Genomic DNA, 72,089 nt, shown 5'->3' on the forward strand with positions numbered 1-72,089 from the left:
CAGTACTTGGTGATAATTATTTTCATCACAAAATCCTTTATCTGATGATTTATGTGCCTGATAAAATATCGAAACCAGGAAAACTAAAGTTAGACCAGGAAAGATGTTTTTCTTGGACCCGTGCAGCCATTTGTGACTGCGTTATCAAGTGCATCATTTGATACAGTGTTGACAAGTGTGGGGTCATTAATAGTCACGTCATTTCAGTGATTGATGGGAACATAGATGATGTTGGCAGAGGGTAAAAGCAGTTAGTTCAGGTTTAGGATGGTTTAGAAAAGGAGAGGAAGCAGTCATTCAGGAAAACAGTTAATCAATTCAGAGTCTTCACAATTATAGTCAGAGGTGTGTGTGCATTTGTGTGCATGTGTGTCAGTAACAGCATTTGTGTACACAAATCTAGTAGTGAGTGATTAAAGACCAAGCTTGCCACAGTCTTTGACTGCTATGGTGATGACGCTGCCGACCACACACTGTGCAGCTGCAGCTGGTTATCAATCAAGCGTTCAGAGTGAGTCTATAGAAAAAGATCCCAATGTAAAATTCTACCATCTAGTTTTTATGTTGAATGCAGGAGGCAGAAACCAGTTTCTTACACAGATGTACTATACATGCATATACTCACACTTTAAGGTTCAAAATGAGGTTCTCTGCGTTAATAAAGCCATCATAATGCAATAGACACTTTTGATGGGAAACCTTAACTTTGTATAGCTGTTCTGTACGCAGTGTCTGCTGACACCCACAGAAAAGAAGTTTCAAGGAAACTATTTTCAGCCATATGAGAATGTCTGAAACACAGATGTAGTGGTTTTACAGGAGAGGTATTGTGCACATTTCCAGGTATATATTTATAATCTGGGGCTCTTCTGGTATATCTTTGCAAGATTTACAGTAAAAAGAAAAATCTTTGTTTATCTTATACAAGCCCTTAATGCAGACCCTCAGTTCATCCTGTTTCTGTAACAGGTCGTTGTAGCTCCTGTCTCTTCCAGGCTCCCATCCCATTGAGCCCACTATGTTCTCATTGGTTAGCTTCCAGAAGATGCCTCTCAGAAAACCTCTGGTGGCTCGGGAGGCTACGTAAACAAACAGTAGTAGAAGGATTTCACTTCTTTTTTATGTTCTTTAGCCAAAACCTACACTTTTCAAATACATTTATACATGTTTGAGACCCAATCTGATCTGAAATTTCAATTGTGCTTGAAATTGTGGTGGCATGCGCAAATAATCTGACGTCAACATGAATAAGTAGGTAACACTGCAAACGAAGCAACAGAGCAGGTTGAAGCCCTAGATTTTGATTTTCATGGTGCATTTTTACTTGAGTTCATCTTAAGTTTTGGACCTTTAACCATAGATATCTGACATCATAACAGTATAAAAATAACAGAAAACCACAAAAAGCTTAATAAAACCTTTAAACATTTTATTGCTACTACTACAACTACTACTACTACAAATTCAAAATACTCTATGAGAATTAAACTTTTACCCAAGAACTGCCTACAAGGCCAAACTCTTTTGATATACAAAGAAAAATAAAGTCAATCATAAATGTATTTATTTTATTGTTTGGCTAACACATGCTGGAAACGGGCACATGTGAATGCCATTCTTGAAATGTGCACAGTAAGCTAAATTGACGGTCTGTTGAGGCTGGGCCTTCAGGAAATTATTCTCTAAAAGCCAAAAACAACAAGCTGCCAGGAATGAGAAGAGTGGGACGTTCTTAGAGCATGGTGAGGAGGCGGGGGGGATGATGGATCCATTTCAATACTCTCCAAAATAGTAGCGAGGATACACACTGGGACCACCATGTGATGCGCTGGTTTTGAAATCCCTGTCATGTGTATTCGGCAATTTCCTCCTTCCAAAGTCCCTGAAGATCACTTTCATAATGAAAGATCAATTATTTGATCCCTGGCATTTACTGTACTCAGAGGATCATATGTCACAGATAATGCCTTGTGGACTTTGGCGAGAACGAGATGCTCCTGCTATAGATTGTATTAATACTACTTAAAGCATTCAAGTAGAGCCCTGGAGGAGTACAGAAGAAAAAACTGCCTTTGAAGTTGGAAGTTTACTGAGGTGTGTGTGCACTGAACAAGTAGTCCATAGTGAGCATCCACAGCAGATCATTAACCGTGAGGAAATGTGATATAGTGAGGTAGCTACAGAAGAAATCAACTGTTTCCCCCTCATCAGTCTAGTGCGGTGAAAGGGAGATTAAGTATTATATATGGACTAGTCATGTGAGGTTACAGTAACCTTTGCTTTTCTAACAATAACATTTAAGCAAACTGACAACTAAATAAAAGAGGTGCTTCAGATGCCAAAGTAGTTCATAGTTCATGTAAAGTAATCATGAGCATACATTTACTGTACAGCAAAGGGTAGATTTTTGTAGATCTAAATTAGACTTAATAATCCTCTGTCAAGAGTCCTCACATAGCTTTATTGGTACATTAAACATAGCAGCACTATGTTTACTAGAGCTGAAACCTGTTGTTCTTGACAGACATACAGCATAATATGGTCTCACACTACTTCCTCAAAATAGTGTGCACAGTGTGCTAAATACTTTAATCCAGATCTGTTGTCATTAACTTAAGTTAAACTAAGTGGAAACACAGAGCAGATGTATTCAAGACGTTAAAAGTGTGAATTAGTAATGAAGTTTCAAAGAAGACTGAATTGTTTCATCATTGGTTGATCCTTCAAGGAATTACAGTGGTTGACACTGACGAATGAGAAAAATAGTACTGAACATCCCGGGTTTTCTTTTTTCTTCTTCTTTCTTTTCTTATACACACACACAGACAGAGACTCAGGCACAAATATTTCTATCATCAGTTTTCATTTATGCTGTAAATCACCATGTGAATGTACAATATATTAAAACAGTATGGCATATCTTACTGATAACTGTATTTTTGTATAAGTATTTTATTGTGGGCTCAATAGTTAAGTAGTCAGATGACTGACATAAGACTGCCCTCTATGCAAATGATCAGTGACTAAATAAAACTGGTTCTGTTTGGATGCCCTACACCACGGCAGATTGCCTTCTTCCTTTTTCACAGCTGTTCAGTTTCCTCACTCTGCTTTTGCGTGAAGATTGTTTTTGAAGTGCACCTCTGATGGCTTATCTCTGTTGGATATTTTGTTTCACGGATTTGGATTTTTGACTCTCAACTCTTCTTAAATTAATTTAACTTCACACGGCCATTGTCGCACCACATGCCAATACTCATTATTTGCTGCCAGTACCTTGAAAAGGTACAAAGCCATTATTGTTTTCTGCACTGTTTGTTTTCTGACATTCTTCAAAATCCTTAACCTGGATGTACAACTCTTTTGTGTGACAGTTTGAGGTGGGCTGTCTGCAGTGATGTCCAGATCCACAAAATCAGCCTCTCGGTCTCGGAGCCGCTCAAGGTCCCGGTCAAGATCCCGGTCCACCTCTCGCTCCAGAAGTCACTCCAGATCCCGATCTAGGAAGCATCGTTACAGGTAGATTTTAATTTTATGAACTACCCTCTTTGACTAATAATAGGCTGTGTTGTGTTTTCATGGTAAAGATCAACTGCATTGTCCTGTATTGGTAAAGACACCCCTATTAATTAAAACACTGTTATCTGTCCTGAGCTTTTGTCTGTAGAAAAATTGTTTGGTAGACAAGAGTTATAAAAACAATGTTTATTAACTGAGTCTTCAAAGGTTTTATACAGTACATATGAACAAAGACTGCATTGACGGCTATTATGCTTACGGTGTGATTTACTGTCATCGTGAAGATTGAGAAATTAGCAACAGGTGCAGTAGTCAAATCACTGTCTCATCACACATAGAGGTCAACTCTGACACATGCCATCTCTTTTGCTATACACCTTTTCCATTCAAATTTTAGTAAATCTATCTCAAAGAATTAACAATGAAATGTGCTGATGTAAAAACTACATATCCAGATAGTTTATTTGTGGAGAAATTGTCAACAAGCAGTTCTGTGTTCTGTTATAATCAGGATTTCCTGTGAGCTGTAGATATGTTGTTACCATCTGTAAAACCTAGTCTTGTCCTGGACTTTATGAGTTTGATTCTCATATGAGCGATCAATGTCGGTGTAGCGCATTAATGGATTTGGGTCTTACCCAAGCTCTGGAGAAGGCTTCTGTGTCCAGAGGAAATTGATGTTTGAGATGTTCTTGAGTTGAGCTGCCGGCTAATGAAGTTACTTAGAGTAAATATTACTGCAGTTTGCATTTCTTGGGAAACATTTACATATTATTTGACCTCAGTCACACATGAAAATATTTTATCAGGCTTATCAAGACAGCATTTGTTATTCATTGCTTTGCTTAAGTAAAAGTGCCTTGACTGTGGGGTTATCTACTGTCTACAATGTGTATTTGGAAGAAAAAAAATGTGGCTTCACTCGGATGCCTCTGCTGCTTTTGGCAGTATGATTGTGGCATAGCAGTAAAATGGCAGGGTAGCTCATTTCCTGGCAGTGTTGCAGCACATTAAAATTAGCATAAAGAAGGGACGTGGAAGGAATCTTTCTGAAGTCACCTCGCACATGTGCAAATAGCTTTGTGGTCTCACTATTACTTTAAGCCTGAATGCACACATTTGCATAAGTTGTACATAAACACCACAAACACCCCAAAAAGCAATACATTTACACTTACACCCAGTAACGACTTTTCATTACATTTCCATCTCTTACTGACACTACGCCTCGCCTTTTTAACACTGTCATCTAACGGGACCCAGACCCAAAATTATCACAACTTATCTCAGTGACTTGTCACTTGAATAGAAAGAGAAGTTATAATGTGTTATTGGCTTTAAATTGAAACATGGTTAAGACGCTCATATCTGCAACAGTTCGGTGCAATGATCCAAACAGCAATCTGTGTCTGATTGATCTTTTAATAAATCCTCTCTGAACTGATTGGCTAGCTCTTGTATCTGGCAAGCATAGAGTCGAAGGATTTGAGTAGGAGTATTTTTTTCCCCCCTCATATGGTCCATGTGACTCCCCACTCCATTAGAGCTGTTCCGAGGAGATGCAGTTTCTGTAGCTCGCACTGTGAGTGTGCAGTGCTGCTTAGTGCTGCTTAGTGCGCTGCCTTCTTTAATCACTCTGTATTCCAATGAAAAAACGCACTAGGTGAGTTCTGTGCTTTTTTAGCTTGTTTTTAGGATTGAAGAATGTGTTTACTTTAAGCTTTGATCCGTATTATATAATTGTATTCTATGTAATATCTCACCAGACGTGTACATTTATATACTGTGCTAAATTTGAGTTGTAGTCTTTATATGCAACACAATTTTAATTGGGAAACTGAATGAGCAGTTTGTTACTTTTTATTTGTTGACTGTTGTAGTGGTTTTAAAAAATACTTGCAGAACTGAACAAGTTTGACGTCTACATCTGACCTGAGACATTCATAATGTTATGAGATACCAGTAGAAAGTTGTGTTGAAATGTGGTCAGGCTTAAAAAGAGCATGTTGGGCTGATTAAATCACTGATTTGAAGAAGTGAACATACAGTATCATAACTCGAAGACGATGTTAAATGTTCAGGCTGGAGTGCTGCAGAAGGTTATATTGCAGAAGAGCAGCAGAGCCACCATGTGGACGAGTCCGACCCTGCAGCCTGGTTCAGCACCACACTGACAAATCTCAGCTTTTCCTCATTTTCTGCTCGTGCATGAAGAAACTCTTCTATATACCAAATATGTTTTACCAATTCCAACTGATGTATGGCTGCCAGTCATTGCTGTGCTGCTTATCAGTGATACAGTTGAAGTATATTGAGCAGGCTGCACAAGATATGTGCCTATAAAATGTATTCAACACTACTGGATGTTTTCATAGTTTACTGAATCAAAGTGGATTCATAAGTGGGGGTTTTTGGACACTGATGAACAGAAAAATACCCTTTAATGTCAAAATGTGTGTGTATACATGCAGCTGCCTATGAAGTGGTACCAGAACTGAAATTGTGTTGCTTTGTTTAGGACCAGAGATCAGAAAAGCTATGTATCTTTGGAACTTTTTGGAAAATAATAATGTGATTTCTGTCTTTTATTCATTTTTTCACAGCTCTAGGTCTCGGTCACGGTCAAGATCTCATTCTCCAGCTCATAACCGGGAGAAGAAATATCCAAGGGGATACCAGAACAATCGGGAGTTCCGGGGCTACCACCGCGGCTTCCGGAGGCCGTACAATTTCAGGGGCCGAGGGCGGGGTTACTTCCCACGTGGACGCTACCAACGTGGTGGTGGGGGCGGTGGCTACAACAACAATAATTTCCGCCCCAACTGGAAGAATTACAAGCAGCATCCTCAAAAACAGTATCAGTACCAGCAACACCAGCAGCAGCAACAGCAGCAGCAAAACCATTCACGAGGACGATCTCACGGCTTCCAGAAACGGTCAGGAAGCCCCCCTCACAGCCAGTCTCGTCAGTCTGACCGATCCTCCTCACCCTTATCCAGACACTCACAGCATTCTTCCTCTTCACACTCACACTCCCCCTCTCCAAAATGCAGGCCAGCCTTGTTGCTTCTGAACCAAAACTCCAAAGAGGATCTCTCAGCCTCCAAGGAAGTCCAAAAGGGAGGAGGGGGAGATGGGGAGCAAGTGGAGCTTGTTGGCGTAATGGCAGGGGATGTCAAGGAAGGTGCAAGCAGTGGTAAAACTGAGGGGAACTGGCAGGGACTGACAGACTGCAACAGCAGTCCTCTGGCAAGCTCTGCTGGTATTGTTGGTCAGAATAGCCATACTACTCAGTCTAGTCCCTCCACAAAAAACATAAATGACATCAGCAATGGAGCCCCCTCCTGTCCGACGGTGCATAATTCATCCTCTACAAAAAAATCCTCACAGGAAGATCTAAATCCAATGCTTTCCAGCTTTGACTTCTTCTCCAGTGAAGAATACCCCGATGGAGATAAAACAGCTATCTCCATTGCCTTCAGAAAGTAAGGCTGATTTTACTCTTCTTTTCTCAGCTATATTATGACATTTTTTTATTAAACTTTGTTGATAACATGTTATGCATCATTGTTTAGTTTTTAGATGGTTTCAAACACACATTTTAGGCCACAAAATGATGTTTTTCTTGGCTTTGGGTAGTCAGTTGTGGGCCTCTTAAAGGACCAGTGTGTAGGATTTAGTGGCATCTAGCAGTGATTGCCACCAATTTAATACCCCTACCCTCACCCTCCCCATCGAAGTGTAGGAGAACCTATGGTAGCCATGAAACTCGGGAAAAATGTGAAAGACCCTCTTTAGAGCCTGTGTTTGATTTGTCAGTTCTGGGCCACAGTAGAAACATGGTGGTGCAACATGGCAGCCTCCATGGAAGGGGGACCTGCTCCCTGTGTAGATATAAAGGGCTCATTCTAAGCTAATGAAAACACGATTCTTATTTTCAGGTGATTATATATTAATTAAGGCACAGTTATGACTATTATATTCCATTTATATACCACTCAATTCTACACACTGCTCCTTTAACAAACTACAGTATGGTTCGGGGATTTAGAGGGAGTCAAATATTTGCCTTGTGCAACATTATTTTTTATTTGAAATTAAAATCATTGTTTTCATAGACTCATCAAACATTCATATGTCACAACTGTTTTAGAAAATCTTGTTTGTAGAGGCTCCAATATGATATATTGTCAGAAAACACCATTAATCCAAGACCTGGAGATAATATAAGCAACTTTAACTATGATAATTTGATATTTAATTCTTTAAATTGTCTCAAGTAGCATGCCCAGTGAGATACAACTCTTTATCTCTTTGTCATTGTTTAGGTTTTTGGAGGAGCAAAATAAAAAAGCTAAATCTTCTTTGGAAAATGGCAAGAATGCAGAAGAAAATGATATGGCTATGGAGCAAGGGAAAATAAACGGCAAAGTATCCGCAGTTCTCTCTGACTCAGTGTCCAGAAAGCACAAAGAGGACACTGATGATGAAGTGTCTCTGAGCAGCTTTTTGAAAGCTTCTCCTTTTCTGTCTGGTGATGCTGAGGAAGAGGAAGAGATGATCATAACGCCCCACTTAAAGTCACTTCAGAAAGACCGGCACAATGGGGATGAGTCCTCTAAGCCAAAGAGCAAAGTCACTAACTCAGCCCGAGAAATGTTCGAGGGGCGCTTAGGCAAATGGCAGAATGTGGCCTATTCACAGGTAGCTAACAGTGACCTGGACGCCACGGCAGAGGAGATGTATCTCAGTCGAAAGCCGGATAAAGCAGCTGCCATTGCTGCTGCATTTGCTAAGAGGGAGATAGCAGGAAATTTTGATGGACTGTCCAGTTGTAAAGCCAGAAATATGGTAAAATCTCCCTCCATCCCATCACCTACACCACCACCAAGGAGGAACTCCGACAGAGAGATGTTTATGATCAGGGTTGAGGACTCACCTCTCATGTCCTCAAGAAAACAGGAAGCAAAATTTAATGTCAGAATGGATATCCTTGGAGATAGCCTTATAAGGTGAGCATCATACTTCTCTCAGCAGTCAAATCTCTACACCCAGCTATAAACGATGCAATATTAACTGCACTTCTGCTTCTTATGTTTGAAGGTTTTTATTTCATTCAAGAGCAACATGAATTCTGTTAATATCTATAGACAAGCAGGGGACTAAATAAAATGCTTGTCCCCATTTTCAGCTCTTCTGATATTTTAGCTGAGGAGCGACAGTTGTCTCAGGATCTTGTGCAGTCCTCAAAAAAGGATCAGGAGTTTCGCTCCATCTTTCAACATGTTCAGGCTGCCCAGTTACAGAGGAGTCCCTCTGAGCTGTTTGCTCAACACATTGTCGCCATCGTTCACCACATTAAAGGTGAGTCCTCTCTTTGTAAGTCTTCACTTATTATTCTCAGTACAGATAAATCTATCTATGAGTAATGAAATAAGCATCCGTTATCTCGAATAACACATTTTTTATTTGCTTTGGCCATTGAAGTAACTCCACATATACATTTCTGATAGCATCACAGTATACTGACATTGTAAATTGTCTGGAAACTAAATTTAAGAAATTGTTTATAGACACAATAACCAAAAATGTCAATAACTATTAATTGATTATCAAAATAGTTGAGTGAGATTCCTTTTCTTCCGATCGACTAATCGATATATTGTTGCAGTTCTAACGCAAAGCTCTGTCATAATAATACTTGTACCCCATGTCTCATGCCTCTATTGGAAAGAAAACTGATAGAGAGAATATTCTATATTTGACAAGTCAATAGATGGACGGAGATGTGACAAAAAGGAAGAGCGCAAATAACTAAATATTCTTTCTCAATACAGCTCAGCATTTTCCATCTTCTGGAATGACTCTAAACGAGAGATTCACCATGTACCAAAGACGAGCTGCAGAGAAGGAAATGATGAAGCAAAGAAAAAGCCCAGAGATACACAGGTAGAGTCGCCTATTGAGTGACCCTCTCACCTTCAGTGTGCTGTGGCTTCACCTCCTCTTTTAACAGCTTTCAGGTATTTCTCTCACCTTTCCTACCTGAAAATCAACAGACTATCTTGGCTTATTTGTTCTCATGCTCTGTGGAGGTCAGTTTTATTTTCACACCAGTTTTTCTTTTATTTTTCTGTTTTTATGTTGCGTTTGTTGTTCAGTGTGTCTCACAGTTTGTTTTCCTATTACACCTGTACAATCTTAATACTGTTTTTTCTTAATTGTGTTCCTTTCTTGCAGGAGAATTGATGTTTCACCAAGTGCTTTTAAGAAACACTCTCAACTTTTTGAGGCGATGAAAAGCTCAGAGGAGGGCACTTACAAGGTGACTGAATATTTTGCAGTATGAAGTATGTTGGAAAAACAAACAACAGCAATCCAGTGAGCAAGCCAGATGCCTTTAGACTGCTTCTCTTAAAGCCTGTGGCTTTCCTTGAAAGGAGATGCTCAAAGTCTAAGAAAATGCAAATGCAAAATATGGCACTTTGACTTTGTTGTTTGTTATATACCACCTCCACAAATGGTGAATTGGTTATACTGTGGGCACAAGCCTGACCAAGGCTAATGAATCAAATAAGGTCAGAAATGGAAGCTGCTGTGCCCAAGCTGTTCAAAGGACTCTAAGAAATTGTCTTCGTAAGTATCCTTTACAAAAACTAGGAACGGAAATAACCAACAGCAAGCAATAAATGCACCTGTGCTTGTATATAATGCTTAACTTTCTGAGTAAACCCTCACTATATTTCTTTATTGATGCGCATGGACACATATGATGACCCATTTGTAAACATGAAGCGCAAAAACTACTAAAAAAAACGTTAAATTGAGTAAACTCAAATTAGCGTGAACAACCGTATTTTCTTGTTCTTCTTAATGCCATAATGGTGGTTTTGCATGTCATAACCAAATACCTATGAAGTGCATATACATTAGTTACTACCAACTATTTCCCCAAAGCATACCTGAAAGTTTTTAGATTGATTTCCCACCTTCCATACAGCTACTGGTTTCAGTTCATATCAGTGTGGTATGATAATCAAATAGCAGTGACTTGAAACTTGTTTAAAAATAGGAGAATCATCACAGTGAGCATTCAGGAACTATTTTTTAAAACACTTGTTTTTAAATTGCCATGAATGCACCTTGTCACTGAGATACCAATATTGAAAATGTGGCTGCTGGAAGTCATTTTACATAAACAAGGCCGGATGGTGATGATGAAATATGTTGTTGCTGTTCATTTTGTGGATTGGATTGCTGGCATTTCCCACAAGCACTTGAACGCACCAGTGAGGAGGTTTGTGACACAAAAAAAGAAAAGACTAAATGCTGATGGATTGCCTCTGTCAGGACAAGTCTTTGCAAGTTGATTATCATACCATATTATGGTAAAATTGCCTTAATAATCTAAAAACATATGCTTTGGGGAAATGGTTGAGATTTTTAGATAATAGGCTGAAAAGAAAAAAATGCAGAACTACTGGTTTGACCCGTAAAGTGCACTGGAAAACTCACTCCAGAATGGCTTGGTTGTATTCATGCCAGCTGGCTGTTACCTAGGTCTTTACCCCTTTTTCCCCATGGACCCTATTATTTAGTGTACAAACCAGCTTGGCTGAGAGCAGACTGATAGCATCTACTTGCTAATCCAAAGTCTGTCCACGGTCTTTGTTCTGTTTTGATTTGCTCAGGACGGCGGGGGAAAAAAGGGCGACCCAATGGACCTTCGTTTGGATATTGAATGGCGTAAAAAATATTCCAGCCATGACAGAGATATTAATCAGAATCGGGGAAGAGATAAGGGAGATTCCCCAGATTCTAGTACAGAGAGATCTGTGGAAAACCTCTCCAAATGCCGCAAGAAATCAAAGTATGTGTGACTGCCCTATGTTTTGTATTTTTGTATTTCTGCAATGACACTTAATAATAACAGCTAAGCAAGTGGAAATTTGCATGTCAAATTTCTCCCTGTAGGAAAAGTAAGAAGAAGCGCTCTCGCTCCAGTTCATCCTCGTCTTCATCATCCTCTAATTCCCAAAAAGTAGAAGACTTGCCCGATGACAAGTCTGATCTTAAAGATGAAAGCTTTAACAGGGCTCGACTGGATCAAAGGGAGTCACCTGGACCTGTTGAAAGAGGAAAGCCACGTGGAGGATTTGTAAGTCAAACTCATGTTGTTTTGAAGAGATTAGAAGAGAGGAGTTTTTGGTTCTTTACAATCTGTTTTTTTTTTTTTTTTCAAATTACAGCAAGTGAGAATTCGTGGAAGGGGCTGGAGAGGGAATTATCAGGGAAACAGTTCACAATGTCACCCTGCAAACATGGCAATGCAACCAAAAAATGAAGAGTGGGACCCAGAATTTACTCCAAAGAGCAGAAAATACTACTTGGTAGGGTAAATCTCTTCCCTCATGAATGTCTCCCATTTCTGATTAAATCACACTCATATATGTTGTACACATATATTTTGTCAAGTCCGCCTTAAACAATTCCTTCATCCTTTTTTTTTCCCTCTTCAGCACGATGACAGAGAGGGCGAGGTAGAGTGCAAGTGGGCAGACAACCGAGGGCGAGGACGGGGGAGCTTGTCGCGTGGAAGGGCGCGATTCATCATACGCAAAGCCACCGCAGGTCCCAACAGCAAATTCTCCATAAGGGCTCATGATAAGTTCAATGGGGAGCAAGGTGACTTGCAGGAAGAGGAGGCAGAACAGGACCATAAAGAGGGAGAAATCAATGGAGAAAATACTTGAGCATCAAAGCAAAGTCATCGAAAGATCTTAAATGTCGTCTGTGTTGTTATGGGATCTGACTCAGTGATTTTATCCACTACAGTGGGTTGAAAAATGCAGATGAAAATGTTTTCAATCTCTGCTATCGTTTCAAAAAATGTATAGGCTTTCATTTCACCCTGGACTGCTCACTTTTACTTTTACTTGACATGGTCATTTCCTCCATCAGGACACAACTTAGGAATAGTAGAAGCACTGTTAAAAGGGTGAATTAATGTTTCTCAGAATCTGGATTTCTTACACTTTTTTTTTTTTTTTTGGCTTTATATGGTAACATTTTCCTGCAGCGTTTTGGTAATATTTACACTTTTCTCAAAAAAAAAAAAAAAAGATCTTGTAGATGCTAGTGCCTTATACTTCTGAAAATGAATACATGTTTTCTGAATAGTTGACCAGATAAATTGTTTTACTGGTAAATGCATTTAAAACTAATTTAATTCCCCCACTGTGAGTTTGAAAAATCTTTTATTTGTTTGAGTAGCTTTGTTGTTTTGAGCTGTGTCGTGCCTGGATTAAAGTAACAGCAATAACTGCACAATAGTTCATGTTGACATAAAAACATCACTGTTTAGCCAGTTCAGTACTCGACAAATGACCCTGATCTGACAACGGGACCAAACTGTAAAGGGTCAAAGGTTACGCTCAGCAGTCTTCATTGTGCAACATCCAACAGATTTACAATATCAGCTGTTGTTTTAATTACATTTAATATGCTGTCAGAGATTTCTTGCTTGATCTTGGATACCACTTATCAATGTATAATATTGATAGTGATTATATGTTTTCCTCCTGAGACATTCATTGTAGTTTTTGTACATGGGAAGGCAGGATTTTGACTTTGTTCGTAAAGAAGAATTTCCTCTTATTGCAACAGATTTTGATGTGATGATGTTAATTTGCTGTTCTTAAACTTTTCTCCAGCCCATTATGTTTAATTAATTATGTACACTGTGTGCAACTGTGTCAACGTTGTGATAGAAGAGACTCAAAATTAGCAGTTTATTCATATTTAGTTTGTAAGAAACAGAAATACAGCACAGTTTATAAGCCAAGGATTAAATCTAGCCCTAGAATAATCGTGTTTTTTCAGTGCATATCTTCTTCAGTCTAGGATCAGGCTCACCACTGTTTGGCAAACTGCCTGTAATATTGAAATACAAACTTTTTTGTGCCTTGCTGTAGGTGCACTTTTCTCATTTTGTACAGTACAGATTGAGATTAACATGTAATTGTTTACCTGCTTAGGGGATATTGCTTTTTTTAATAGGTGTTGTTATTGTTTATTTCTTAGAGATTGTAAATTAAAGATACACTGATTACTTTGATGTTTGAATCAAGTTGTCTTATTCTCATTTCTTTTGGTACAGAGCTTTTCAGGCTCATTATTCTAAAGCAACTTTACTGCCATTGTTGCAGTTTTCTCATATCACGATAAAAGAGAAAACCAAGAGATCATGGTGGAGATGCTCACAGCTAGACCCTGATCATTTAATCAGTGACTAAACATCCTGTTAACAATGAGACCGGTGCCTTACTAATGATAGTAAATACTGATTCACAGTCCCCAGAAAGACTGCGGCATATTGACGTAAACCCATCGACAGGGACAACATCAATCATTTCTGAGTGAAAAGAACCCCGACTGAACTCGCAACCATAAAGGAAGAAACAATTCACTGGTTCTTTCAGAGTAGCAACTCCATAGTTAGGTTTTCTGATGACACTACCACTGTGTGGTTAAAAAGGAAATGAAACATTAGGTTACAGTGCAGTCAGGAGATTTGATTTTCCTCATACTTACAAGACTATCAACAATTACACATATATAAGAACACGTAAGTAACAACAAGAAATACACATTCACATAGTTTCAATGTAGATTTTGGTTAAATAATCATCAGACAGACCCTGATGATCATCCAAGTTGCAGCGTCTGCCCTTTGACCTTTCTGGGTTCCCTACAATAGACATAGGCACATACAGTAGTGGGTTGAGAAAAGGAAATAGAGAGATCTTCAGCTACTAAAATTGCAGCTCATGTACCATTTAAAAGTACATTATTATCCCTCTAAAGTGTGTCTAGTTCCCTTTATTTGCTCTGTTTCTTTTTTTACTTGACACTGAAGAGATTTGTTAAAGTCAGTCAGCACAACCTCAGTTCTGCTTTCTATGAAAAGTCAGCTGCTTTGCCTCAAGGGAGGAACAAAAATAACAATAAACCTTAAAAAGCTCTTCCCAACAGCACAAGATACTGACTTACACTGACTTTGAATTTCTGTAAAGACACTCTGTAGAGATAAATGAAAGAGGGCAACAAACCTGGATTAAAGTCCTTTTTTGATGCTTGTTTATAGAGTTTTATGTTCTAATATTGTTGTTGCTGCTTATAAACAACAGTATATTTACACGGTTCATTTTAAGTCACACGTATTATGAGCTGTGTTCATTCTTCTACTATAAACCTGTCTTACCTGTTTGTCTCTCCCTCTCTCCTCCTTCTCTCTCTCTCTCTCTCTCTTGCTCTCGCTCTCTCTCTCTTTCTATGACCCATCCTACTCCTTGCTGTTGACTTGCCAAGATTAGCCTCAGGAAAAGTTGCTCAATGTTAATGTTTGACAAGTAGGAAGAAGGGCCTTGGCTGCATAGCCGCATGCTTTCGGTTCTCCTGCCTTAAGAGGTTGTTTCCTGCTTTGTGAAGGAATTACATTTAAATATCTGAGGGAGAAAGACGCTACAGACAGATACAATGGGTGAGTCAGCATTATCGCCTTTTCTTGTAGATAGATGTTCTCGATGTTTTTGTCTCTCAGCTGTTTTGTTTGGTGGTAATCGAAGAGTTGGTGGCAAAATCTTGTTGCTTTGTGTCTACACGTACTGCTGTTCAGTTTAATTTCACATGCAAATAAAACTCAAGTGGTGGTAAAGCATATGATAACCATTGCATAACTTTACCTAGACTGAATGTATTCTTTGTATGATAAGAGATACGTTCTGTAAACTCATTTGCATTTTTTCATGTTAGTTGGTTTTTGCTTATTGTTGATTTTAAGGTTTGTTTTTACAAAAACAGAGCTGCTGTACAGTAAACTATGTTTCTGTTCATTGGGATAATAAGTGACCAAAATAACCAAAAAACAATATGATCTATCTGTAATAATTAACATTCACTCATAGCCCATAATCCTTAGCAGGCCTTCACTGTGTTGAGATGTGTCTTGAAATGTCAGGACACATTACATGCGAGACAAGTATGCCAGCCTTTGTGCAAAGGATCTAATTTTTCTGCCCCATTTACGGATGAACTGCAGAGGTGCTGGTGCTGATCGACTTCGAGGGCACCATGGGAGACGAGCTAACAGTGATGATGGGGGATGTGGTTAAAAACGTCACCAAGGCCAGCGAGGAGGGATGGCTGGAGGGGGAGCTGAGAGGAAAGAGAGGCATCTTCCCTGCCAACTTTGTCAAGGTCTATTACTCTAACACTGTCCAGCCAAAAGCAATGTGTGTTTATCTGCTACATGTTCATCCACCTGTCTTATGCCTGGTTCTGGTTTCTCATTACAGGAGGTGCCAGTCTCTTTGATAGGTGACAACATGAGGGAACCACGAAGCATCAGAACAAGTACATGAGGGGTTTCATTTCAAAAACTATATTCATGTCTGGAATAATGTTGCTATGTCAGTTATTTTAGTCAATAATGTGGTAAAAAAAATAGTTTTAAAATCTAGTGCAACATTCCTTTCCAGCACCTGTGCTTTTATATGCCAATACAAGCAGTTACTTCAAATATGCCCACAGTGGAATTAACTTTAATAACATCCTGAGTTTTATTGGGAGATTGTGCCAGTGGTTTTAAATTGTCCATATCTCAATTTGGACCTGTAGGTGTACCAGATGAAATTTTGCTGCATTCCAGCATTTTTGTGTAAAACACAGTCAATTAGAGATTATAAGATTGAATTTACTCTACTAACAATAGATATCCTTTTAAAAAAACTGCAGATATTACACTTTTAAACCCGTAGCTCAGCTGGCACATGAGCAAACCAAATATAAACCCTGAAAATATTTGATATGCTATTCAAAAAAGGTTGATTTCACATTTATGGTTTAAAAGAAAGGGTTTAAAAGTGTGGTCAGCCTGGTGCATGCAGTCAGCAACACTGTGCAGCAGGGGAGCTTACTGTAAATATATGTTTACCACATCCTTACCACATAAAACCCTGATTATAATGTATGCAAATGGTGTAGACAAAACAAATACAGCACCTGTGAAGGATGAGATGAGTTAGAAACATCAATGCGTGCTAAGTGCTTTGCAGTCCAAGCACTCTCCTGTTGAGACTTGACCACGCTGCCTTCTTTTAAATTCAGTTCACCACCGGATTATAAACTTCTGGTGAATCTCTTTCAGCAATGAAGATGAAACAGCCGAGGAAATGTGAGGTAACCTACGCCTACAACGCGCTGAATGAAGATGAGCTGGAGCTGGTTGTTGGGGAGACTATCGAGATCATGAATGAGGTACAGTAGTGTCTCCTCTCCCCTCCCCCCTTATTGCTGCTCAAACACTCACAAGTAATAAACATGCTGCAGTAGACTAATGGTTAGAAAACGTAGCCTTTGGTTTCCTGTGTGAATACCTGCTGGTAAAAATCTGAATATTGGGCTACTGTAGGCTGGTTTTTTCCTTTGCTGCTTGTTGTTAGAGTTGCTCAGTAGCCAAAACCAATGATATAGTATAATATGTAAAGCGTGGCATTGATGAGATGCTTCCTCAGGTAAATAAAAATATTTTCATATGGTATTCATTTATTGTTTGGGTGATTTATATTTGACAGCCAGGCTGACGAAGCGTGTTTCCTGGACAAATTACAGCGTTACGGAAATTCATGTGAACTGATCAGACTGGTTCTGAGAGTTCATGTGGACGTTCATGGAGCCAGAAATCATTGATAGACTGATTGTAATCTCTATAGTGTGTATAATGGATGTTGTACAATGTTTATTTGTCTTTTAAAAAATGTGTTCTGACATATTTGCTTGCTGTACATTGTCTCTGCGACAGATTGAAGATGGATGGTGGATGGGGGTGAGAAATGGCAAAGTGGGGGCATTTCCATCCAATTTTGTCCAAGAAATCTTTGTTTCCCCAAAAGGTGGATGAACCCACACTTCTTGTGTATTTTTTTTTTTTTATTTTTACATAAAATTGAAATCAACACTGAAAAACAACTAATCTAACTATGGGTGATACTCTGTTCACAGACGGTAAACACAACGAGGGCAAGATAAGACCCAAACTCAGAGACGCTGTGTTCAATAAAGGGGTGTGTAACGCAGAAATAACTTTATCTAACTACATGGATTTTTTTCCTTTGACTTCATGTATTTTGTATTTGTCTCTTTTCAGCTGTCTCAAAAAGCAAGTGTTAGGAACAAAGCAAAAAATGGTAAGTGCTTATATTGTTTTCTTAAGTCACATTGTAAGTTGATATAAAACTAGTTCTTAAACTGCATAATCATGAGCAAAACAATAGGGCATATCCACATTCCACATTTTAGACACTCTTTCTATTTTTGAACATCTCAAAAGCAACTAGACAGGTCTATTTATACCCTGACGCCATCAACATGTGACAACGTGTAACTCCTGTACATTTAGCTGAATGGTTTAAGGGTGGGGTAAAAAAAAAAAGTAATAACGTAGAGTTACGTCAGAGTGGAAAATCCTTCAGGGATCAGGGGTTTACAACTTTTATCTCTAGTTCTTACAACCCCTGTCCTGTTATTCTTTGAGTGAGTAATGTGTGATGTTGGATACAACCCTGATAAGAGCAGTCATTATGGCTGATGTGAACCTTCTATTCCCATCACACATAAAGTATATCCCCACGCTTGTATACTGTAAAGCTTGTAACTGTGTTTACTCTTATGTTTCCTCAGTGGTGGAGTGTTGCCAAGTCATGTTTGACTATAAGGCCAAAGCGGAGGATGAGTTGGACATGAAACAAGGAGACATTGTTATGATACTGAGGAAGGTTTGAACACATTTTATTGATATTTCAAGGCAATGTTTCTGACATGCTATCCTGTAAGGTCACGCTTTTGACAGACTCAACAACTCCTGCGGGTGTCATTTCTTTCTTTCCTTTCAAAATAGCCGCAGGTGGATCATATTGTTTCACCAGCCCAACCGGTTGGGTTTCTTTAAAGGAAATCATACCACAGTGCACAAGATGACGCAAATGTTTTAATGACACAAATGAGTAATACCGAAACATACTGTACTGCATCATGGAAGAAAAATACTTTGAAGAGTTTTAAAACATAAATAAATAATAATCCATTGTGGTCTGTTTGGTTTGCTTGACCGTTTGGTAACCTCTTGTGCTGCAATTTCACATCCCAGAGGACTGTGCTGCACGTCTTTGAGGTTATGTGACTCTTTAATCTCCATCTGAAGGAAACAGAAGATGACGGCTGGTGGGTGGGAGAGCTGAATGGACGCTCTGGTTTCTTCCCTGATAACTTTGTGATGTTGATACCACCAATGGACAGTCTGAACGTGAGTGGACCTGACACACTATCTCAATAATATCATTGCTGAACTGGAACGTAACCATTTTCAAGACGGGTTTGACTACTTCACTGTGCTACCATGAAACCATGGACATGCTTTATAGTAATTACTATTAGCTTTATTATTTTTGAAATATCTCTAAAATGCTGGGTACATAATAATGTCTATTTAACTGCCTTGGCAAGTCTACAGTAAATACACAGTGACTCAAGGTTGTCTTTCCTCTGTTTTGGAATTACTCACTGAAAATTCCCTCAGTGGAAAGAGTGTGTAAAGTTGAGGTGTCTTGAATGCACAAGGGGACGTGCTTGCCAACCTGTTGAGTTTTCTGTTTCTCCTCCTCTAGCCTGGGACCACAAGCCAACCGCCTTCACGCAACGCCAACAACAAACTCTCAGGTAAGCGACAGAACAGCATTGATCCAACAGAGCGGCGCAGGGACAAATGCTGTTCGAGACTAGTGTGGGTAGCGAGGCTTCATGTCTTAGAGGTTCTGACTCATGACTTCTGGCTGCAGTGGTGTTTAGCCTGGCGTTGTGTTGACAGTTTGGACTGTTGTTTTAGCAGATGGGGAAATTGGCAGCATTTCTGGTTGGGTGCTTTTCAGCATGAAGTATAAAAACAGACAAAATGGTCCACTGATCATTATTGCAGTGTTCCTAAAGACGACCTTTCAGTTCTATTTCTGCCTTTTATTATATTTGATGCTTAATCTTATCGATGACACAACAGTTAGGGACTTTTCTTTCTTTTCTTTTTTAAGTTGAGTACTACCATCCACCTTATTTATCAAAGAATTATATCAGTGCTCATTTTGATTTATATAATAACATTTTACTGCCGGTTTAATTGGTGTGAGAAAATGTTTTCCCTGACTGCAGATTATCTGGAGTCACAAGAGTTATGTGAACATGTTCCTGACACAATGATCTCGTTCTATTAGATTAAATGTACCCGATATCTGTGACAGTCTGTTCAGATATCATGACTTTAAGATAGTACATTTTTTAAAATTTACTTTAAAGGTACTTAAATGTTAACGTAAGGCTCAATTTTTGTTCCTAAAGTATCTCAAAGTATTGTTCTTAAATAAAATTGTTGCTTCTGATATGAATCAAATGCAAATTAGCATCCTTTGCAGAAAGGAAAGAAAGTTTCAGAGGAGGATGTGGCTTTTAGTTTCAGCTGAGGAGTGATGTCTGCAGTGCAAAGTTGCAGGCTAAAGTTGTTGGCAAACATTTGTACCAACATAACAACCAAAATGTCTTTCCTTTACATCTTTTGACTTCCAAGCCTTTCAAAATGTGTAGCATTAGTGGTTTCGACAGGCAGGTTACACCACTGCCACACAATGAGCTCTGTTATTCAACCATATCACCTGAGGTAACTGAATCTCAGCACAGCCCGACTACATGTTGTATTTCCGCCACATTACAATAATTGCAGCAATTTTTTTTTTCCAAACACTATCACACACAAGAATTTCACAGGAAGTCTCAGGCAATAGTGAGATGGGGGATGGTTAGGGCAGTCATGTGACACAGTTCAGGAGACTTAGAGGAAACAAGGGGGTGGGGGGAGCTGAGGAGAGCTCTGTCACAGAGATTTTCACAACTAGCACGAGAAGCAGCACTGTGGCAACCACTGCTTTGTGGATGGTTGGCTTGAGAGGGAATATTACACAATGCTATGAGCACTCAAGGTAGGCTTCCTGTGTATTCATTCTCATAGACTATTCTAAGTGTCTTTTTCTTGAAGGCTACGCACTACAATATTTGTACTTTTGATATTTGTGGTCATATTTTATATATTAAGATCAAACTCAGGTTTGCAATAAGCACTAGACTTTCATTTGGGATCTCTAACATTACCTTCAGTTCACTGAGGTTTCATAGTTTAAGCATCAATTCTCTCAGGCTTCAATGTTAAGTTCTCTCAGAGGCTGTGTTTCTTCTCTGAGCTGAGCCAGTGACTGTCCCTAAAGAACTTGTTGAGACCCTCGGGAACTGTTACTGCAGCGCTATTGGATACAGCTGTGACCTGAGCTGCTCCTGTATTTTGCAAATCATTGCCTTCCCATGCATCTGCTCTTAAACAAGATTACAGTGTAATTAAAGACTGTTAGCATTTTTTCCTCAACCACATTAAAAAAAAAGAAAGAAGCAAATTCCTCTCAACAACTAATAAAACAAGCTTGTGGCATTTAGCGGGAGTATAGTTTTCCTGAATCATGTCAACAATAGTATATCGTATTGAAATAAGGTTTAATATCACCATAATGGACAGAGTGTATGAGTGCTTTCACTGAAGACAGGGGAAGTCACACCTCCACAGTGTGAAAGGCAGATTTGTTGATCATGCATGACATTTTAGCAACATCAGTGTCAAGTTCTCATTATTACACACAATGACACCGGAGACATGCCCTGCAGAAATGCTCAAGCTTGCACTCTAATGACTCGAAGCAACAACTTAATCTGTAATAACCCTACTGCGGGATGTGTCTGCGTCATTCTGTGCAACCCGTTCTACAACTTGACAACAAGCTTATTAAATGACTGTTGATAATTGTTCATTCACTGCTCCTTTTCAGTAAAGACAGACGCCACAGCAATGGAAAAAGGCGGTCCAACAAAGATGAAAGGTATTAATGGCATTAGCTTTTGTTATAGTTAAAACATTGTTGGGATACGTTCCATCTAAAGAGAAATGATGTTGTGGTGTAATGTGATGAATTTGCTTCACAGATGATAAAACAGAGGTTCAGAAGGACTTCAGAAGCAATCCTCCAACCAAAGTCAAGCTGCCATCCATCAACAAGCCTATGCCGCCTCCCGTCAAAGACAAACCTAGCAAGCTTTTACCCAAGTGAGTGATACCATAGCATCTCTGATATCGTGTCTCATGCACTCCAGACTTACCCGACCACCTCTACTGAAAACTGAATAGTGATTCATTTGCAACCTTTCTGAAGCAGAGGTCCTTTGGGAAATGTCGGGAACACTTTCTCCTCTTTGTCCTGGCACCAGGAGTGGAGCTTTTAGATGTTAAAGGTTTTGGTTGGTGCCACTGGTTGCTATGGTGTCCTTAAAGAAGAATGCCAGGATGCCCAACCTTTAGTAGTTCAGTGGAAACTCTGGGATGAGTCAAATCGGGCCTAAACAGACGAGTGCAGCCCATTTCCTGTTTCCTGAGCAAACACACACACACACACACACACACACACACACACACACACACACACACACACACACACACACACACACACACACACACACACACACACACACACACACACACACACACACACACACACACACACACACACACACACACACGGCTGAGAAAACAAAATTAGCCCTGTCTTAAAGGGGCTGCTAGTAGAGAACAAGCTTTTCTAAAAATTGCTTCCAAACAAATACATTTGGAAGGGATTACTTTCCTGCTTCTTTAAGAATTATTATTAACGTTTACAAAAGTTCAAATCTTCCAGGCTTTTACCTCCAGGCTCGTTATTTAAAAGTTTAACATCAGACAAAACTAGTTTGTAAAGGTTATAGCAGGTGAAACTCTAGAGACCTACCATAACTTCATACCGTATGTGTGCTATGAACGTGAAACACGTGCCATGACAAAATAAGACAGACAGAAAGATTTAAAGATTAAAGACGTCATGCTCTGCACCTGCAACTACCAGAGTTTAGGAAGCCGTCAACCACATTCAAAGTTTCACGACCAGCATGTTCACCAGTTTTCTTTCACTACCAATGTTGGGAGAGAATTTAAGAAATTTAGATTATTTTGCTCATGTTTCCCATTGTTCGTTCACTCACAGTGAATGGTGACATTTGTTACTGAAAAGGACCAGTGTAAGATTTAGTGGCATCTAGTGGAACAGAGTTGAACAGAATATAATATTCATAGGTATGTTTTAATTAGTGTATAATCCCATCAAGATAAGAATCCCTGTGTTTTCATTACCTTAGAATGAGCTCTTTAGGAAGCGGGTCTTCCATGTTACACCACCATGTTTCTATAGTAGCATGGACAAACCAAACACTGGCTCTAAAGAGGGCATTTCATGTTGTTCGTGAGTTTTGCAGCCCCCGTAGGTTCTCCTCCATGCTTGGAAGTGGAAGATGAGAGGAGGTGCATTCATTTGGTTAGAATCTGCAACCTCACTGCTGAATGCCACTAAATATTATACACTTATTGGATTTTTACTTGATTTCTTTCACCAGTAAACTCAATGGTGATGTGGCTGCTGCCTTACCAAAACAAGCAGAGGAGAAAGAGACAGACCAGTTTGACGGAGTGGACGTGCAGAGTGAAAAGCTAAGCCATCCCACAGCAAACAGAGCCAAACCCCCACAGAGGAGACCACCATCGGGCCTGGTCACAGCAGCACAGGTATGACCTCTTTAGTGACAAACTTTTGCCTGAACAGAAAAAAGTAGCCAATTAAAAAAGTCACATAATTATATGAACACTCTACTGTAACCTGAGATTATCACCGCAGCAACGAGGAAACTCCCTTCTTTATCTAGTGCATACTTGTCGGGTGAAAGAACAGAAGCATATGATAAACTTCCCAATAATGGACACAAACACATTTAGTACCTTGTATTTCTATATTTTTAGACCCATTTTGTTGTTTGGTGGTATGTTTTTCTTATTTTTGTACATAAAATATATTTCCAGCATAGCCTTGAGTATAATAATAGATAGTGTTTTACAAAGTATGCCACAAACGGTAACTGTTAGAAGGCTTTTTCTACCAGATATATTAGGTTTCAGGCCATTCCCACTTTGCGCTAAGGTTCAATAGTCACACATGAAGCAATCATTGTGAGAGGAGATCATTTCTGCACTACCAACCTCAACAGATAAGACTGTAATGTGGCAACAAGGCGTGTTTGAGCAAGAGGCGAGCTCAAAGAGATTTCCATGAGTGTCCACTTTTCCCTTACAGCAACAAGATCAGGCTTGATATCAAGGAAACACTGAGTCATTCTGGGAAATGAAGGAATTAATTCATTGAAGTAGAGGTGAATTATGAGGGTGGGATTTTCCTTACTTTTATTGTGTGTTCTTGGCTTCCAGTCAATAAACTGGCATAGTGGAGGTATAAAAGGTATGTTGTGAGGAATGATTCTTGCCATTAAAGTTGTGTGTGATTGTTCTCTGTACACCCAGAGCGCCACCGACCATGCAGAACCAGATGTATCACCAAAAAGGCTTCAGACAGAGAAATTACCTGGCTTGCAAAAGGTTTGTGACACCACACTAGTCCCAGTTTAGCCATGGTTCAGGAACAAACCAATATATGTTACACATTTCATTTGGATGAGTTAATATATTAGCGAAAATTGGTTCTGTGGTCTGTGCAATGTCATGCAAACCTACCTAAATCATTTCAGGGTACAGAAAATCTCATGCCATCGCCTGCAAAGCCTGAACTTCGGCCCAGAACGCCGCCTCCAGTTCGACCAGCACCGCCCAAAGTAGTTGTGGATGGCAAAACTGTGAACAATAAAGAGGAGCCAACTGTAGAGCGCCTGCAGGCTGACATCAAAGAACTGAGGATGGCTCTGGAGCTGCTGCAGACACGACATGAGTGAGTGTTACTCAGCTGATTCAGTTTATCTAGGAGCTGTTAAAGGGGAAATTAAAGCTATGGTATAATCTTAAATATAAACCCAAAACTGACTCCAAATCATAAATGCTCCATCTTCCCTGGCTGAGATGTTGTGGACATTTTATCCACACAGGAAGTGACTAATCAAAACATACGAGAAACATTGAAAACATAAGTGCTCCATCTAGAAAAGAAGTGGGCTGAATGGTGTTAGATCTTTCTCATCTGCTGTGTCTTTAAGTTGCTTTGATATGGGACATCACAGAGGCCTGGCTGGTAAACATGGACGGTGCTGTGAGCAGTTGTAGACACAGGATATCTTAGCAGCTTAACTGAAGCCATTTTCAGCCATTAACATGTGAATTTAATCAGTGTAGCTTTTAAAAGGGTGAATCTACAGGGTCAGGCATTTTTTTAAAAGCATATGTCCATTAGAGCTTCATGCACACTATCTAAAAATATGCAAAGTGTGACTGTAGCTAATGATTTGCTCAAATGAGTGCTCCATAATGATGTCCACTTATGCCTGTCTCCAGATCACATTTTTCAAATAGTCTATTTTGTTATATTGGTTGTAATGGGACAGCTATGCTAGCAGCTCTATGAGGCTGTACTTAGTACTTAATGCTAACGTCAACATGCTAACATAGTCACAGTGACAGTTCTAACATGCTGATGTTTGGCATATAATGTTTATGTTCACTACATTTTCTAATCAGAACTAGACACAATGTACAGCTTATGACTAAAGCTGATGGGAAAGTACATTTTGCAAGCATTGTATTAACATTTTGACCAGATCATAACCATGAAAATTGAGGGGATCACCAAAACTATGAAAATTCATCCTGAGTAGGAAAATGAATGTATGGAACAAATGTCATGACAATCCATACTATAGTTATTTCACTAAAAACCACAAAACTGCCTTTTGTCAAGGGATCAACAAAGTGAGTTGCATTCATTCTCTGAGGATAATGAATGTCTCCACCAAAATGTGTGCCAATGTATCTTGTAGAGCTATTTCACTTAAAAACTTTGACCTGCAGGTGGCGCTACAAGAAAGGTCTGGGATTACCAAAACAATAATAGTCAATCCCCTCGGGACCATAAATATTTGCACTGAATTTCATAGCAGTTTATTCTAGTGTCAATTTAGACATTTCACTAGAAAACAGAAATATCAACGTCATGGTGAAATCCATCCAATATTTATCAAGATATTATTCAGTCTGGGTCAAAGTAATGGACTGACCAACAGACAGAGTGACATTTGGCATCGCCAGAGCGACACTGCTAGCATGGATACAATAATTAGTAAATCAGTGCTTTCATGTGATGAGAGTGTGGCTGTTACTATCACTTAAAAGATAGGTTCACAAGTTTTAACGTGTGTCTTAAAACAATATTTAAGTGCCCGTATGAACATTAAAAAAGGTTTGGCTTGCTGTAATTATCCCTCCTGTTCATTGTGACCATGTAAAGATCCCTTCCTAATCCATTTAATGTGGCTGATGTGAGACTAAATCCACAATCCTTTTGTAAATAAAAGTTTATCTAAAGCTAATACGAGGCGTTAGCAGTCCAAGTTAGTCAAATCAAGTGGATATTTTTAAGGTAGTCTTTTTAGTTCAATATTCCTGCTTTTTATTTCCCTGGACAGTGTTTCTTAGTTGTGCTGCAGTGGAGGGACAGTAGCAAATAGAGGAAGAGTCTGATTTGTCTATTTCAGACTACTGAAACCTCATATCTGCTTCAGATAAACTTGGTAATAAAGAGTAGATTTTCTCCCCCATCTCTTACATTGAAGGGCTTCTTTAAAACAGTCAGTATGAAACGAAAGGAGTGATTACAGAGAGCAAAACCTATGTCAATGATCATATGGGCACCTGACTTTTGTATTAAGACAGACTTTAAATATTGAACCAATCCTTTCAGTTAGAGACTCTTATGAAGATAGAGTAAAGAAGTTTGGTTAAGAGTTAGCTTGCCAGTATTATATAGTGTCAGCGACAGACCCTTAAATGTTGCAAAATGCTATCTGAGATACTCTTTCATTCCTCAGATTTCTACCAGCATGCTTTTTATTTGTTAGCCAACAGTCGCTCTCATGATGACTGCTGAATGTTTTACATTGTGCCACCAAAGACATAAACCTTTATACTAAAAGTCAGAAATGTGACTCTTAGTGCTTTATTAAACGTGGTGCATCAATGTATCATATCGTACATTATTATTATATTGTCTGTTCACTACAGGAGTATGATTAAAGTAAAAAAGAACAAGGCCATGTCTGTTTTGATCTAATTCATGCTGTGAAATGTAACCAAAGTTTAAATATACAGTAAGTTGTTCAAAGTGACTGGCACTGCACATGTTGACCTATTTACACATGCCCATGTCTACAATCACCTTTTTTCATCTCTGTCTCTTCTGATCAGCCGAGACATGCAGGAAGTGAAAAAAGAATTGAGAGAAGAAAGAAACAAGCGACAGGCACTGCAGGTCAGTGAAGCGTTCCTTGAGTTTCACGTGCATCTGTTCTTCTTGCTTACTGCATATTGCCATGTCAAAAAATACAGTAGTTGTGGGATGATTGATGAATTCAAAAATGTCTTTTCCACACAGGAGGCAGTCACCGCTATGACGATGAAACAATAACCCCAAACGCAAATTGTGATTGGACTGTCTGTCTGAAACTGTGCCATGAAGGCCCTTGAGCTGCACATTTTAACAAGATGAACTTTTTTTTTTTGACGTGGAGCCAAAGTGAGGAGGAAGAAAACCAAGGGAGCCCTCCAACTGCAGACATCAAATGAGGACTTCATTAGTCAAAGGATCTAGTGAATACTGGACTAGACCAAGGACACTGGATCCTTAAGAATACTTTTACAAGATGTACTGATAAAGTTTTACATATTCTAATGCTGGAGATCACAGTTATTGATAATAAGAGGAATATCTCGTTTTGCATTGTTCCATTTTCAACTATCACAGTTCCTGTTGCAACTTAGGTTTCACTGAACTTTTGACATTTACAGCATTGATGCCTCAGCTAAATATGTATATGCTGTACATAGGAGAAAATATTGTGATATCTTTTTTCAGAAAACTTTAAGATCATTTGGAATATCCTCCAGAATATTAATATTTGAAAAGCTACTGTCAAAAACTGACAGGTACATTTTTATACCAGAATGTAATAATGCATTGATCCACTGGGGGGCACTGTACATCTAGTATTATAGAGAAGTTCTTACCTTTCCACAGTGCCTGCTGCATTTATGGAAGTGGGCTGGAGCTTGTGACCTCACATACTGATATTATATTGAGAAAAGTAAATGTGTTAAGATGTAAGATTTAAGTGTTAATAAAGAGTGCTTTTATGAGACAGAACCTTACAAAGTGCTTTTAAAATGCCTCAGGAGTAATTCACAGTTTGTGGTCAAGAGCATTTTTACAGTTGTGGAAAAGGCATCCCATGTCACTCAGAGGAAAACCGACTCACTCTCCAAACTCAGAACATAGTGACTCACCACAGTGGACGAAGAAAACGTGGGAAGGGAATTAATGAGAAATTCTTTGCACCCATCAGAGGGAGAGATTTTTAACTTGACCATATTTGGACCACGACCATACCTTCAGAGTATAGATTTGGTTTTGGCTCCAAATGACAGTGGCTGTGATGGTGGTGTGTTTCTGTCTAAACCTACTAGTGTTGCCCACTGCATAGCACATCTGGACAACATCTGGAGCTCATCAGAGACGAGGTGCTTCTGAAACTGCCATGGGAACATACTATTTTTAAAAACGTAGTAAAATAATGGCCATTAAGGGCACATTCCCTCTTGGACAAAGGGTGAAATGAAAGCAAGCAAAGAGTCGGTTGACAATTCGTACATTTCTGAACTTTTGAAAGATATGTAAATGAATACCTTTTTCCCTCCAAGCAAAAGTGAACATTTGACTTTTTCCACTGTGATTCAATAATCTTAGTGATGACAAGTGCTGCTCACACTAAAGGCACTCCTATAAATTATAATGCACAGCTTGTACAGATATTTGACCGCTTGGAAGAAATATAGTACTGTAAGTCTCAGACGAAGACAACACAACGCAGTGCACTGTAACTCTGGGGGAATCTAAGACAAGTGAGATAGGGCTGTTGGGAGTGCAGAGTGTTGAAAACTGAAGCTCAAAGTTCAGATACAAAAAGCACTCTGAGATAAAAAAAAAAATAGAAATAATGAAACGCCGACTGAAGTGACAAAGAATAGTTTGTCTCTGTCAAAAAAAGGGGCTGGACCGATGCATGACCTCATGGGAAATGACAATGAATCCGCCAGTTATTAAAAAATACCAGTTTAATATGAAGAAAATCACTATGAGGAATCACAAGGCAGTCACTTAAAGGCTGTTTTTAACTAAGGAATTATATTGTTTGTGACATTTTAGAATTAAATAAAATGAGATAAATTTAACTATTTACAGCAGTGGTTAAATAGCATGAAGCTATAGATCTAAAGAATAAAAGGGTGTTTTCTGGCATCAGCCAAAGCACCACAAATGATAGTCTTACCCCTGTTGCTATGATCCTCTTTGTGGAGATCATTCCCACGCTGTGTTGTGGTTCAGACTTATGGCTTTCCCAAAGTGGATTTCTGTCATGTTGATGTTCACTTAATTTTATTGATGTATTGTTTCATAGCTGCATAATTACTATAAGGCTTAAAATATGTTGCTTCTAATTATATGTGTGTCTTGACTACATCCTGCAAAATGAAAACGATGCAATTCAAAATAACGAATCGCTGGGGTCTAGTAAAACATATTTTGGATCCTATGAGGTAGACACCATTCAAATTCACGAGGTTTATACAAATATAATTACATCGCTACTTGAAAGAGTCCACCATCAACGCCACTGATTTCTGAAAGCCTTTGACCACATGAGAGGCTTTTCTAAGACCTCAACAGAGACGACTTCAGTGTGGGCTCCATCCGAAAACAGAGCGGGCCCCAAGGCAAACCTGAACCCTGTGTGCTCCTCCAGCACAGTGTGTACTTTGAGGACAACTCAGACATCTTGCGGAAGTTCTTGGCCGGCCTTCCTCTCCAACCAAAACCTTCCTACTTGCAACGCTACACCAGACTCAAAAGCATAAACGTCTAACACTAACATTAACAGCATCCAGGGTGAAAATGGACACATACCATACACTAACAAGCATTTAGTCCAGTTTGCCTTTTGTACATTTTTGCCGACATACCAATAATTCATATATTCATACATTCATGACTTGTAAATGAACCAACCACTGACTTGAGGTAATATCCAGAACAAACTTTTGCCCGTTGTAGGCAATTCATCAATGTCATCTAAGTCTTTATTGGCAGTCAAACAATATTTCAGTCAGCCAACTCACATGAAACGAATTTATTATGTGAAAGATAAACAGTATACAGAGTTCATACTGGCCACCTAAGCTCTGACCATGTCACTCTCCTCGTGCATACAGTAAAGTCAGAACAGCATAGATTTGAGAGTGATGATAATTAACCCCCAAAACCATATGACATACAGGGAGCTTGACACCAGCTATTGTGTGGAATCCTGCAGGACTATGAAAGGAATCTAGTGAGCACCATATTTGTGTGGGCTGAGCACCAGCTGCTGTGTGGCTTTTACTTAGCAGAGCACCTCCAATCAGGAAATAATACAATTTTAATAAACAGAAATGGCTATTATTAAACGTTATGTGGTACCAACATAACCACAGCAGCAGCAACACCAGTGCACATGAAAAACAGTGAAGCAAGCTCTCTTGGCATCAAGTTAAAATACCTCTAACTAACCTGAATATAAAGTGTCTGAAGACTGTCAACGTGGCTACCTACAGTATCTTTTATGAGACAAAAGTCATGCGGATGAACCCAGTATTGGGAAATACTGATGGGAATAGGATGTGTGTGCGAGGACAGGGTTATCTACTGTATATATCTTCCCCCTAGCCCATGTTTCAGTATGACATACATGAATCAAAAGCATTTTGAAAGCAAGCAAACAAGCTCAGCCAATGAAGGAAAGCAGCACCAATGCAAACATGCTATAGTTAAAAGCAGCATAAGAGCATACAGTAGCAAGCATCATATCAACAACATAAGACTAGAAATGAGCGGTCAGCAAATATCAACATCATAAAAGCAGAAATAAGCAGCCAGCAGACAAAAGACATGCCGAGAAGACAGAAGGGTCAACAGCCACACTAACCCAGCTCTAAAGTTTGAACTTGAAGAGGCTAAAAAGTTGAAGGAAAAGTCTGGGGAGATCCAAAGTAATTAGGATTCATCCACTGGAAACCACTAAAGGATCTGCCAATTCTGATGAGATAATTCACCAGGTAATTGAAAACTATGGCCTGTTGGTGGCACTAAATGTAAAAGGGGGTCAACAAAATTATTGTAATTCATTATCTGGGGTACTTCATTAACTGTACTAAATAAAGAAATCTATATTGTCAAAATATTTCACCCAAAACAAAAAATTCAGCCTCATGGTGATGCTAGAGTGGGATCACCAAGTTCATTAAGATTCATCTTTTGGGCATCATGTGTAAGTATAACACTACATGGCAATCCTAGTACTTCAATCTGAAACAAAGTGGTGGACCAACAGACTGACCAGCTGACATTACTGTAAAACCTGGCTACTAGAGTATTGATTTATGATTAGCCTTAAAGCATTACTAAGCTCGCAAACTACTGAGCAGGAAGACATATGCACAAGTAGCACAATTAGCACAAGTAGAGAGACTTAGCTTGGCGAGGAGTCGGCAGTGTAGTCCCATATTGTCAACAGCAGGTGAGGATAAAACTCCGACTGCTGGCTTGACGTGGCAGCTAGTCGGCGGTATAATGGTGAACGACACAAACACTCTTTTTGTTATCCACAAAACTGTCCTGAAGTTATATAATTGGAGTTTTGGCCACAGTTATCTTATAACACAAAGGCAGGAGCAGCGTTGACAGGTTAAAAGTCCCGCCTTTACATTAAGGGTGCGCTTGATTTAAGTTGCAGCCTGTACCGACTGCAACACATCTTCCTGAACCAACTTCACACTTTCCACCATTTTTTTTTTTTTTTTTTTACTTAAAATTATCCATGCATTCTTTTTGTTATCATGGCATCTTTTACAACCCTATAATGTCAGACTCCACCAGAGCCTTATATATTAAAAAAAAAAAACATTTACTGTCACAAGGGGACTGTTTTGGAGTTCCCAGAAATTTTTATTATAAAACTGTATTTATTTAACCTTTTAAGGCACATACGGGAGACACTGAGCAGGAAAAACAACTTACAAAGGCTGACCTTTTCCATTAATCATGCTGGCAAAATTAGGCTTTCTCATTAAAAAAAAACAACCCAAAATCTCTAGATATAAATCCATGGCCCAAAGGTACGGAGAAGAAGAGCTTAGTTGAATATTTGTCTGACATTTGAGCATTACGAAGAGAAACAACAGTGAATTATTCCAGCTTAATACTTTAATTCTGTCATTTCCTTTTGGTGGAATTATCCCTGAAAACACAGACATGGTGTAATATAGCCTACTCATAAATTAAGACTTGATTGTCTTTACACTGTAATCTGACCCTCTAAATTGATTGATATGTTCTTGCTTAAACAATGTAATTTCCTTTTAGAGGTCTCCTGAGGATGTTTTCTTGGAGACATTTCAAGAGTAGTTTTGTATTTTCGTCATTAACTCACCATTCATAAGGAGAAATGTCCTCATTCATACAAATTATCTTCATTGCAACATACAGTACATACATTGTCCTTATTTATACTTTCATTTTTCACTCACTACATACCTTGTGTGCATTTTTGTCATTAAGCGCCATACATTTTAATAGACCAGTTACTTCAAGTGTCCATCAACTCCCACATTCATACTGCATTGTTTTCATATGGATTCATTAGTCTTTAAGACACCTTGTGGATTAATATAATTGCTACATAGGAAGTGCAATATCACATAGTTCAGCTCTGTCAGAACCAAGTATATCAAATGTGGCACATCACTGCCTGTTAAGGTGATGTTGCATTGTCTCTGACACACGCTTTCAAGTCTTAAAGGCTTCAGGGACTCTGGGCCCACCAACAGGTCTCTGATCTCCATCACAGAGCTCCCTTGTCGCCTCATGTATCTTAGTAGTAATGCACTCTTCCAATAGTCCCTGTTCCTGACCCGAGGATATCAGGCTGGCCGTTCCTCCAAATCTCACGTATGATACGTTCCCTCTCCTCCAGTCGCTGTGCTCGCTCCAGCTCTTCAGCGGATGTAAATACGTTCACGCTCAGTGTCCCATCTGCTAGGCTTGTATGGTTACCAACAGGGATTTCTGTGCTGGGCAAAGGGATAGGTGCTTCTACATCCTCCCCTTCATCATCTTCTTCATCCTCACTCTCCTCGTCCTCCTCACTGATGTCTTTTAACTGTTTTTTCTCAGGCGTGGAGGGGGCGATGTTGGTCCGTGGCTTGCAGGAGATGCGGATGACCAGGAGGCAGAGCGTCAGCACCAGGCCGAAACACACTCCAAGCACAAAATAAAGACCAAAGCTCTCCGGGTTTGCTAAAGACAGGATGCAAATAAACATGAGATACAATTAAATGTCTTTTCTTTTTTTTCACAACAACGAAATTCTCATGATGAACACAGGTTGATGTAGGTATTGTGTTGGGCTTCAGAAAGTGATTTACCTTTGATATGTGCATATGCAGCTATGCTGTTGCTAAGGAGGTCCATTTCTTTTTTCTTGACATCCATGGTGATATTGACTTTTCTTTCTTCACACCTGAAAAACAAGAAATCACACGGAATACTATATTAAATCTGACCTCGGCATATATTGCAACACAGGGCTAGACACCCAATCATTGCTCTTTCAGGTGCTAAACATCTTTCTCAAACACTCTTCCACCAGTGTAACATTCTGTGCAGCACATTGATGTCAAACCCACCGACCACAGCACTTCTTCATATGCCTACGGGTGGGTGTGATGAGGCCGCCAAGTGTCAAACAAAAGCTCCTCTGTGTCCTCTTTAAGTACTGGCTTCATCTGGGATCATCATAATGCATTTGGCACATGGCACTCTGCCACTGACTTTCTTTCTGAACCATGACAGCCCTATGTAAAAGAGGTCAAGAGTCCATTTTCCAAGTAGTCACAATGGACTCCTTCCTATCTGATGGGAATCCCAGACCAATTTGTGAGGAGGAGAAGGCGACTGTGCTGTTGACTTATTTGTATTGTTTAGACATTGTGTCCTTGACATTTAAGCTATCCTTCTGGCATCCTGCCAGTCTGAGGGACTCTATTGTTCCCATGGAAGTCTTTCTTAAAGTAATACATTTTGGAGCCTTGTGCCAGATGAGATACAGTTTATGTTCATAACATTTTGCAGCCTGTTTTTTTGATTCCAACTATTATCTGTATCCATTCCTCTTAATGCTACCTCCTCACTCAGTAGCTTTTGTCCTCAAGAGAGACAAGCTGTTTAACATCTGAGAGAAAACATGTATTGGATCTGCTTGCACTGAACACCACACAAAGGTCATGTTGTTTTTTTCTTTCTGTATTTTCTACCTTAACCTTCCCCAGCTCCCCTTCTCTTCAACCCTGCAGCCGTTTCCGGCTGACTCTGGCTTTTCTCCTCTGCTTTGCCATTTTGTCATCAATTCCCACCTCCCTGGCTTGATGACATCATGGTGTTGCACCATTAGACATATAACAGTGTTGATGAAAACATAAAATGAACCAGTTAAAAATAACTGCAAGTGTCTTTAATCCTTCCAGATAATATTAGCACCATTCCCCTAAAACATGTGCTTTGTGTTGTGGCCGGCTGTGGAAAAAAAAACACCCAGTGTTCTTGAGAAATGATGACGAACTCTGAAGCCGTACCCCTCTAACCTGTGTGCTCTGCTCTCTAAGTTGAACCATATGTCACTGCGCCTACACATGGATCATATGGATGTCCTCAAATAGTACAAACCACATGTTTATGTTTGCATTTACCTCCATATTGCGCCCACTTATGACCTCAGTGCCTGAGCTCTATCATGATGTGAATACCTCAGTGATTTATGCAGCATTTGTGTTTATTTGTTGATGCAGCTTTTTGTAAAATTCAAGCATAAACCACACATGTAAACCATATGTAATGTGGTCCACTAATGAACTTGAAAACACACCATTCTCCTGTAAAAGCAGAAGTAAACAGAAAGTAATTAAAGTATAGAACTTACCACAAAATGAAACTTTGAAGCAAGTCCTCAGTCCCAGCTCATAGTATAACGAGAAGTTAGAGAATGGATGCGAAATGATCAAGCTTCACTCTCCGTTTCTCCCTTGCTGTTGGATCTGGGCCTGCAATCTTTGGTCCTCAGGCTAAACAGTTCATTTGGCCACCCTGAGACAAGAGCAAACACACACATACAGACGTCAAGCTACATTAGATCTAAACTCACTGAGGCATCTGCAAATGCAAACAACGACAGGCCTATTGCAGAAGACACAGTCCAACAAGAGACCAGAAGCAGTGTTTTCATTCTACAGAAGGTTTACTGTGCTGTCTCGAATCCACAAAGGGTAAAATGCACAGAGGCGGCACAATCACAGGAATATCCAGGCAAAGCAAACATATTTTGATAGTCATGGTGAAATCTTTGCTAATCAACCAGTATATCCTTGGTGTTAGTTTTTGGCTTGTGTACTTGGTCAAAATTGTAATTCCAAGTTAGACTTTTTTTCCCCCCGAAACCTCCATTAATGCTTTTCAAGGGTTGTACATTTTTTGCTTCTGACTGACAATATATTTACTGTCTGGTGTAATATCTATAGTTTGTATCACTTCAAAGGCCAGTTGCCAGCCCAACATTGCCAGCTGTTGCGTAGTCTCATACATGATTTAAGAAGTCCCTACATCATCACACTGTGAAGTGCTGTGGTTACAGGACTACGCAAGTTATGACAGTCTGGCCAACATCAACTGTGAGTTTTTTTGAAATGGGGGGGGGGAAGAATTTTGTATTAAAGTTTGAAGGTTATACAGTAAGACTTTTCAGTCAGTAGTGAACCATAGAAGTTGACAGTGTGTCTGCATGAAACACTGGCTCTTGCGAGTCAGCTGCTATCATTGGAAATACCCACCCAGAGATTCAGATGCTGTTTTCACAAATATGTCCAAAAGGTTTTATCCTCATTTAATAATGGAAAATATGCACAATGGCTGCAGTAACATAGGTTATACTTTCTTACATAAAACGTGAGTAAAAAATTTCAGTTTGATTCTAAAACAATGTTATCTTTTGCTGGAGGGATGCAGAATAAGTGGAACATTTTCCTTACACCAAAGTCCTCTCACATCACTTTAAGCTTAAACCACAACAATCTGCTCCAAACCCTGTAACAAAAGCTGCAGAATCACTTTTCTTTACTCAATAAAAGCCCTATAACTTGCTGGGGGTTACTTTACATACCGGTGGGGGATCAAGGGCTGTGAGAAATGCTGAGCTGTGAGGTTTTCTAGCTTGTACGCCTGTTTAGGAAAAAGCTACTCTGCCAGCTACAGTTGGTTTAGCAGAGCCTGTGTGCTTTCCAGGGCAGATTTTGATCTTGCTGACTCTTGGCAGATCCTATGTACACTGCACAGCGCCTGACTAAGGCAGCGCTTGGGGGCGAAGTGACAGAGCGGTCACTATGGCAACATGCTTTCCAGGCCACCCCCTCAGTCCCCATGGGAGCGAGACGATGGGCCTTTTGTTTCTGCTCCTCACCATGAGGATGGCCCTACGCGTTGTCTTCCTGTCGAGCTTCCTTCCTTTCTTTTCAATTATGAACAAGTCCATCTCCTAGCTCCCGCAGGGCCTAATCCCTCCTTACTAATAGAATCTATTCATCACTATCCAAGCAGAGCTGAAGAACACAGTCTTTCAATGAGATATTTTGTTTTTGTCTCAAGGGTAATAAAGTGAACAGCTCAAATGACTGCAGCTCTTCAAGCCAAGGTCAAAGCTAATGACTAGACACCTACAGTACAGCAACTGGCCTCTTCTCATACTGGAATGCAGCAAACCTGAGCTTCATCAGGACTCAGGCATTTGTTACTGGTGGTTAATGACAACTGGAGACCTGTTTAAAGCCTATCTAAACACTAATTATCCGGCCCTGTTGTTTTGTTGTGTTTTTGTGTTACCCAAAGAAGGAAATTATTAACAGACCTCCTCTCCCCTGTACTACCCCATGACTCAACTTTCAGTCATTTTTCTTCAAGTGACCCAATTTGTTTTTCTGTTACAGATGTTGCCCTTCCCCACAGCCTTGAAAACGAGCCCCTCATTATAACAGCATTATTTTTATTCAAACCTATAGTTGCATTATAAACTGCCTGGTGAACATAATACATGCATATAAAACAACAACTATATCCCTCATTATGGCTCCTGACATAATCAAACACTCACACTAACAATGACTGCTGAACAGAACAAACCAAACTCCAAATGATTCTTTGTGATTTTGTCACTTTGGCTATGACCATGATAGTCCTGCACTTTGGCAAAAATCAATCACTCAAACAAACAAAGCCTTGCACTACTCGCACTTTAAACTTTGTTGAGTGCTGGCTGGTGGGAGCATTCACACCCTCTGCTCTGCGATAGAAGTGAGGATATCTCAAGAAACAGGATACCATGTGGTCCTACTTCAGCTGCAATGTGTGTTAGGACTGGTCACATATGGGTTTTTAATAAAAGCTTTCCTCTGTCTTTTGATATTTTTATTTACAGAGTGGAATGCATGACACTAAAGATATAAGATATCATGACATATTCCAATGATCTAGCCAAACGTGCCACAGCACGTGTCTTTTTGCCATGTCTGGCCTCCTGTGACCTTAATGTTTCAGTGCTATTTTTTGTCCATGCTATCTTATCATTTGCTCTTTCCTGGCCTCATATCCTGACGTGAAACACTCACAGGCATCCTTTTCCTGAGTCCCCACATGTTGCTGACTTATATAAATAATCATTGAATCCATCCTGACGTGGCTTAAATAGTGTGGGAAAGTAACCAATAGAGATGTCTACATCAATTAAATACCAGTGACAAATATTAAAAGTAACAACTAGCTCAACAAATTCTTCCCAGAATCTGGCAGTGCCAGTAAATGAGTTATTTATGTAAGATACAAGCAGAAAATGTCCTCTGCAGCATAAACACAATATGATGTGGTGTTGTGGCCTGGAAAGAGGTCAAGCACTATTTCTAACTGAGCATTGTTTGCTTTGGTTTGGATGAAGGAGCTGAGTGGTAGTGTAATATTTTTGTTGTCATCCACTCTGCGATAACCACAATGGCCCTTCCTTCCCACAAGGTTTGTCCCTTTCCGCAGGGACAGTCTTAGAACAACGTCTTCCTTCAGCATCATTTCCAGTGTCTGAGACAGAGCTGTCTACTGTACACAAATGTCAACTGGGTGATTGATCGGCTCCTAACATCGGCAGACCTCCAAAGTAAGTTCGTCACAGTTCGAAGCACTTTTCCCTAGATACTTCATCAGCAATACTTGTTTCATAACCCATCCAACCATCCACAATACTCCCATTCCACTATGAAGAAATCAAAGTCATAACCCCTCAGTGGAATTTTTGCAGTGAGTTAAGCCACATTTGATTTATACACAGAAGATGAAAAGGTCAGATTACACAAGGGAGCAAGTCAGTGTTATTTCCTCATTGTAATGACACACGCCGAACCGCAGAGGGAAAGAAATATTTTTAATACCAAGGATGGCTGTGCAGTCGAAACAATTCTTGGCACAACAGATGGTGTTTCTGCGGTTCGGCTGGAACAAAGGTTCTCAGAATGAGAGTGCATGGTCAGATTTGAATTTAATCACATTTCATTGTTTTTCGACTCCCAGGTCCACACACATGCTGTGTTTCTCTTCCTCTCCAGCGGGGGAGATCATAGAAGCTATCGTTAGCATCTTGTGTCTTGATTACGTTCATTAAAACGTCCCCGCTTTGATCGTGTGGCTGCTACTGAAGAAAAAAAATCTGTTTGAACTTAATGATGCACAGCGTCACACAAACCAACCTGGGTAATTTATTAACTACTTTCAGCTTGCGGAGCAGATTTCGAAACTCACTATGTTTCCCTTAAATAAATATACTGAATCAGAGCTCGATCTCGGCTCAGTCATTCTCTCACTCACAGTAGCTGTTGAAAGGTTAACGCTTACCTAAGGGCTGCCAAGGAATCTGAAACTGTATCACAAAAATATCTGCTGGATGTCTCTTCAAGACATTTATCACACACCTGTAATCAAGCCAGAAAATAGACTCCAAGCTTTAAAACTTAATGGAAGTTCAAGCTCTCCCCAAAACAGCAGAGGTACAAGCAATTACTTTCCACCCGGTAAACAGAAACACTGTCCAAACCACGATATCTGTTCACAGTGTCTGTAAAAGTATTCATGAAGGTCCACAGGGTGAAGGTAATTTCTTGTGAACACCACAGTGAACTTTTATTCACATCAAAGAAGGAAAAGCAAAGGACGTTTCTGGAGAAAAGTTGGAGCGCATTTCATCCTAGTTCCTCTTCACATGAAGATCTCAGAGGTTTCAAGCTGTGCTAACTGTTAGTGCCGCTTCCTCCTTGTCATGGCCTGCCAGAGTATCTGACTGAGAGAAAAGGTTGTTGCATTTGGAAACAGGACAGGTATGTGGTTTCCTTCAGGACAAAGACATGGACAGACATCATTTTATGGTTGGTTTTATCTTCTTTTGCGCTGGATCAATGAGATACTCTATTTAGGATGCATTGAACTAAAACAGAAACGGTCAGAACAAATCATACACCATGTCAAGGGGTAGACAGGATGAGAAGCTAGACGGAACGGGGAAGTTTTAAAGTACCTGAAGAGATACAGAAGCTACAGAAAATGTATTTACAAGTAACGCACAGGTATCCATATTTCCTGGTGTGTGTTGAATACTGTGTTTGAGCTCCCCCACACATTTTCATCACTTTCGTGCTGTCAAAAAAGCACTCCTGAGGCAGCATAGATGGGCCGGTGATGCTGACACTAAATAATCCTGATGATATAATCCCCACCCAATCCTAATCCTCTGTGCAGGTAAAACAAAGACATTTGAAGTCATAATTGACTTTATTTTGAACTACACTGTCCTGCCAGCTGCAAAGACAAACAGTTCCAGTGAATACAACTCAGAACTTGCCCAACTTTTATTGAGTTTCCTCTTGAGTGGCCCTAAGGTGGAAATAAATTAAGATCTAAACCTGTGTTGTTTGTGCAGCATTCAAACACCGACATTTTTGTAACATTACACGATTCAAATCTTATCCCAACTTCTTGAATATGTTTTAGTGTTTGATATATCGAGCTGAAAGAAAGCTTTGTGTTTTTTTCATGGGTTGATGTATTTGGCTTTGGGCATGTACTTTATTTGACATAGACTCAATGAACAACAGCTTTGCTTTCAAGGGTAAAAATCTTTCCATGTAAACACAGAACTGAGCCAGTCAGGCATTGTTGGGTGTGTATTATTTGACTTTAGACACTTTTCAAGAAGAGCTATAAATTCAACATGACTAGGTATGCCAATGTGACGCCAGCTTGGTTCAGAGTAACTGCATCCCTTTGCCCGAATGAATCCCTGTGTATCCTCCTGTCGTAAAAAGTGAACCACAGTGCGTTGCTTGTACTACGAAGAGCGTGTTCTGTGGGGCATGGCAGGTAATAGGAGGGTAATGGAGATATGGGACTGAGCTGGGGGTTAGGGCAAGTGGTTAATAGCACCCAGATGTGTCCCTGATGTGAGGCAGAACCAGAATGCTTTGCTATGTAAATCAAGGAGATATCCCGTGTACCATCTTCATACTGATGTTATCACGGTATCAGTCAAGCAAATCAAACAGTGCTCATGGCAGTAGGAAGCACAAGCATTGGAACCACAGCTGTGTGCATGTTTGTTGATGGAGTTTGTGTGCGTATGTGTGTGTTTGTACAGTATTCTGAATATGTGTGTTGACAGTAAATGCTTGTCTGTGTGTGTGTTTCTGAATGTTGAATTTGATTCACATGAACATTTCTCTCTGTTTCTCTAAAGTGCAGCAGACTTTAGATCATCCCAAACTCCAAGCTCCAAAAATAGAGCCATGATCTCACCCCCTTTCATCGATCTGGGCCACCATCCAGCAGCACGCCAACACCACATACTGTATCAATTACATGGACCCTACGGATTACTCTTTGACACAAAACACGTGTATGCCCTCTCCATGATTAGGTCTGGAGCATTAGCTGCATATGCTCATGAACATGGCGCAGCTCCATGAGATTTAGTTGGTTCAGAAATGTTGTTGTGACAGCGAGTTTGAGTAGTAAAAGTAAAGGCTGTTTGCAGGGTTTTCAAGAGTACTTCAACAAACCTCTACTAGTGACCAGTAGCAATCACAAAAACATCACCTGTGTTGTTATTGGTCAAGCTGCCACATCAATTACAGTGGCGTCATATTTTTGTAATAGAGATGAGTAAGTAAGCTCCTCAGAGTACTGATCTAACAGAAAGGTCTACTAGAATGGTTGTTAGCTTGTTGGGGTGTGTTACAACCATCATGTTATCATTGTTATTATCATCTATGTTATCATGTTATAAATGTTTGTTTTGTTAGTATGACATATTAGCACATTTTTGGTGATTCTTATGGCTCTTACCAGTACTATTAATTACCACCTCTAGACAGTGATTGTCATGGTAAAATGTTAAATTACATAAATAGTTACACATCACAATGGGAGAACTGAGAGTTTCAGTTGTCCATCTTACCTCCTGCTTACTGAAAAATACACTCTGCAGTCTGTTTTTGTGTGTGTGTGTGTGTGTGTGTGTGTGTGTGTGTGTGTGTGTGTGTGTGTGTGTGTGTGTGTGTGTGTGTGTGTGTGTGTGTGTGTGTGTGTGTGTTCAAGATAGGAGTGTATATATATGTGCTTATAGGCAAACCCACTGGATTTAGCATGTCAAACATTTACCTGAGCTTTAACAGAAGGGTGTCTGGCCCAGTGAAGCTCCTACTAGAAAAGCAATAAACCCTGAGCCATCAGTGGTGAATGGGAGCTTTGCTCTATGCAGTTTTTGAGACACATCATTCATCAAACTCCAGTTTCTCAGTGACTCTAAAATATACTCTTGGTAACTTAATGTGAGTGAGATTAGAGCCTCTAGTAAGCAGAACATAACTGCTTGTCATTTATATTGTATAGAGAATCACTGTTAAAGGTGCAGTCCATAATTCTTTCCCACTATATTCATAGTGTTTTGTACCATTTGCTGACTATAATATGATAGTTGCTGTAGTTTAAAAGTCAAACTAATTATTGTTGTATCATTTTAGATCAAAAGATAAATGGATGTAAGTTTCATTTTTCTGTGCACAGCAGCCTTTAGCCAAAGAGCAGGGTTTGAGCAGAAGCATTAGTAAATCACCAACAGTAATAATTAGATGAAGAAAAACTGTTATAATTTGAACCTGGCTCTGTCATGGGAATGTGTGTAGTTTGTGTCCAAAACATCAGCTGGCCTGATTTTCCATTAACATGGTTTTTCAACTTTTCATTCATTAATTCTTCACAGTGTCTCTCTGAGGGATATTTGCTTGCCATTTTCAGCTAGATTACTCCTCTGTATTGTGAGACCCTGGTGATCACCCATAAAAACAAATCAAAGTCATACATCAGTTACTGCTTCTTAAAGTGTGATATAGACAAAAATTAAACATTTTTTCTCTGCTGAAGCTCAGAGTTTATAAATGTGTCAAAGGTCAAGACTGAAAGCAATGCTGTATGGTGTTCCAGTCTTGGAGATCTTGGAGAAAGGAGCAAAAAGTGATAACAGAACTGCATCATGAAATTAATTTAATGTATGTATTTTGAAGCTTTTCTATTGCTAGTTGGCATTTCCTGTTGGACTAGCTAAAGGACCTAACCAACCAACAGTTAAGTCTTGATTAGAAATACCATTTGCTCAAGTAATGCGGTACATAAGAGAAACATTAAACTTTAAGACCCAAATTAGGCTTTTCTTATTAGTGTTGTCTTTATTTCAAGATAATTGTTTTTTTTTTTACACATAATGATCTCCCTAAGCCATACGCTAAATGAGAAACTGACAATTAAAGGAGCTGCTTTCTACAGACCCATTGAGGATGAGGTGACTGGGAAAACATGTATTTGGACTTTTTTTTGTGATAACAGTTTATGACACTGTAACACTGCTAAACAATTATGCACATTTGTGAAGTGGCTACTCTTTGAAATCTTTAAAAGCATGTTTTCTCTTGCACAGGGTTGAGTTTATCATGGGGTTCTTTTCTCTTGACCTATTCCAACTTTCTGTATACTGAAACCTTTTGTATCTCACCCACAAACAGATTGGTACCATGGGAGTTGAGACAGGCAGTTCAAATCAGGGATTGACCTGTGTCCTTTCGGTAAATAGACTAAGTTAACAACCAACCTCAAGACAGATAAGACAAGCCGACTGATAAGTGGACCAGGGGGGTTTTGGAAAAAGGAAAGTCTGTTGGCATGAATAACTTGGAGAGGTCATACAGAAGTCAACTCTTCCCAGCCGGGCTTGAAGAGGTTAGTTAGCTAAACATTCACACTCATCCTATGGAGGGTTATCTGATTGACTGGAGGAGGCACAACTAAAGTGCAGCCAGCCCACTCAGATAGTGTAAATTAAAGGAGACCCCTGAGAATAACCCAGCCCAGTCCAGCCCCCACCCATCACCTCCCTCCTCCCTCACCTCGCTTTCTCCTCTCTCCCCTGATAAGAGGTGCTAACCACAAACGTCCAGTGGAGAGAGAGCTATGGGAGATGAAGCATATGGTTAACTGCTGCATGACACGTTAAAAAAAGGGGAACAGCTGGAAAAGAAATAGAGCCATATGCACCATGTGTACACTTTTCATGCCTCCTGTTAAACTCCTGTGACATCTTTGACTGTGATACACCTGCTCTCTTTGGGTTTATCTAAAATGCAAAAAGCGACAGGATGTTTGCTTTGATGGTAACAAGGTGATAACTAATTCATCATCACAAGGTTAGCCAATAATGTGCAGCTGCACAGGAAAGCCATACCCAGGCTCTCCTGTCCTGTCTCTGCTGTAAGTGCTGCATCAGCTCCTTTTTGGCACTCTTTGTCAAAAACATATATATTTAGCAGGACTAATGAACTGACACTGTTAGGAGGAACATGATATTTAGTCCAGGACTGATAATGACAGTGAAACTGACTAAAAGGGTTACTCTATTAACTTACAAAACTAACACTTTTTAACCAAAGTCTATCAAAATATAAACAATCAGACAAGAATCTAGTGTTTCATGTAAAATGAAACTCGCTACTCCTGATGCAGTGACGGAGACCAGACATCCAACTTTATAGCACTTGGAAGTTTTGCCAAACACATGTACATCTAAACAAGCCAACCAAACTGAAGTTTTAGTTCACAAGAGCTACATGAAAACTAACAGAAAACAACATGCAGTTATGCTGTGCTATTGTCAAGTACAGTGACAGAGAAGCTGCTGTTCCCTGGAGTTTCCATGGCACTGTCCATACACTGAAATAAATGATCAAACTCACCAGTGTGTGATGACAAAAAAAGTTCCTCTGAAACTGTTCAGTTCACACAGAGACCTTCAGGCTAACTGCAAGTCTCAGGCGTCTTTCCCTCCAAGTTTGGAAAAAAAACGGCATCACAAACAAGCAGTCCTGTCTGTTTCAGTTGGTTCCCTGTTGCTGCTGTGGTCAAGTCCTGAAGAGCGTGTGTGCCTGCCTGAGCATGTGTGTGTGTGTGTGTGTGTGTGTGTGTGTATGGAGTCTAGGGAAGAGGTGGTAACTTCCTCTCAAAGTTGGAGACGGAGTGAGTAACAGAGTTTTCTCTCTCCCGTTTCCAGTCCACAAGAAGCAGGAAAAGCTGTCATACTATCCCCCCTTTTCAGATGGAAAAAAAAGAGGAACAGCCTAAAAAGGGCAAGCTCAGGGAAGGGGTGGGGGTACGGGTGGAGGGTTTTCCCTCTGTTGTTAAGGAAACAGGGAGAAAGCAACTCCAGGCAAATTAGCCAAGTTTTTCCATGCACAGTTCAGTGTGACAGGAAAACAACAACAACACCGTATACAGCATGTAGAGCTGCTGAGTTAGAGCTGTACATGTTTCTACTAGTGATTTGCCTTACAGGACATTGCACTTTGAACTTAATAGTTAATTTAGAGCTACAGTACATTCATTTCAGTTCTGTTGGGTGTGGTGGATAGAGAAAATCTGAGTCATTTAAAGTAATGAAACCTATTTATCCTCTTTGTGATTTTAATGGTCCTGTACATCATGCCACATATTCAACATGCAAGTGTGTTCATGCAATATAGACCAAATCATTTTGTACTGTGAGAAAAAGTGTCCTAAGAACTTCTCCAGAATGTCTGAAGTTGCAGATTGATTACGTCTCATTAGTGGTCTTATGCTGCCGTAATGCTTACAATATGATGAAGAATCTTCTCTGTCCCTTTATATTTCGAATGTATCATAAATTCATACATTTCACAAGCATATGCAAGTTAACATCACAGTGACTCTACTTGCAGAACTACAGTGTGCAGCTATAATGAGAAGGTTAATATAGTTTTGCTGAAAGCAACCTCACACAAAACATAGTAAACATGTAATTGCAATAATATGTCAGCTCCCATGCCGAAGGAGTTGACATGCTAACTGCTAACAGCTGTGAGCGACATGAAAAAAAAAAGTCTTCTAATACATGCTTCAGTGATCACTGACAATAATGTTGTTTTCTAGCTTCGGGATGCTGTTCACAGAACCAGCTTTATTGCTAACATTTCCTAACTATAAGAGCTTTCTACCATCTCAGTGGGCTCAGTTGTAAATCTTTGTGGCCACCAAGCTCAGTCTTGACCAAATTTTATTGAAGCCAAATGCTCTGGAGGGCATAGTGCCATTTTTCATTAGCGCTACCCCTACTCTTCATGGGAAAAAAATAATGAAGAAAAGCTGAGCGCAGTGAAATCAAGAGTTCATTTTATTCTTCCAAAGGGTCAGCATTCGAGCAGTGCTGTTATTGTGCTACACTCTGCTGGGGCTTGAAAAAAGATCTTGGTCTCTATCCCGCATATTCTCACTTGCTAACCTGAGCAGCCTGCCCATTAAGGCTTAGAAGAAGGACTCACTTCAGTTGTCAATCAAACATCCTCGACGTGCTTTATGCTCAAATTTCTGCTTTTAACTCTAGCCTCGTGAAAAAATCCTGGATGCAAACAAGAATATGATATTGCTCTCTGTCAACTTAATCGATCACGAGGAGGTGTAGAGGCTGGGAGTTCGGGAAAAGAAAACAGTCCCTCTGCTCAGTGCCAGGATTTAGATGTTTTTTCTGAGCTGCATCAGTGATCACATTCCTGCCTGGATCTCCTCATGGTTGGCAGATGTCCACCTGTCCCTGGGGCTGATTTATACTCCAGCATTCGTTTGGTCGGAGGAGGGTGGATAAGTTTGGGCCAGGCGAACAGAGACGAGCACAGGAAGGAAGAAATGGAGAAGAAAGAAACTGCAAGCAAAAGGCGAGGAGGTGAAAATGAGGCTTAAAGAGAAATGAGAGCAGTCTAATTACAAGGCACCTACTGTATGGCTGTCAAGTCAGACTTTTCCTGGATCATGTCAGACAAACCCAAGCGTGCAGTGTGGCGCTCACAGTGTACAATGATAAGCTGTTGTGGAGGCGGAAATGAGAAGGGATATGTGGCTGATGACTGGGGAGAGTCTGTCTGCAGGTGAGACAGGATGATGGAGAAGATGAAGAAGGGGGGAGGTGTGGTAGGCAGATTTAAACAAGATAGCACTCGTTCACAAAGCTCTCTGCCGGGGTGAAGCGAGGCGATACGCTCCAAACAGCTTTCACAGGAACAAAAGCTAACTACTGTCTTTAACCTAGATTAATATTTGCAGTGCATTTCATTAGAGAGTCACTTCACTCGATCATTTTCTAAAGGTTACTACACAGAGCCTTTGTTGGTGATCTGCTCTGCTGGGAGTCTGTGTGAATGAACATTGCATGGAAACCCCTAATGAAAGGCTGGGTTTTGTCTGGGAAAGACACATCACAAAGCAAAGAAAAACAAAGAAAAGAAACACTTATGTTGTTTGCACTGTAGACAGCCTCAACCTTAACAAACACAGCACAATCCATTCGGAGGAAAGCAGTAATTTTTTGCTCTAAAGAAAAGCAATAATCTGATAATTGTCATGAAAACATAATAATTAAGGATTTGTCTTCCTTTTACAACCTCGGAAAAAATCCCCACCTCTGATAGATGACTCATCTGTACTGAAATTAATATCCTAGGAGGGCTCCCTGAGAGAATTTGCATAGTTCTTTCTAAAATAAAACACATGCAGTATTATCAAACCACAAACACATGTTGCTAGGAGCTTTAGCTCTTATTGAAAACGAAATCATGAAAAAAATATCCTGTGAGCAACTTGGAAAATGACAGAACAAGTGAAGGCAAAAATAATGGTTTCTTTGTCATCTTCTTGTGTGCTATCATCAAGCTTGTCAAGGTACAAACATCCTGGCATTCGCAAAGTGTTCATTAAAACTTCCTTGGCAAACCTGTGGATGGATTTAGTCTAGGTCTGTACCTTCAGGTACTCTCCACACCTTCTTTCCAGTGCATGAAAACACATGTCTCTGTCTTTGGCCTCAGTGCCCCTGACATAAAAAGTGCACTGGAGGCATCTGCCAGCAGTACCTTCTTTATGAGACAGATGGGATCCCAGAGCAGGGAGCTCCTGTTTTGTGATCATAAGTCTGATCTCCTTCCTGCTGTGACTTTGCACTCCACCGGCATGCATGAATAAATCCCACACATAGAAACAGTTCACTGTTGCACACATAATGCAGATATGTACAGATTCAGCATCCTGGCCATAAAGAGTCCGCTTATATAAAAATTCAAAAACAATAATCTCTTGTTCTGTCTGCTCAGGTTTGGCGATATAGATCCCTGAAACCATCCTCTACACTACAGAGGTGAATAATTATCACTGTTAAGACTCGCAAATTTGCTATTTGTCAACATTGCAGCATTTCTATTCATCTTTCTGCACAATCTCACAGTTTTAAATGCTTCTGAGATCAGGCCTTTACTCCGGATAATCCACACTATAACTTTGTATATTATCCAAACTAATGGGGACATTGTTTCTACACTTTGTTGCTTCTGTATTTTTAAAATATGTACAGTGTATCATACTGGACCATATGTAAGCTTTTGGAAACATGTCAAGAAAAAGGGTGTAAAACCTCCCTTCCGGCACACCCATGCAGTGTGCAGAATAGAAAGGAGACTGAGAGAGAGGTCTGTTTGGTATTAGGCGGGAAGCCCGGGACAGGAAATGGCCCTTGGTTTCACAGAGGGACTGAGCCAGTCCATCCACAGAGCAGGGCAGCAGTCCCACCGCCATCAAGGCTAAGGATAGGCTAACGCCTGCATCCTAGCCCCTCTCTGTGTCACTCAGCGCAAAGGGGCTGACAGAGATTAAACAAGCAGAGGAGGAACACAGGGATTGCAAAACTTGAGGAGAAGTTTAGGAGTGCGATTACGTAAACATCTCAACACCTTGGCAGCTCCATGTGTCTCTCAGTGCCTCATAGTTTCTCTTCCTCCATAACCTCTCTCCAAATCTTCCACTCTCTTTCTCCACACGTCTTGACTGTGAGTTGCCAAAAGCCACGAGGATCCAAGCACATTAACTGAACCTTTCACATTCCTCCTGCTCAGTTTATCATGATGATGACCCCGGTGTCAAGTTAGCTGCTTTTACATTAAACTAAAAGACTGAAGTTTAATTAAATAAAGTGTTAGACAAAACGTTACCATTCCCTGGAGGAGCAGATGATGCTTTCAGTCTTTTGCTTTTTACCATTGTAGGACTTATTCTACGATTGCAAGTGTCAGACAGTTTCTAGCCATTAGCAGCATGACAATGTTAGTTGGTCCTTCTGTTGGATGGTTTCCAATAAAATGTTGTACAGTCTTTCATTGTCTCCAAAGGATGACTCCTACATGACTTATAAAGTCACCATGACATTGACTGAGATTGAGTAAAATGTCCCAATATCTGTGGGAAGGACTGTCCTGCAGTTTGATGCACACGTTCATGGTCTTTGATAACTTTGGTTTAGGACAGAGTACCTTCAAAATGTATGACATTACCATCCTCAGATGTTCTTTGTGTTTAGTGTTACTTTACATGTTAGCTACCTTTAACATACTAACAGGCTAATAGGATAATGATGACAGGATTATAATTATAAATTATACATAAAAACTGTTAACTGCTTTATCGTGTAATAACTGGAAGTGTTACACATTCTTAGAGTAGAAGCACATGTCTTCAACAGTTTCTATTGGGAGCAAAGCATTTGCCAAAATTATTTTATTGTTTTTTTCTTTTCCCCCTGACACCACCTTTGGGCCAAGATATCACATGTCAATTTAGATTAAAAACCTATGTTGAAATTCAACTTTTATCTGTCTCACAATTTGGTTTTCTTTATATTCTGCACTATATTCTGTCTTACAGTCTGTTTGTCTTGTTAAATGTCGTGGAACATAAATGCAACTCGGCAACATGACATAAGTGCATTTGTGGATTCAGCAGAGGACTTTCATCCCACTTAAACAAACTGCTGAAGTTGTGCACATCTGAACAACATTACAAAGACCACGCAGGAGGCCACAACTGAGACGGCTGTGTCCTTCCTTTGCATATTTAAGAATGGCTCTTTGTGTGAACTATATGCATTACATTAGTGTGTGTTATAATACACTTCTCTGTGCGTGGAAACTATGTGCCTGGCCAACTTCCTTGACAGCTTTGAAGTGTTGGATATAGAGGATATAGTGGTAAAGCCCTGTAGTGGATTCCTCCACTCCTATTAATTCATGGTCTGCCCAGAGCACACACATACACACACACACACACACACACACACACACACACACACACACACACACACACACACACACACACACATATACACACACACACACAGAGTCACATCCAGCGGAGAGAATAATGGTCAGCTGCAGTCCGAGATAATGAATTATTATTTCCACTTCTCTCCATTTCTACCAGCAGCACCACTCCTAGCAACACCAAAAATCCTCTTCTGTTTACACATGGGGCATAATGATGGGCTTTCTTTACAGGGAACTGTAAAAGATGGTAAGTATATACCCCAAAATAAGCATGAACAATGTTGCACTGTGTTTATGGCTTCCTTCATAAATTTGCTGAAGCTCGATTGGTGAAACTCAGTCACTGAAGCACTAGTTTCTATTTTGAGAGCGAGAGTGAAAACATTGGAGCGGTTGGAATTCCATTAGTTATACTGTTTTTGCACACATTATAACAGAAGACCATTATGTCAAAAATGAGATGAAAGGCTGAGTTGTGTCTCTGCATGTCTCATGGTCACACAGAATGACAGATGATAAAGATTATAAGCAGTGGTGATATTAAAAAAAACATTCAGAATTTCCTTTGCAAAAATCTCCTTTTTTGCTTTTTTTATGACGTATAAAACTTCACAGTAGCTCTACTGGACGTCACTGGAATGAAAAGTTGAGCTGCCAAGGTGGCAGAATTTCAGCCAGTATGTTATTTAAGATTGCAGCTGTTCTTACTGAGCAGCAGAGAATATTATGGGGGACAACCGTAGCCACTAACACTTATACAGTATTACATTTGAGGTTGACACTGAAAACAGCAAAAGTAGTAATTATGGTTTGATAAAGGAATCAGTCCCTGCAAGCTGGAGCCAGTTTGCTTGCCTGTCCTGCACACGCACACACACACACACACACACACACACACACACACACACACACACATAGAGACAGACAGACAGAAAAAAAGCGAGAGCAGCTGTTGACTGTCAAAAGTTATAGTGTCATTTTTTGGCCAATAAATTTAAAATATTCCGCTTCTCTGGCCCCGTAACCCCCACCACCATCCCTGACCGGGCCTCCAGTCCAGTGTTGCCTCCAGCAATGCAATTTAAAAAAAAACACTTTGACAGATGGACTCAAAAATATGATGACAAATGTAACAGCGTTCCAAAGATCATGCAGAGAAAACAGAGACAAAATGAAAAGTGGAGCAGAGATTCCTCTACTGGCCTTTATCATGTTCTGTCTTAATTAACAATGTAACATCAGGTCTTATAGGCAGTAACATTAACAAGATGTCGACATTGTTCACCACATTCAGAGGTTAGGAGGTAAATTACCCCAACTGACCTGCATGGGAAATCACCACAGTCATCAGACTTTAATATGGATATGAAACAAAGTTCTATACAAACTGCTGCATCTTAACCTACAAACCCTCACCCTCCTGTCCCCTCTCATGGCCAGACACCAGAACACTGTTGAGCACCACACATGTTGCGAGTGAAAGCAGACTGCAGTGTAGGTGCCTCAGGGCTTTTCAGAGGTGCCAATTTGGTTTACGCATAAACAATTTAGGCCAAATGACAAGACTGTAATTGCAGCATGTTACAAACACCTAACTATTTCTAGTAAAAACAGTTTAGGACCCTCTAACGTTTTAATGAATAATATGGAAATGATTTGTTGATGTATTCTTGAAGCATTTAAGTAACAAATAGTACTTACTGCTTCATAAATTCTGTCTGAATGTAAAACTTTTGTGTTGGACTGCAAACATATGTTTCATCATTGTTGTATAAATGAGGTGTTAACACATCTGAAAACCATTTGTGCAAATACAGCCACTAATCTAAAAGTTACAACTGCACATTACACCAATAAGAGGGCTTCATATACATTTATTACTTTTACTCTCACAATCTTTTGACTGTAGTTTCAACAAATATCTCTATAAGCCAATCTCTACACCAACTGAAATTCGGATTCATTGACAGCATTGCCCTCGTGAAATTTTATATATAAATATATTGATATGATAGCTGTATATAGTGTTTTTTTGTATTATGTGGTGAAAACAAAACCAGTTTCTTGCTCAGTTTTCATAGTAAAACCCAAATGGGGTAAAAGTTTGGAACAAGACCATACTGTCCCACAATATAATATACTGTGGTGTCAGTATCGAGGTCAAAGCTCTGTTTATTCATCCATGAAGTCATGGGAATATTAGTACTCCCATGCTTATCAACCAACACTGAGTACAAAAACATGTAAGATATAAATACCCATAAGAGGAAAGCATTAGTAAAGAGATTAAAAAACAACATATAATACGTATCATATGAAATGTATGTCCCACTTAAATGTACAGCCTTGTTACATTATTGGACTCATTGAAAGGATGTGAATCATCTTAATCACAGACAAAATGTAATTCAAACAAAGAAAGGTCTGTAACTTTTAATTGTGTCAAACAAGCTGCAACTACCGTGGCTTGAGGCTGAAGCCAATGCGAAAGTGCCTTAACATGCAAAGTCACCAACAGCTGCGAGATGCTGGCTTTAAAACATCTGTAGCTCTAGTTGACTCTGATTCAAAAAGTGTCAACTTCTCTTCAGAAATACTACAAATAATAATGAATCCAAACAGAAAAGATGGTGCAGATGATAAGCAACAACTCGTGGCTCCATTATAAACCAATGGGTGACACCATGTTCTTTATATAGAGTCTATAATGTTCAATATACAAAAGCACTTCATTTTTATTGCCTACTTTATGCTCTTTGTCTGTGTGCTGCTTAGAGGATCTCATGCTCTCATCAAATTTTCACTCTGGAACCAGTGTCCTAATTTATCATCAGGCATTATCATCAAAGGACTTTGTATAGTTTAGGGGCTCATCAGAAGGTCTAAGAAGTAAAAAGATCTTGTTTGGCTTTGCAGTTAAAGAGTCACTTGTTTAAGTGCAATGACCCTCCTTGGGGCTCTGGTCTAAAAGCATGCAAGTGTGTCATCCATTTATTCTGGTGAAAAGTCAGTTAGCTGTGAAGGTCTCATGATGATACAGAGCTAATGGTACAAACAGATCTCTAATGACTGATTGTGTTTTTATTGCAGAAACAAAGGGGCGCGTTTTCTTCCTTTTTGATAGCTATGCACACAAGGAGGTCATTCAGTTCATTCTGAAGTGGGATATTGCTTCAGACTGAGGGGAATGATAGTAGGGAGATTCTAAAATGTCTAACCATAAAAACAGACAGTATTACTGCCTGTCTCTCCCTCTGGTCACCCCCATGGGACTTCAGGTGCCAGATGAATCCATGCTTCTGATCGCTTGTACCTCCATGATATTACCATAAGCATAACTTTCCCAAAGGAGGCCCAGCCTCATACTCATCCCTTTTATAAAACAGCCACTCCTATCTTTGTATGCTTGATGTACACACATGGAGAGAAATAGATTTTTTTAGAAATGAGCTTGAACTATCTCACAGATAAGAACTAAAAATACAGACCCTCACTGGTATTTACTGCTGAGAACAAGTTGAAGTGAAACGTCAAACAGAAATGTGGTGTAGGGCTGCTTTTTGCTGTAAACCACATGCAATTGTGCAGCCTCTCAAAAGCCTGCACATATTGACATAGAGACAGGAATCAATAATATGTCAACAAACAATCTGTTTCTATTCATGCTTTTCCCACAGTGAAGAGTCTAACATTGACTAAGCTGAATATGAATATACTACACACACACACACACACACACACACACACACACACTGAGCTGTACAATGGACATATGCTTTACAGAAATGAAGATGGATAGAAATAAATACCTGTAAGATAAGTGTGTTTTTCAGCATATGTGCAGGTGACTATATGCATCTCAGTTTATGCATGTCCATTAGTACCCCATTTACACATATGCAAGTTATTTATGTGTGCCTAAAAGTGTTTGTGTGTGTGTGTGTGTGTGTGTGTGTGTGTGTGTGTGTGTGTGTCCAATGATGCAGCCCAGAACCATCAGCTGCTGTCTTTTTTTTCCTCTCCCTCTCATTAAGGTGGAGCCTGGAGGAGTGTGCTGGAGGAGTGTAATCGAGATAATAACACGGTTGCACACACAGCTGCTGATGGGGACTGCAGAGCCGAGCCAGGTTGGAAGTCAACACCGCTGAAAGTCAGAGTGCAGGTTTACTTGACAGCACATTCTGAGGACAGGATCCAACAGGCGAGCAGACAGGAGACAGGGAGCAGATGTGGCAAACAATTTCTGTTCTTTTAAAAAGGAATACTTTACTTTTTAGTATCAAACACTCACTGCTCGTAAGTGTAAATTTCGTTCTGCCAAATGTGAAAAAAAACCAAAAAAACAAAACAAAACTTGCATAGACACTTCTCAAACCAATCATTCAGAATAATTGATCTTTGATCCTTATTATCTTTCAAACACTCAAAGTTTCTCCACTACTCCTCTTTCAAACCAAAGCCCCCTAATTGCTCCAAAACTCCTCCAAAAAAGAGAATATCTGAGAGTGGACTATGCTGCAGGGTTAGTTTGACATGTTTTTTATACTCACAAGATCTAATCCAATCCACTTTATTTATATAGCACGATTTTAACAAACACAAGGTTTTCCAAAGTGCTGCACAACAAGATAAAACACAATAAATAGATAACACAATAGAAGTACACAATAAGAGATAAAATCAATAAAATAAAATAAAATAAAATAAAAATTAAATATATTTTTGGTGCGAGAATTCCCATCAAGGAATTGTTTAACTTTTTAGAAAATATGGGAAATACCATTATTTACTTTCTTGCAGATAGTTAAATGAATAAAACCTGTTTGTTAAATATGAAGCCAGAAGACAGTTAGCTTAGCTTAAATACTGGAAGTTTTCATGCTAAGCTAAGCTAATACTCTCCTGGCCAATGGACAGAGTGGTATCGATCTTCTCATCTAACTCTTGGCACAATATTCCACTAAATGTCTTCATATTTGTTTAAATGTGAATTGGATGTAGGCATATGTTTGTACATGCACTCGTGCACGTGGCCCTGCCCAAATTCACACACTTAAACACCCATGAACAACATCATAATTACAGCATTCTCCACTCACATCAGTACACAGCGCTCACTTTTATGCAGCGGAATCATTCAGGCATCCGCTTCCTGTTTGCCCCCCTACCCAGAAGCTTAAGCCCCATGTAATCGCTCAACACCATTGCACTTCCTCTCTTCTGTCCCCCCCATCCTGCCATCCCCCTCTGCTGGGAACTGTTGACTCATGGTTGACTAAATCAACAGTTTCGGGTTAGAGGCATCCATCTGGCATCTGGACTGCAGTCACTGCTGTGGCCTGCTGGTCATTTACCTCTTTACCAGAAGAAACCCCTGCAGTTATAGTCAACACACATTGACACTTGTGATAACAAGCTGAGCTACTTTTCATTGGAAAACAAGCACTTTGCACAGTCGGTGGAGCAAAATGGTGTCAAAAAAGTAAATGAATAGCATGTAATTGTACCAGAACAAGTTCGTCTCAAGTTCTGTTTTTGAGACCCGAGGGTTTTGGGGAGCAGATGTCCTTCCATGCTCTGTTCACAGAGAGCTTCTTTAGCCTGCAGATAAGTGTGACCCTCCTTTCTTTGAACAGATATAAAAGAACAGCAGGAAATGTGTTTGGTCTGAAGCCACTGGGTGCATGTTAGAGTGCAGCGATTCCTATTTCAAACATCATCATCTGTCGCCATCTCATCTTGATCTTCAGAGCATGGGCTCACACCTTTTGACTTCTTAGCTAAGGTACTTAATGATTTACTCCCCCCTATGAGGAGCTGGAACAAGAGCTGGCATGCAGAGGACCAATCTCATCTTTTTGTGCACAGTCAGCCCATATCAAAGCACCCTCATACTGTAAGCTATCACTTCCCTCAGGCACAGCCGAGAATATATTACTGTCATTCAAAATGGAGAGCTGCTGAGTTCATGAACCATTTGATGTGTTCTGTTCTTAGCATGATAGCAGTAGTCTGTAGTTCAGAGGGGCTCAGAGTAAAATTATATATTTATGGGGAAACCCAGTGTTGGGACTCATCTTCAAGGTTCAAATTTGAACCTCAGTGATTTATGACATTACAGTTTGCTCAAGGTGAAGCTCTGGTGATGCACATCCCTCTCCGTTCAGGCACAGCACTACACACCCAGCCAAAAAAAATCCACACTGACAATCTTTGCTGAATGCATTTCACATACATTTTTGATAGAGGCTCCCCTCAAGCACAGGATATATATCAACACCTGAGAGTTCAGGGGGTAAGTGAAAGTGCCAGTATAAAAGTGTGTTAGTGTGCTTATGAATGCACTGCATATGTGCATGCATGTGTGCTGCATTGCATTTTTCAACTTTCGCGTGACAGGGGAATGCAAAAACATGACTCCCTTGGAGTGGAAACCATCTGCCTCACTTGTAATCAGCTTGTGCGGTGTCAGGGTGTTTACATTGAGGCTGCATGCTTGGAAGAAAAAAATGGGCAAACCATCATAAATCAGTTTCCTGCTCAAACCCCCAGTGTTTATGTGGCTTCAGCTTAATGTGATGACCATCGCTGATAAAAATCAGTGACCTGCAATCTGGGAAACAGCCAAAATGCTTTGCCCTCATGCAAAAACTGTGCAATTTGCTGGTTCTTTCAAGCACTCTTGTTTCCTCTGGATGTGTGTAGTTAGATAGATGTTAGAATATGTAATCACTGATATCTTTACTTGGATTGATACCTTTTAAAAGATTGGTGAAGAATGCTGGATTGTCAAGGTACCACACAGCATCCGGCACAGAACTCACACCAAGGAAAATCTTGTTTTTTGCTTCATTGAGTGAAATGTATTAAAAACCTCCTCTGAGAGAATGAAATTCCAGGGCTGCAGCTGCTCAACTAAGAAAGCGGGGACTAAGGCATCTCGATCCAACCCCCCTAAGACAGTTCACTTCTCTCACAGCACGTAGTCCACTCCGCTCGCTTTTAGACCAGACTTCTCCTGGATCCAATCTGAGGAGCCGTATCAATAGCTGTAACATGAGGATGTAGTCAGTGTCTTAACGGGAAATTAAATGGATGGATTGGAAATGTGCCTCCAACGTCCAAGAAAAATTGCCATACATTGAACATTCCTCTGTATGGATTCCAAGCCAAACACACTCTGATTAGGTTTCTGGACTGAATTCTGATTGTGTATAAAGACATACATAACAAAAAAAAAAGTTTAAATTTCAGTTTCAAAACTTTATCCTTACAAGTTTAGGAATGTCTCTTACACAAACCTAAAGTCAAAGTTGTGTTCTTGGTCAACATCAATGCATATTTTCAGCATTCTTAGGCAAAGTTGACTCATCACCGCATCATTTTCAGCATCCAGAAATAGAACCAACGGCTCCGTTCGGTTGGACAGTACAATGTTGGGGGTAATGTTTATCCTGAAAGCTCAGCGAGACCCAACATGCAATCTGGACAACACGACCGCTGAGTTCACCCCGGGACATGAGAGAGGAGAAAATAAACTATTACAGGCTCACAAAGTATTCACTGGAAGCAACTTGGGCAGCTTGTGAGATTGAAAGACATTATGCATGCGAGTGTGTAGCGGGAACAATAAACACAGCTTGAAGTCTTGAACTCTAAACCACAGGTTGTTATGCCAGTTTTAATATATATTAGAGCGTAAACACAGCTGACACCTTGTGAAAGTAGAATAAAAGAATATAAGCATGTTGAATAAAGGAAAAGATGCTTATCTTAATGCAGAAAAGAACTGACAAAAATCAACTACTATCTATACATGTGATCCATAAAAAGATTGTCAACGTTTTAAGACATTCCTCACACGCTTGTTCATTGTTTTATACCTTTTCTTTTGACTTTGTAACAGAACCTTCTCCACACTCCCTGGACATTCATTTCTCCCGGTCCCGTCTGCTGTCTGAATCCCTGCTGCGGTTCCTGATGGACCAGGTTTTTGGAATAAAAAGTCTCAAAACCTGCTGCTGAGGTAGAGAGCGTGATCAGTGGGGCCTAATAAATAACAGTCAGGCCCTCTTAAAGTCTATTTTACAGTACAGAGGATCATTTACAGCAAGAATACTGCAGCAAAAATGTAATCTGGGCTTTGGTACAGAGTGTTTCCACAGATGGAAGGGAAGTTACCGTTGTGGTCGAAATGGGAGTCCAACTTTCATTATGACTGCGGAGAGACTTCAGACGTTTCAGTTTCTGTTTCATTGCTGCCTGCTCGATGTATTTGATTGCTAAAACTAAATAGTGTTTTTTTTGCTCATGGAATTATTATAGATTTATCCTCAACTATGTAAGTCTTTATCTTTCAAGGCTAGTTTATGTCATCTTCTTTTAACAAGAAGACTATTCAAAGTGCTTTATGTAAGACATAAAAAAACAATAAAAAAATACCCAAGGCCTTATATAGAGAAAAATAGAGAAATATGAACGATTAAATAAATAAATACAGTTTTGATTTAAAAGGCAGAGGCAAACTGAAAAAAAATCAAACCTTGATTTAAAAGAACTGAGTTGGAGCAGACCTAAAGTTTTCTGAGTTTGTTGCAGATACGTGATGTATAAACACTGAATGCTGTTTCTCCATGTTTAGTTTTGACCATGGAGACATTAAGCAGAGACGTCTGGACGGATTATAATGTAGCAGCAGATCAGAAATGCCTTTTGGCCCTAAACCATTCAATGCTTCATAAACCGACAGTCAGGGACGGACTGGGACTGAAAAACGGCCCTGGACTTTCTCCCTAATAGGCCCAACACCCAGCCGTGTACGAACAGTCACTGATATCTCCTCACAATGACAGAGAAACAAACAGCACTCAGATGGGAGACAGTGAGATTTTAACTCCCCAAACTTTTGGTTAAATATGGAGCTTTATTTAGCCCTTTCCCCCACTTGCTTGCATGTCAAGAGTGATACCAATGGATGTTTTACGTTTTCCATTTTCATTCACCACCATGGTCTTCTATCTACCTGCAGAAGTGAGCACGCTATAACGACGAGATGAAATCGCGGTCACCTCACGATAAATTTTTAACACATTTATTTATGTATTTTTTCATATTAACTTGACAGCAAGATTTAGCACTTCAATTTTAACAGCACTAAATGGAATGATATTTTTCATCATCATATGCAAACCCAGTTGGTAAAAGCTGACTATAAGAGAAGGGTCAATGGTAACCTGAATAAATGTAGCCTACTGTTGTATCCCTCACTGCCTGCCACCTCTGCTGTCTGTCCCTCATCATGACCAGCCTGTGGATGCTCATCAGGTTCAACTTCCACCTGGTCCGCAACACTTTTGCTGGACGACTCAGTGCTTTGACCGACGTGTAGGACCACATTACTGCTGCTGCTGCTGCTGCTGGCAGGTACGCTGCAGCCAAAATGCTCTGTGAGCTTTTTACATTTTGATGCATCAGCCTCCAGAGACTTAGCTTTCTTTTAACTTTTACCATTCACCTTTTTCCATATGTTGTCTGCTTGATGATTCACTCTTCTTTGTTTTTTTCACACTTGGCAAACAAGTTATCGTATTAGTGCCCCCTGTTGTTGGCTGTTAGTGTGGTTTTATCTGACTTTTTGGTTGATGAACCAGGCAGGCCGACGGCCGTCCACCAGATGGCCGTTCTGGACCTTTCCAGAACATCCAGATTGCCAGTCCGCCCCTGCCAACAGTAATATTTCAACATCAGCTCTTTAACGGACAGGAAGCCAACGCAACGATCTGAGAACTAGAGTGATGTGGTCTACTTTCTTGATCTTGTTTGATAGGTTTTTTAGGTAGACCTGCAAAGAGACGGTTCAAGTGATAACGCCAAGAAATGTCGCTTGTTTTATTTTTATTTTTCATTAACAATTGAAGGTGACCCAAAGTTTTATTTCTGTTTTGTTTTCGATTGCTGGAGAACATTTTAGCATATTCTAACACTGATTAGTTCAATGCACTTACTGCACTGTACAATAATGACAAATTAATATTTACAACTTTAAAGTGATTGCATCCAATCAGACGAACAAAACTGTGTGCTGTAGAGTGTTCACAGAGTATGAACGGCTCTCTGGTATCTGAATTCAATTAACACAGGAAGAGATGCTATCTGTGTAATATTCTGGCTTCTGAAACCGCTCCTTTATCCATGTTATTTCAGTGTACTTCACACAGAACACCCGGCGTCACTTCCAGAAAAAATAAAATTATATAGCTTTGCGCCACATTTTTCAAATACATTCATTATCTCGAGGGAAATGATAGCCTGTCAGGAATTTCAGCCACTGCCGCCTTTTAAGAGGGTGTACAGAAAGGCAGAGCCCTTTATTGAAAAGCAAGAATAGAGCAGGTCTTAATTTTATAAATCTAAGCAGAGCCAAAATGCACATCCTGCTGTCATCTCTTTCTGTCAAAATGTTAAATGATTTTCAAACAGCATATACAGTATGTGCTTCTTATGAATAATTCATGTAACACAGCTTGATGCTTGTAGAAGAGCTGTGAACATCAGAATCAGACAAAGTTTATTGATCCCTGCAGGGAAATAGCTTTGTTACAATTGTTCAACTCACAGTTATGATAGAGGAGGTAAAACTACTATAAAATAGTTAGTAGTAATAATAAATCCTTGAATAAAAGAATATAAAAATGTACCAATGCAAATGTGCAAGAAAGCAATGTGCAAGGTAGAATTGCAGTATGGACAAAATAAGCAAAACTGGAAATTTGCAAAGTACTTTAATAGTGAATTAACCATAATTTGTGAAGCTAAACTGACTGGAAAAATTGGTCTGGATCAGCAGTAAAATAAACAGTGGTTTAAATTCAGAGTACTGATGGACATGTGCAAATAAACAGAACATAAAAAAACACTGCTCACTCTGTAAAAAATCTGTGACCTGCCATGATGCATGACCGAAAACGCTGCTAGGTAATAAACAGGACAACAAGGTAGCAGACACAGTGCTTCTCCAAACATAGACATAATCTAGATCGATGACAAACCTCTGGAGACTTGAATCCTGTTTTCTATATCCTGCTGGTACAACTGTGACAGCCCTGCACAAAAATATGGAACAACGATTACAATTTTCAATTTACAGTTTAATTTAGGAGAGTCTTTTATCCAAGGGGACATACATCTGAGAGTTGATATAACACATCTGCAAATTAAACCAGCAGCCAGGATGGGACGGCTCCCAACACAAACCCCTGAGGAATTCACATATGGGCCAGAATGTATAAAGTTTGGTCCAGACTTGTTACCTCTCCATGGGTGCCTGGCACCACTTGGAAAATCCTGGTTTGGTTTTAGTAAGTGGCACTCCACCCATGCCTCATTGGGGTTGAAGACACAACCACAAGAATTACACTCTATATGAATGTTTGTCACCCAGCGTCGACTAAGAACCACCGTGAGCCCACTTCATCTTCACTGAGCGAGAATAGACCTGAGCACTCAGTCAAGCATTACCCTGGGAAGCCTCTAATGACTACCTCCAGCTCTGTTTGGTTTTGTGTGGGAAGAGTGATGGTTCAGAGAGAGAGAGACAGAAGCAGTAGGTAGGAAAAAAATATGACTTCTGTCACAATTGTAGGTGGGCTGTTGATTCTCGTTCTTACATTTCATCTGCTTTCTTTTTATGATGCAACATAGTCAAATTATCTGTGTGGTGCGGATGTCACAGATGTCACAAACAGGCCTATAATTAAAGGTTGACACTCTAGCAAATTTGAAAGGATCACACCAGTGTTTATGCAAGTCTTATAAACTTAACTACTATTCATGTATACTTTAAATTACTGCTCACTGTTCTTAAATGCATGCTTTATAATTTTAGACATTTGGATGTATTTTTGGTGTCCATTCATTTCTGTCCAATATGAAAATCAATCACCAGATTCCTGAAACTTGTCACACACTGGCAATTTATCCTCTTTTAGTCAGTGAGTGTGTGCTTGTGTAGTTTAATGTGCACATTACTTTGGAAAGGTCTACAGTGCTAATTGATTTTCATACTGTTGGACTGTTTTAAACATGGTTGAGCGGAATACAGGAAATATGCATTACATATACACATACAGTAACAATTAAACCAATACTGTGTTAATGTGTCTCTCAGTACTTTTTAAAACTCCTTTAACTCCTTTCAACTCAACTGAAGATGTACATTTTATAAATGGGTCATATAATATATAGTTTCTTTTTTTTTTTTTAAAGGAATTTCCTAAAACAGCAAGGCCCTATAGTTCTCAGTAAAGGTTACTCCATCACTAGAAGAGAATATGACCAGCTTTCTCATTTAAAAACCTGAAATACTGCAACATGAGAATCAGAGTCAACTTTATTGATCAAGTATGTTGACATATATACATTTGACGCCAATTGTGATTTGCAACATTGGATATGGCTAATGATTTTCTATATTTTTCGACTCAAACTAGGGACGTTGCTGTTTTGTGGCATGAGCAGTAACCATTCAGCTACCAGGGAGCTCCTCATTCTGCTTACTTCTTGACTTTGTTTTTGCTTTGTAGTTCTTTTAGAAATGTTAAATGTAGTAGGGGAAACTGGGGTAAGTTGAGCCACCAATTATTGCTTATATGGCTCAACTTACCCCGCTCCTATGCTCAACTTACCCCATACACGGGGTAAGTTGTGCTACGAGACCATGCTATATTATTGAAACAGTTATGTTTACACTCATTCTGTTTGTTTGAAGGGATGCACAACATCCTGAAATATATGCAGATATATTAGTTAGCGACAAAACTATGATTACCTTGATGTAGTGATCCTAAATATGAAAAATGGCTCATCTTACCCCAGTCTCCCCTACAAAGTCAAGAGGTTGTTGACATGTAGCACAACAAGCTAGCAAAGTACCGTAAACGGAACTGTGTCTGCAGACTAATGTGACCGTAATCTTTGACTTGAAGCATGTCAAACCAGTCCAGCAGTGTGGCTCAATGAGCTGTTTTTAATAGTTTTTGGATCGCAACGGAGGTCTACAGTATGGCAAAGAGAAATAAGATATATCAGACTTTGGATACACACACAATACTTGCAAGTAGATCAGTTCATTGGTTCATTGGTTTGACTATGCACATGAGATTTGCTGACAATAAGAAAATATAGAAAGTCACCAGCCATATCACTGCAGTGTAAAGTACACTCAGGTAGATTTAGATGGACAAACATTTTCCAAAATAACTTTTAAAAGCGCCTACTGTGGCCACAAGTGTTATTGCAGGATAATGGTGAACTCTAATTCTCTTGGTTTCCCAGCTGCAGCCGCAGCACAAACGTGCAGTATCTGTACGACACACTTGGTTAGGTTTCAGCATGAGGAGGGGGATTGTTAGGGTTAAGGTTAGGGGTCATGGGGGGTGTGTCATATAACATGCCGCTAGGGTGACAACATCAGGGGGTGTGAGTTGTGTAGTAAAGTGGGTGTGTCCTGTAGGGTTAGGGGTAGTAAAGACTGTAGCTAGACCCTTCCCTCTGGTGACCAGACATAAATAATGCTGTATCGTAAAACACAAGGTGTATGAAATTGTGAACATATGTTTTTTTATTTTTTATGAATTCAGCTTTTAACTTATAACAGGACAGGTCTCTCTCTCTCTCTCTCTCTCTCTCTCTCTCTCTCTCTCTCTCATCCTGTGCTTATGGGCTTCCAGAGATTAGACTGAGCTCTGTAGTTTGACTCTTTGATGGCAGAAAATATTTACAGCAAACACAAAGAGAAAGAGACGTGTCTCCACCACCCGCACCAAAGCACGCTTTTGAAGGGGCAACAAGAGGAAATCCAGGGGCTGTTTGCCATCTCAAGATACAAGAAAAATGAGTGGGAGGCACTTGAGAAGAAGAAGAGGAGGAGGATGTGAGAGTGAGAATTTCTTCAAGTTTTTGGTAAATCTGGTATCTTTACCGGCATAAAGAAGCCTTGTGGTTTCTATGCTGGTGGGCTTTATTTTCCTCATCATACTCATATGACAAGTGAAATCACTTGATTTCTGTAAATGATTCAGTTGTTGAACGCCCACATGACTGATGTCAAAACTCATTGCTTTGTGCACTTTCACACAATAAATGTCTCATGTTAGTGTGAACTGCAGAAACATGACAAGACGCCAGGTATTTTTTAAAGTGCTGAATCTGCTAAGGCAAAAGCAGACCTACTTTAAAAAGAAAGAGAAGAGAATACTCCAAGTGCCACATATTAATTAACATCAAAAAATACAGTCAGCTGTTTTTTTGGACATATTTCAGTGTTTGTAGGAAAGACCCCCAGGGACGTGTTTTCAAGAGGGTCCTGACAAGACACAACATTTCTCAGTCTATAATGTTCATGATGATGCATGAACAAAAACATATGGGCTAGTAAAGAAAAAAATCCATCAAGTATTGGTGGATTGTATAAGTACATTTACTCAAATAATGTACTTAAGTCCAGTTTTGAGGTACTTGTACTTCACTTAAGCACGTCCATGTGATGCTACTTTATACTTCCACTGCACTACATTTCAGAGGGAAATATTGTACTTTCCACCCCACTGCACTTCAGTTACTTTTCAGATGAAGATTTCACTCAATGGAAAATATAATAAGCTTTAAAAATATAACCATCGTTGAAGATCCAGTGATTTCCAACCTTTTTGTCTTTTCACGTCATACAAAAAGCAATGTGTTGTCACGGTCACATTTCAGACGTCTATGAGTTGTCAACAGCGACACCAAATAGTGATTTTCCCCTCACATGGTTTCATTTCAATAAACACTCAAATGATCAAAATGTTCCCCAAAAATCAAAGATTAGAGAAAAAGTCCAAAAAACTGAAAACAGATGTGTATCAGAAGTTGTTTTCTTCCCATTAATCATCTCACGACCCCTAGGATTGATCTGGTGACCCTTTCGTGGGCCTGACTCCTAGGTTGGGAACCACTGGACTAAACTATCTGTATATAAAGTAGTTCAAGATAGATCCACCTCCAGCCGCTACAACAGGTGATACTTAAAGTACATTTTGCTGCTTTGGAGTATTTTTACATTTGATACTTTTATCTTTAGCAAGTTAGTGATCTGAATACTTCTTCCACCACTGCTATCAGGTATAATTAGAATAACAATTTTTGTGACACTATATCCCAAAAAGGGTTTATAAAGATTAGGAAAAAGGGTCTTGGCGATTCCAGCTGGATGGAACCTTTATTTTCCCAATAGAGTCCTTTTGGCCCAAACTGAATGGAAAAATCATCCCAAAATCTTCTGCACTTGCAGGAAAGTACAGTAATTTAATAATGTGTCTTCACTGTTTATATCTCTAAAGTGTGAGAGAGAATATAGTGTGAGCTCAAACATCATTAGGGACAGACGAGTGCTGACAGACAGCTGTTTTCTTGAGCTTTTCCACAGCATTAGCAGGGAAGATTTCTCTCTGCTGACTGTGCTCAGTGGGGACAGCTGCGAGAGTCATAATCACCATCGATGGACGGCAGCTCTTTTCCCAAGCCAACGCTCCCCCTACCCACAAATGAACAATGTGGGATTGGAGCGCGAGTCTATTTGGGATTTTTGCGCATTCTTTTATGCTCACTTGAATCTACATTTAGTATTTCTCGTCAAAAGTCAACAACACATGTTTTTCCTGATGTAAATATATGGTCTCTTCAGCAAAGATGACCTAAAGTGTGATCTAAGATCTTTAAATGATCATAACGGAGAAAACTGTAGAGAAATATTTTCATCAAAACCCTCAGTCCTTGCAATCATTAAGAACAAATCTCTGTGTGAGCTACATTTTCACTTTATCATGGTGCACATATTTTGGGGTTACAAAGCTCTAAAAATTCAAATGAATCTCTGATCTCTTGATCTGTTGATTATTTTCTCGGTTAATCTCGGAAAATGGTGAAAAAACTCTATCACTATTTCCCAAAGGCTAAGGTCACATCCTCAAATGTGTTCTTTTGTCCTGACCAGAAGTCCACAATCCAAATACATTCACTTACCATACAGAAGACTAAATAAACCCGGGAAAAAAAAAAAAGATTCCAAAGGATTAATCAATTACCAAAGTTGGTGATTAATTCAAAAGTTGACAAATACAATCCTTTAATGGACTAATTGTTGCGGCTCTACTACCAAAGGGAGTCCCGGTGATTTTAATGACAGCTAGAGCACACCTGTGTGTTGTCATGCAAGTGCACATGGGAAATGTAGTTCACAGCTGTAGTCCCCAGGATCTACATAGGAACATGGGAAACTCCACAGGGCCATCAATTTTCAAAATTCAACAAAATTCCACAGCTATAATATGGAAAAATAAATTAATAAAAGTAGGGCTGTAACTAATGATTATTTTCTCTATTGATCAATCTGCCAACTATTCTCATGATCAATCAGCTCACCATGTTACCCAAATGTCAGAGAGTAGGCCTGCTGAAAAATGCTTAGATGTAGATAGATAGATGTAAACTTTATTGATCCCCTTGGGGAAATTTAGGGTCCAGCAGCTTAATACACAAAGACATCAAAGAACAATATACAAAAAAATTAAATACAAAATACAATATACTAAATAAGAAAAACAGGTCTGAGGCTGTGTGATAAAGTGCAAAAATAAAAATAAAAATAAAAATAAAAATAAAAATAAAAATAAAAATAAAAATAAAAATAAAAATAAAAATAAAAATAAAAATAAAAATAAAAATAAAAATAAAAATAAAAATAAAAATAAAAATAAAAATGAAAATGAAAATAAAAATAAAAATAAAAATAAAAATAAAAATAAAAATAAAAATAAAAATAAAAATAAAAATAAAAATAAAAATAAAAATAAAAATAAAAATAAAAATAAAAATAAAGTGCAATATACAATTTAAAGTGAATTTAGTCCAGGTTGTGGCTGTGGGGGGGGTGCTTTTATTGCCAGATAAATGCTTGCTAATTTTCCCCCAGTATCATTTCCTCCCATTAGAGTAAGTATTTTTTTTTTTTGCATTTCTGCTTAAATAACTAAACGATTCTTTTATTAATAATAGGTTTTTTTTAGATTTCAATAATTTTCTGACGATAAACTAATCGATCAATCATCTAGTCGTTGCAACTGTAGATAAAAGTGAGACAAGGATAACAACATTTTACAGCTAAGTTTAAATTCAGTCTTCACTAAGCAAAGAATATCAAAGTTTATTTAGGAAATGAACAAAGTTGGTCTGTTGTAATCTGAAAGAAAAATATTCATTCAAACTACAGTAGCGCTTTCAACAGATACACAGTATTTGTGAGTCAATGTATGTGCGGTGTCAGTCCATACACCCACATCCAGCACACACATGCCTCCTTGTTCACCTTGTGGCGGGGCTGTTCTCGTGGTGTTGACAGGGAAGACAAGGGCTCCCATTGAACGGGTCGCCCTCCTCCCCGTAGGACCAGATGTTCAGAGTTAGCGGGCAGTTTGAAAATGACACACTCATTCTTGCGCCATTTTGGATTTCCCACTTTGCTCCTGATGGATTGGGTTGAGGAGAAGGGGAAGAGGGAATTCATCAAGTGTGCTCAATATGTGCTAGACGAAGAATAGTTGATAAATGGTATTTAAAAAAAACATTGAACCCAAAAAGGTCTTTTCACTCCATGATAATCCACCATCAGCTGGCCTGGCTCGTCTCAGCGTCCTCCTCTTGAGATTTATGCAAGAGAAACGCTACTTCTCAACGTGAAATCAAGCCATGTGTAGGCAAAATATGCAAGGATTTGGACGGGACCATCACAGCCATTCTGCATCACGTCAAATGTAAACACTACAGAATGATTATAGGTTGTATTAATGTCCCAAGATGTCATCTTGACATAAGACAAGAAACAGAGGTGTTTCATTCTCTTGCAGAACAGGACAAGGTCACAGCGAGACAGAGAGCAGCTGTAAACAATCTTCTGCCACAGACTGATGGGTTTCAGATGATTATGAGTAAGAGGGGTTATGTCCTGTGTCTGCACAGAACTTTAGTAATAGCCTATTACCTTCTGGTGGGATTCGTTCACGTCATTTTTCAGACTGCTGAGGTCAAAAAACAAAGCAACTGTTACTTGGGCTGACAAACTTTCAATTAAATTTAAATTATTTAAAGGAATAATAAAATCAAATAATCCAAATAATTAATTTTGTTTTTCCTAGTGGCCACTCATGGTATTGCAGCAAAAAAAAAAAAAAAACCCATGCATCACCACTGTAAATGAGACGTCTTAATAGACATTAATAGAATATTTCATTTACAATTAAACTAACACTTTATTTGTATGCAGAGTGTTGCATGCATGTCTACACAGTGTTATATTATCACAGCTCAAAGTCAGGAAAATATTGTACAGTTAGTATTGGACTACAAGAGAGTTGCAAGCCTTCACAGGTAGAGGTGTGGTTACAGAAATTTCACAAGGCTGGCGTGACCTGTGTGTGGTGGTGGGGCCCGATGTGAACATTTCTGGCAACCCCCCCTGACTATGCATATTCAGTGGGCTGCATAATGTGAGGCGAACCTGGAAGCTAGAAACTTTTTTTGGTGTATGTGCCAGTCGAGCAAGTCCTATGGGACTGAATGCGTGCCATTTTTGGTCCAGTATCCAGCTCTTATAAAACATGCATGGTAGATATGATGATATTGGTTGAAATTGGTTAGTTAAATCATACATATGCACACATCACATGTTGTTTTACATTAAATAAACATGATTGGACTTTGATATAAGAATACAAAAAATTTGATGTGATTTTGATTTTTTTTTTTAACATATATTGTTAAATATGTGCACAATATGGCCAGGGATGTGATATAATATGGTTTAAAATACTTTTTTCCCCCTTTCATCTCGACTTTAAGTATGGAGCTGGAGTAAGATGAAAGTTAACTTAGCATATAGGGGATAACAGCTAGCTGGCTCTCTCCAAAATTCAAAAAATACACCCACCAACACTTCTTAAGATCACTAATTAAATGTATCTTGCTTTTTTTAAGTCATACAAAGACATTTGTCTGAAAATGAAGGTTTTGGTTTCAAGTGGAGTTATGTTAGCAGTTTATCTAGCTTCTTGCCCTGTCGTTCCATTTTTGTACTGAACACACAGACATTCATCATTCGTCTAAGACAATGAATAAGCATATTTCCCAAAATGCTGAACTATTACTTTAATTAAGGTCAAATTAGGTCAAACTTTGCAATTGCAGTTAAAGTTATAGTTGAGGTCAGCGAGATGCTATTCACTCCAACATTTGAGACATTAAAAAAATATAATTTAAGGCTGTGTGTTGAAAGAAACAGTTGGTTCAACACGGGAAAAACAACTCGGTTAGTGTCCTGTGCAGTTTTGTGCTCACACTGCTGTAGGGCACACCATGTGTTCATGCCACAAAGTTTAGCTGGCACCAGTTTTACAGCCACATCTGAAGTCACTGTCTGTTACTGAATTAGGCTGTTTCTCTTTAATGTGGGAGGAATATGAGGATGTGTGGTTTTGTTACCTTGTTTGTTTTATTGCCTCAAATGTAGGTATCATGTTAAAAGATCTTGAGTGGTATAATATGGAGCAGGAGCACCTTATGTCAGAGTCATATTAGTTTAAGAGAACATGGCAGCATGTGACAAAAAATCTAATGAACTGCAAAGTTAATGAAAGCAGTAATAAAACAGAGATATCTGGACACTTCAGACGATTTACATGCTTTTGTGGTCACTGTGACTCTGTTCACTGTGTGCTTGATGATATCGTAATTGCGTTTGTCATGTTCAGATCTTCTGTTTTATCATTTTAACAGCAGTCAAAAATGTTGAAGGCCAACACTTAAGAAATAGTTGTGCAAAATAAGTAAGGAAGACTTTTAGCAGATGTTTCCGTCTCTGTTGCTCAGCTGCTCATATGGAGACCGTACGCAGAATCTGTTATGAAGTCGTTTTTGTGGCCATGACAACCTGCCAACAAAAACGAACTTAGTTCAAAATCTCTGTAGGTGCAAATAATATGCTGCTAATCTCATCATCTCTTTTTTATATGAGTCTTAGAGGCATTAACTGGAATCAAATTTTGCACAGAGTCTTCAAAAATGATATAGTATTCTGGATATTAATTTTTCTCCAGTTGAATTCACACAGGAACAGTTTTTTGTGGCCTTTAATGGAAGTTAGGGATGGTAATGTTAGTCAGGTAAAATTTCATTGTACCCACAGGATAAAAAACAATAACAACAACCAAATCTTTCTGTATGAGCCCAATCAGGTCAAGATTTTAACATGTACACAAGAAATATCAAAATGAAATGCCTAGCTCTATCACATTCACAAAAATCAAAATCGCAAAATCATTACTATGTTGTTTTTCAAATGCAGCACTTTCACAACATGGTATGTAATCTTCATTGTAGGCCTTGATAGCCTGAGAGTACTTTTTGCCTTTCTTACTTTTATTAACTGGAACGAGTATACAGTGACTGGACCAGGCCAGACATTATCATCAGACATCAGAGACACATGCTCGGAGGAGGGAACTTCCACCAGAGAATAATCACTCAACTGCATAAAATCTGATGTTTAAGCCTTTGAGGCGTCGATCATCTTATCTCATGTGACTTTTCTTTAGGAAGTTGTGGGAACATTATATCTGTTACTCAATGTTGAAACTAGTCCCATTTTGTTTTTGCATAAACTTTGGAGCCTTTAAGTGCTGTGTGTGTTTTGCTCAAGTGTCTGTCATGAGAGGCCATAATGCGCCAGCATGTTGGACACAGCTGGAGACACACATTCACACGCTCCCACAGACATAAACACAAAGTAATATACAACGCAGATGCAGCTGTGCACTTTAGATCATTTTTCCCAATACATTTTTAACAGTTCAATACACAGCTACTTGTAAAATATACACACACACAAAGCTGTGACAATACTGCTGCATACGCACATCTGGAAATGTGCAACCATGCTTATCCTTTGTCATCCATGTCCAGCTGGATAAATCCTGCTCTCCTCCATTGAAAGTGAATATGTAATGCTCTCTAAGGTAATTTAGCAAGAACATCGTTGATGTCTTACGTAGTCTTTAATGAACAATTGTTTGTTTGAGACACACACGAATCCAGGATGGACCTCCTCAAGGCCAGCTGGTTGTAGTTTATAGGGACAAGGCATCTGTGGAACTTTGACCCTGGAGATCTCAGCCCAGCTTGACATGGAGAAGGAAGAGGGGGTGTAACAATCCAGTGGAGAAACCCAAACGTGACAAGCTCTCAGAAGGGTGGGAAAGGTTATTCTTTGTTTGAGTGAGTCATCACAAGAGTTCTGCTTTTAGTAACTAGTTGTTCACTGAAACTGATCTGCAAAATGTAAGGCACAAGTTCAGTACTTTGATTTGTTTGAAAATCCTTTCTGGTATAATGTAGACACGCATAGGTGTTTATCATTGCAGCTTAAAAAGGACTAAAAAGCTGATTCTACAAGGTTATAGTATACAGTGACTGTTCATGCAACATTTGCACATGTCATTATCACTGAAATAATCCAATGTGTCTGTCAGGCTTACTTACGAGATTTCCGTGTGTATATTTTGGCAGCCGTAACATGATTTCTAATGGAATTAATGGCCTACACAAGAGGGTGTTTGAATTTGAAGGCCTGAGGTGAGGTGGGGGATCAGCAGAGCGGTCCACAGGGTCCTGCAGTGCTGTCAGAATCAGCAGGAGGTTTCCTGTTTGAGCATGTCTACCTTGGTCTGGTCCAAAACCCCACTTACCACATGACGGAGACTGTACAGATGCACAGAGAGCTGATTATTCTATATTCTGTTCATTCATCATGCAGGTTTCACCCCCAAAAGGCCTGAGACCTCATCATGTAGAGGCACATGCAGATGACTGGCACAGAAGTACAATATATTCTGTAGACTGTATTGTACACATCTGCTAGAGAAATATGTGGAAGACAACAAAGAAAAACATTCATCACAAAAAGCCAACACTGAACATACTCCTACTGCTGGCTTTAGTGTCATTTTTTTTACAAACTGCTCCACCTACTGGTGGTAAAAGGAAGTGTTACAATACAGAGACAACACAAATTTGAACGTTTCCATATCAAAGTTTATTGCTGACATGCATGTAGAGATCTGATGAAGTAGAAAAATATGTTTTTTATACAAACGTGTTTTTCATCTGTACAATTACGCAGTTTTCTGTATCTAGATGCCCATTTCTGACCAAGCAGCTTAGAACAAATTATCCCATTGGGTTTTTAACTACACATATCATATCCTACACCAAGTTTCCAGTTGAAACAGTCAACAATATATTGGTT

At 39.4% G+C, this 72,089-nt stretch overlaps 4 protein-coding genes across 6 annotated transcripts in view; 2 read left to right on the plus strand and 2 right to left on the minus strand.

The window, feature by feature from the left end:
• Window positions 1-3,397: 3,397 nt before the first annotated feature.
• thrap3a (thyroid hormone receptor associated protein 3a) lies at window positions 3,398-12,557 on the plus strand. The gene is made up of 10 exons (XM_062422698.1): window positions 3,398-3,519; window positions 6,123-7,004; window positions 7,848-8,531; window positions 8,711-8,883; window positions 9,357-9,468; window positions 9,760-9,844; window positions 11,211-11,389; window positions 11,494-11,677; window positions 11,769-11,909; window positions 12,039-12,557. The coding sequence occupies exons 1-10, from the start codon at window positions 3,398-3,400 to the stop codon at window positions 12,270-12,272; spliced, it is 2,796 nt and encodes a 931-aa protein (XP_062278682.1). The 3' UTR covers window positions 12,273-12,557.
• A 2,393-nt stretch (window positions 12,558-14,950) lies between these two features.
• Window positions 14,951-27,917, plus strand: sh3d21 (SH3 domain containing 21). Its single transcript, XM_062422655.1, has 17 exons — window positions 14,951-15,061; window positions 15,620-15,777; window positions 15,876-15,933; window positions 16,727-16,836; window positions 17,381-17,471; window positions 17,581-17,642; window positions 17,726-17,765; window positions 18,259-18,353; window positions 18,779-18,880; window positions 19,242-19,293; window positions 21,489-21,539; window positions 21,643-21,763; window positions 23,137-23,305; window positions 24,092-24,166; window positions 24,316-24,512; window positions 26,975-27,038; window positions 27,162-27,917. Exons 1-17 carry the CDS (start codon window positions 15,058-15,060, stop codon window positions 27,192-27,194), a joined length of 1,482 nt encoding a protein of 493 aa, XP_062278639.1. The 5' UTR covers window positions 14,951-15,057; the 3' UTR covers window positions 27,195-27,917.
• Window positions 27,918-31,820: 3,903 nt separating this feature from the next.
• On the minus strand, window positions 31,821-44,584 carry eva1ba (eva-1 homolog Ba (C. elegans)). Of its 2 annotated transcripts, none has more exons than XM_062422391.1 (4): window positions 44,285-44,584; window positions 34,852-35,015; window positions 33,302-33,396; window positions 31,821-33,173 (listed from the first exon to the last, which is right to left on the minus strand). In XM_062422391.1, exons 3-4 carry the CDS (start codon window positions 33,366-33,368, stop codon window positions 32,749-32,751), a joined length of 492 nt encoding a protein of 163 aa, XP_062278375.1. In that variant the 5' UTR covers window positions 33,369-33,396; window positions 34,852-35,015; window positions 44,285-44,584; the 3' UTR covers window positions 31,821-32,748. The 2 variants fall into 2 exon arrangements, with proteins under 2 accessions (XP_062278375.1, XP_062278376.1); XM_062422392.1 differs by having other exon boundaries at window positions 33,302-33,403; window positions 34,850-35,015.
• A 27,275-nt stretch (window positions 44,585-71,859) lies between these two features.
• stk40 (serine/threonine kinase 40) overlaps window positions 71,860-72,089 on the minus strand; it is an 18,743-nt gene continuing 18,513 nt past the window's right edge. For both annotated transcript variants that reach the window (XM_062422592.1, XM_062422593.1), the window contains exon 11: window positions 71,860-72,089. This exon is cut by the window's right edge and continues 3,430 nt beyond it. The gene's annotated coding sequence lies outside the window, so the exon portion shown is untranslated.

The sequence above is a fragment of the Scomber scombrus genome, chromosome 7 (assembly GCF_963691925.1).
Source record: "Scomber scombrus chromosome 7, fScoSco1.1, whole genome shotgun sequence".
Classification (NCBI taxonomy): domain Eukaryota; kingdom Metazoa; phylum Chordata; class Actinopteri; order Scombriformes; family Scombridae; genus Scomber; species Scomber scombrus.

Bases quoted from the DNA above. Each gene is read 5' to 3' on its own strand.
- thrap3a (XM_062422698.1), top strand. From the start codon at position 3,398: ATGTCCAGATCCACAAAATCAGCCTCTCGGTCTCGGAGCCGCTCAAGG. The intron at 8,884-9,356 runs GTGAGTCCTCTC...TTCTCAATACAG, and splicing joins CATCGTTCACCACATTAAAG to CTCAGCATTTTCCATCTTCT. The intron at 11,390-11,493 runs GTATGTGTGACT...TTCTCCCTGTAG, and splicing joins AAATGCCGCAAGAAATCAAA to GAAAAGTAAGAAGAAGCGCT.
- sh3d21 (XM_062422655.1), top strand. The intron at 16,837-17,380 runs GTACAGTAGTGT...TCTCTGCGACAG, and splicing joins CTATCGAGATCATGAATGAG to ATTGAAGATGGATGGTGGAT. The intron at 23,306-24,091 runs GTATGACCTCTT...CTGTACACCCAG, and splicing joins GCCTGGTCACAGCAGCACAG to AGCGCCACCGACCATGCAGA.
- eva1ba (XM_062422391.1), bottom strand. From the start codon at position 33,368: ATGGATGTCAAGAAAAAAGAAATGGACCTCCTTAGCAACAGCATAGCT. The intron at 33,174-33,301 runs GTAAATCACTTT...TCCTGTCTTTAG, and splicing joins TGCATATGCACATATCAAAG to CAAACCCGGAGAGCTTTGGT.